The sequence below is a fragment of the Rhodamnia argentea genome, chromosome 5 (genome assembly GCF_020921035.1).
Source record: "Rhodamnia argentea isolate NSW1041297 chromosome 5, ASM2092103v1, whole genome shotgun sequence".
NCBI lineage: Eukaryota > Viridiplantae > Streptophyta > Magnoliopsida > Myrtales > Myrtaceae > Rhodamnia > Rhodamnia argentea.
The window spans coordinates 9,182,360-9,253,288 of NC_063154.1; the positions used below are offsets into that span (position 1 = coordinate 9,182,360).

Here is a 70,929-nt window from a genome sequence, read left to right on the forward strand (position 1 = left end):
TAAACGTGTCCTAATAATTTTATTTTGGTCAGACGTGTCCTAACAATGACTACACACACATGTTTATCTTCCAAGATCCATTGGCTACTACTGTACATGGAATTTAATAACACCGTAGACACCGCTGGTGGGTCGGTATGTCACGAACCATGTGGAAGAAATTAAGAAGGTAGTGGCTCTTCCCTTCCATTACCAATTCTATCAATGTGTTTGGAGGAGCTTCTTCTAAAGTACGTCATATAGTCACCCACTTATTGGCAGATGAAGACGAAAACCTAGCGAAAGGCTTAGGTTTTCTTGTTACGAAGCGAAAACCATACAAGTTTCTAGACATTACTCGATAAGGGGTGGCATCTTCGTCCATCGGGTAAAACTTGTTATATCGAATCGACTCGCATGTGCAGCGCACACATTCTGGAGTTAACTCATCTCCATCACCAAAATCCTTTTCACTTGAACCTGCTTATCTAGTCTCAAATTTTCGTGATATTTAACAATGAGAATTCCGAGCCCTTACAACTTGAATTTCAGAGCCAAAACAGGGGATGTCAAAGACGACGAAGAAGAAGAAAACAGGGGACCCTTACCCATTCGCCTTCATGGCAACAACCGGTGCGACACCAGTGCTCCTTGCTGTTCTGTTTGTTACGTGGTCAATGGACAACCAATTACCCTTATCATCGCAGCATTTTATACTTGAATGGCAAGTACCTGAACCCATCTCTGTTATATGTGGAGCAAATTTACTGGGAGAATTCAATAATACAATTTTGCACAATAATTTCATAAACAACAATACTTGCTGCTATATGTGTTGTAACAAGTAATTTTACATTATCTACAAAACCTTGAATTGAAAATATCAAGGTATTTACGTGCAATCCACATAGACTTCACATCCAAATTTTGAAATTAATTAACATCGTCCGTCGATACTAATTTGAATTTACATGATTGAAGTCTTGTTATTTTTTCACGCATGTGGTGTGCGCTCTTTTGTTGTTAGTATAAAGAAAGACCTCGAGAGCAAATTTTTTAGGTCTCCTGTCTGAAAAAGGTTTTCTTGCACAAGCTCCCATGAATCGTGTGAGAATCAAAGTTATCACCACTCGTTTGAATTTGCCACAGATGGCTTCAGAATCAGCATGTACAAAAACATGATACGCGCAACAGTATAAACAATGTGAAATCGGGTCTCTCCTGTTCAACTAGGACCTTGGTTCTTGCTAGAAAAATACCCTATGATGTTTAGAAGATAACAAAATAATCAAAGGCTCTAATGTGTTTATTGATTGAGTAGAACCAGGTGAAAGATGCACAAGCCGTTATGCAGATATTGTATTAACAGAACTTCTGAAGGTTAATCGTCAATGGTGAACAAAGCATTAGGTGTAGAAGTGTCTACAAGCTGGAGGTACCTAAGTAGAAGGTAAACAAGCATAAAACGTGAATTTCGATAAAACTTGGAAGGATCTTGGATAGGTGAAAAGCGAGGTAGAGCCACGATGGCCAATATGCTTGGAGGGACCAGAGGATGGAAGCTTAAAAAATGTTCTGGTTATTATATCAGAAGTTGATAAGCAAGAAAATTGATAACTTCACAAGGGCTATTGATCAGAAGATGGATCAATGATATACGTGAGGAAAGAAGATTATATTGACCTTAGTTGGATGTTCATACTCAATGCAAGGATATCATGTGTCTTTTTCTGAAGGAGTTGAATTATGTTATCTAGAATAAGTGAAGTGTCACTTATGTAGATTCAATTATATTTGAAAAAGACTTATATGTGAGCATCAACAAGGACTCTATTAACTTCCAATTTAGTCTTATCACTATTCAGATTGTGAAGACTGTTCAGAAACTGCAACATATCTAGAAACCGCAACTAATTAGAAATAATGATCTATTTAGGTTGTGAAGATTGGTTCTATTCCTAAAGACTGATCAGAATTCGTGGGAAATTGAAATTCAAAAACTATTCTTATTTGAAGACCCACGGCTAACATATTTCTGTTAAGGCTAAGGTATTTATGGAAGTTTGTAATCTTTGATTGATAGGATAATTCTACATTAGATTAGTAGAATATCTTTGATTGGATATTACCTTCCAAGATACAAGACAAATTCAATATTTGAACTCCACTTATGGAAGCCAAAGATTGAGTTGTATGGACTAATGAATTTGAAGGGTTTAGATTCAACACCAACAATCATCAAATCTCTTAAGATACAGTCTCATTCAACCAAGATTGATGGCGTCCAATCAGTGATTGAAGAGCAATTATTTGAAGACCTATCCAACGGCTAGTTTAGGGGTAAAGAAGTATAAAAGGAGATCCATAGTGCTGTTGCGGTAAGCGATCAAAATCATCAATTCTAAACTACTAGAGTGCTTCAGATTCTACATACTTGTTCTCATGAGCTTTGTACAACAATCATTGAGAGGTTTTGTAAGAGTGATTGAGAAAGGATAGTATAATCTGCCAAAGAGAGTATCATCACTTGTTGTAAACCTCTATTGATTCATCCAGTAAAATCCAGTCTATCGATTGTTAGCAAGGGAGAGTGGATGTAGGCTTGATCTAAGTCGAACCACTATATCATGTGCAATTTTCTCTATCCCCGCACCCTTCTTATTGTGTTTAATAGACTATTCATACTCATATTCAGAATCATAAACTGCACATATTCAGATAATGATTCTATGCACATTTTGACTTGATTATTTTAATTCCGCATTTTCTTGTCAAAATCGTTTAAAATCACCTATTCACCCCCTCTATGAAATATTGATAGGTACAACAATTTTTTGTTGATATTCACCCCCTCTATGTGATATTGATAGTCAAATTTCATGTGTTGCTCCTAATCCCATTTGTACGTGAGATGAGATGTTGAAATATTATCTCACATCGCTTGACAATAGGTTTTATATGCTCTTTGTTAGGCTTTCCATGACAACTTACAATATGGGTGCAAATAGAAACTTCATACACTGGCAGGCGATCAAATAAGTTGTATTTAGATTTGTTGGAAGGCAAAATAATAAACGACATAAAGACTTTGAAGTCTCATTGTATTTGATGGCTTGACGGGACGGGTCTTGGGGGGGCATTGACTTGGAAATGTTGAGACATGCTTTAGGATATGGAATTAGTGCCTTCTCCTAGTGGATCAAACCATCTAGCGTTTAGAAAAATTATTTAAAACACTTTCAACTTACTTTATAGACATCAACTCAGTCTCAAATTTTTTTATTTAGCTACTTCATTTCTAAATATTTTGATGATTTACCAATATAGTCGTCCAGTCAATTTTTAGCAAAAACTATGACATGGACATTGATCGTCCTTTGAGACACAGTCGGAGCTAACACACATAATTTTTACTACTTTAAAAAAAAAAACTCTACATTTTTTTTATTTTTATTTTTTTCTTATTTGCCTCCATTGATCCGTGGCCTCGGCGGTGGTCAGCCGTTGCCAGATCAAGGCAAGAGCGTTGCGGCCCTCACCCAATCTAGGCGATGGGCCGCAAGCCCTCACCCAGTGGTCAGTGAGAGTCGCCGGCCATCACCCATGGCTGGACTAGGGAGGCCACAGTAAAAAAAAACAAAAAGAAAAATTATGGTTTAAAAAATTCACAAAAATTATTGATGTCGGTGTCAGATGTGCTGCCTGTCATCAGAGCTCATAAACCATTCAGCTTAGAGAGCTGTGGTCATGAGAGCAAAATCCGAAATTGTTGCCTAGGCATCATGACTCGCGCATTTCTGGGTCCCATATTACCCAGGTGGAGTGCCGCCTTTCACACACACACACACAAGAAAACAGCATCTTGTGATGGACAGAACACTCTTTTCATTGGAAATATCGAATCACTCTTTAGGATATGGAAAAGTTCTAGTGCCTTTTCCTTTGATATCTTGACCATTCGACGCGTCTTGCAAGGCAAGACTTGGAACCTTTAAGTCACTTCAGTTGGCTAGCGACCAGAGGAGGACTGTTAAAAAAGAAAAAAGATATTAATTTCCTCCTTACTTTTTTCCACAATTTTTTTTTTGTTAACAAAAAAGATAATATTTCTTGAAGGAAGTGTCGTTTTGCCATTATAAATGGGAACTTCTCAGGTTCCATTTTAAACAACAATGGCGTCCTACTTCTACATTTACTTTGTGCCTGCACTCTTGCATGCACTCTCTCTCGTTCAGGCCTTGGATTTCAATCATTCCAATGCCTTAACAAATGTAAGCTGTGTTGGCGCAGAGAGGGAGGCTCTTCTGAAGTTCAAGCAGGATCTCACCGATCCTTTGAGATGTCTGTTGTCATGGACCGGCGAGCGTTGTTGTGAGTGGGAGGGAGTCGAATGCGACAAGAGAACTGGTCACGTCTGCAAGCTCGATCTACATAACTGCAGTCTTGGAGGTAAGATACATCCCGCTCTATGCGAATTGAAGAATTTGACGGATCTAGACCTCAGCCTCAACAATCTCAGTGGTCATCTACCTGATCAAATTGGAAATTTCAAAGATCTAGAATCTCTTGCTCTTTCATCTAACTCGTTTTCAGGTCCTATTCCTGCCACTGTGGGTCAATTATCATCCTTGGGAGATTTGGATCTCTCTCATAACTATTTGAGTGGGAGCATTCCAGAAAGCATTGGGCGACTGTCCAATCTACAGGTGATGGACTTTGGTTATAATCAATTGGATGGAGTTGTCAGCGAACTTCACTTGGCAAATCTCACTAGCTTGACTTTCCTTAGCTTGTCGTGGAACGAGCTTGTTATAAATGTTAGCGCATCTTGGGTACCTCCTTTCCAAATAGGTTTACTTGACTTGTCAAGTTGCAAAGTGGGACCAGAATTCCCAAAATGGCTACGAACTCAGAGGAACATTTGGTCTTTGGGCATGCCAAATGCTGGCATCTCAGGTGAAGTTCCCCATTGGCTACCTGATGTTTTATCACAAATGAGGACTTTAGATCTCTCAGGCAATATGCTTAAAGGCGACATATCCAAGATTATCGGAGAAAAGACCCCACAATTATCGGCCATGTTACTTTCTGGAAATAATCTCACTGGCGACATTTCAAATTCATTTTGCACATTACATGAATTGAAATTGCTTGATCTCTCTAAGAACCAATTATCTGGGAGACTTCCGCGATGTTGGGGGAAGTCGGTTCCTTTTTTGATATGGATTTCATTGGGAGAAAACAAGTTAAATGGTCCGATTCCAAGCTCTCTATGCAATTTGGAGATATTGGAATCTCTAGGCCTACATAAGAATGGCTTCAACGGAGTGCTTCCAGAATGTTTAGTAAAGCTAGATTTGCATATTCTCGATCTCAGTGACAATCTATTCACTGGAAAAATACCTCCTTTTACCTCTGAAGAATTTGAGGTAATTGATCTCGGGAGAAATTACTTCACCGGGGACATTCCTTTGTCGTTGTGCCGCTTTCCTCATCTCCATTATTTAAGCCTAGCACATAACAACCTCTCCGGAGGCATTCCTCCTTGTTTTACCAACTTCTCTCAGATGCGGGCCAACAGTAATTTTACTCCGTCGACGTGGGCCAAGAGTATTTTTACTCCGTCGACTTCGGGATATGTGTGGAGGCCGTGGTTTCCCATTATGGTTGATATGAAAGGAACAAGCCGAGAATTTACCAGCACACTCTCATATTTGTTTTCCATTGACCTTTCAAGCAACGCTTTAGAAGGACAAATACCGGAAGGGCTAACTAGGCTTGCTCGACTTCAGAATTTCAACCTCTCCCGAAATAGGCTGATTGGAAAAATTCCTTCTGATATTGGCAACTTGACATATTTGGAATCGCTTGATCTATCCAATAATAAGCTATCGGGTGAAGTCCCTCCTAGCATATCCAATTTAGGCTTTCTAAGTAGTCTGGATCTTTCCTTCAACAGTTTATCTGGTCGTGTTCCATCAGGCAATCAGTTAAGCACTCTGGATGCTCAATCTGTTTATCGCGGCAACGATGAGCTTTGCGGAGCTCCTCTTTTGAAAGCTTGCCCTGGGGATGACCATAATGATATGGACAGACGAGGTGGCCACAATATGAACGAAGATGAGTCTAATGAAGGTGACTCCGTTGTTGCTTGGTTTTATTCAGGACTGGGACCGGGTTTCACAGCGGCATTCTTGGGATTCTGTGGCATATTACACTTCAAGCAAACTTGGAGGATCTCCTATTTCCGGGCAGTGGATAGGATTATCGAAAAATTGTTGATTGTGAAGATGGTTATCTTGTTATGGTTCAAGAGGGCTTTTCAATTTTAGCTACGCAAAAAAGGGGTTATTCAGTGAGTAAAATCAATCTCTCTCTCTTTCTCTCATATGATTCATATCTTCTTTTTCTCATACTCATTTAATTTGTTGATAGATTTTGCTAATTGTTTCTAGCATTTCTCCTCACATTTATGATGCAGGTGGCACCAAGCATGAAAGTACAAAATTGATTTTCCAATGACGAACGTGCACCACAACTGTTATGGAGCTGATAGTTCCTTTTTTCATGATGGAAGATTGCTAGACTGCTAGTGAAGTTTCAAGTGAAAATGATGTTGTACTCGTTATTCTGCAACATTTCTTTCTTTCTTATATGCAATTTTAAGTCATTTCCCTTAATGTCAAGTAGCGAGTTTTACACGGTAAACTTATTAAATGTTACTCGCATAACATTAAACACCTTTTAAGGCAAAAATGGGAACTGTCACTCTTCTTCTCGATCATTCAAATTCAGAGACATGCACCACTGCGGTTGCTATGAAATTATGGTGCCTCCTCCTTTCACGACGACCTAAGATTGCTATTGATGCTTCAAGTTGTAAAGTAGTTGTGTTCGCTGTTCCCCCAATTTTTTTTTAATCTTTATTTTTTATTTGGTTATAAAACAAAATCTCTTGCTCTTCTCCCTTTCATAAATACCGACGGGGTCGGCAAGTCACGAGCCATGGTGGAAAGAATTATAAAACTGGTGAATCTCTTCTTCCATCGTTTCGTAAATTCGATGTTATCTTTACCAACTCTATTAATGTAGTTCGAGTAAACTCGTTGCTAGACACTGCTCGATGAGGGCATGATATCCGTTTGTGGGTGGAACCCGTCGTACTAAATCGATTGGAAGATTTGGTCGATCCGGTCAATTTCCGGGAAAGTACAAATTTAACGACAAACGCGACTTGATCCCGACACCGTTCGTTTTCATACCAAGGGAACAACGTGAAACGCACTTGTTAGAAAGAAAGAATATCCTAGGTATCGGCTAAATTTTTTAAATTACTTAAAGTCTAAAAGTACGTCCCCTTAGTCAATTCTTATGATGCCCCTCCTAACCAGTTAAGTAAACAAAAGATTTGCTTTGCTTGATCATCACGTTAATATCCCTGGCTTTTTATTCAAGTCAAGTCTAGGACCCAAACCGCACTTCCATGGTGAAGTTTACGGCTCCCTTTCATTGAAAATACAGTAAAGCATGTACATTGTATAACGAATAATCGTCTTATAAATTAAAAAAATTTCGTGGTGATTATGATTTGGTTCGGGTTCATGACGTATGGCTGATGTTACAAATATGAACATTCTCACTCGAAACCATCGTAGTGTTGGGTAATCCTAGATGTCACTTAAGCTTTTATATCTATGGTTGAAGGTGTGCACTTCTGACTTACGAATCATTAATGATGAGAGAACTGGGGGAGAAGGAAACCCGTACACCAGTAGAGTCGGGCGCCGGGTCATTCTGGCCCGGCCAAGTTCCTTGAAAAAGATTAATCTATAATTTTCTTAACGACAATCTACCAAAATTAATGTAAAACACCCATTCAATATGTGAAAAAAGGAAAAATACATATGAACGTGTCCTAACAAAGATTACAAACAAATTACACCAAAAGCGAATGTCTAACATATTAGATATCTCGGGTGTCATGTCTCTCATTATGATTCGGGTGATACGCCATCCTGTCGTCCTCTTGTTAATGTTTGGCACATTCATCTAGACTCAATTCTTACAGAAATCATTCATGCTCCACAACAGTCTTTTCTAAATTTGTCGAAGAGAAGCTAGACCTATTTATCTTCCAAGATCCGTTGGCTTCTACTGCACATGGACTTTAATGATACCATAGGCACCGCTGGGGTCGGTAGGTCACGAACCATGGTGGAAAAAAAAAATCAAAAAGCTAGCGGCTCTCCTCTTCCAAAACCAACTCTATCAATGTATTTGAAGTAGTTTGTTCTCAAATACGTCACGTCGTCACCCACTTATCGGCAGATGAAGACGAAAACCCAGCGAAAGGCCAAGTTTCTAGACATTGCTCGATGAATCGTGTGATACATGTGAGAATCAATCAGAATGTGACACAGATAGCATCAGCCCTGGCATGACTACGAGATTGCTTTACCAATCAGAATGTACAAAAACATGATATGCACAATAGTCAAAACCATGCGAATTCGGGTCTCTCCGGTTCAACTAATAACTCTAAAAGTATCAGAGTCAGTGTTATTCCCATCACATTTGTGTGTCGACCCTAACCAGTCGAATTCCACACGTATTCTGTGCACTCTTTATTAGACTTTCTATCACAACTTACAATATCGGTGCAAATAGGAACTTTCTACATTGGCAGAAGATAAAATAAGTTGAAGTTAGAGGCATAAAGACTTTGAAGTCTCATTGTACTGGATGGCTTCACCGGACGGGTCTTGGGGGGCACTGACTTTGACATATCGAGTCATGCTTTATAATATGGAAAAGATTTAGTGCCGTCTCCTCGGGGATCAAACCAACTAGCTTTTGCAAAAGTTATCCAAAAAAACTTTAATTTATTATATATATGTCAATTCAATTTTAAATCTTTCTATTTGGTTACTTTAGTCCTAAACTTTTGATGATTTGCCAATATAATTTTTCGGCCAATTTTCATCAAAAATTATGACATGGATGTTGATAATCCTTTGAAGCGCGTCCGACGCTAAATAAACAATTTTTACTATTTGATTAAAAAAGTATTACATTTTTTTTTGTTTTTAATTTTCTTATTTGCTTCCACCAGTTCACAGCCTTCACCAAATCAGGGCAGGAGCATTGTGGCATTGGCCAGATCTAGGCAACGCGCCACAAGCCCACACTCAGCGGCTAGTGACGGTCGTTGTCCTTCGCCTATGGCCAGAGAGACCACATGTTAAAAAAAAATTTTTAGAAAAGTCATAAAAACTATTCACATCAATGTCGGATGTGCTGTCTGGTCACGAGAGTTCATAGACCTTTCGCGGACAAAAACTAAAATTGTTGCCTCAGCATCATGACTCGCGCATTTCAGGGTCTTACCCAGGTGGAGTGATTATTTTCGCACAAAAATAGAAAATAAAATCAAAAGCATCTTATGATGTTGATTTCCTGCTCATTTTTTTCTACATTTCTTTGAATAAAAAATATAATATTTCTTGAAGGAAGTATCATTTTGCCATTAAACAACAATGGCATCCTACTTCTACGCTTACATTGTGCCTCCACTCTTGCATTCACTCTCCCTCGTTCGAGCCCTCGAGTTCAGTCACTCCAATGCCTTAACAAATGTAAGCTGCATTGACGCGGAGAGGGAGGCTCTTCTGAAGTTCAAGCAGGATCTCATCGATCCTTTGAGATGTCTATGATCGTGGACAGGCGAGAATCGCTGCGAGTGGGGAGGAGTCGAATGCAACACCACGACTGGTCACGTCTTGAAGCTCGATCTATGTGATTGCGATTAGGGAGGGAAGATTCATCCTGCTCTTAGCGAATTGAAGCATCTAAAGTTTTTAGACCTCAGCGTCAATGATTTCAGTGGTCATATGCCCGCTCAATTTGGGAATTTCAAAGATCTTGAATCCCTTTATCTTTCAACCAGCTCGATTTCAGGTCCTATTCCTGCCACTTTTGGTCAATTATTGTCTTTGAAATTTATGGGCCTCTCTAATAACAATTTGAGCGGGAACATTCTAGAAACCATGGGGTGACTATCCACTCTAGAGGAGATGGATATTGGTAATAATTGGTTGGATGGAGTTGTCAGCGAACTAAACTTTGTAAATCTCGCTGGCTTGACCTCTTTGATTCTAGAGTCAAGTGATCTTGTTATCAATGTTAGCGTACCTTGGGTTCCTCCTTTCCAAATAAAAACCATTCACTTGTCAGTTGCAAAGTGGGACTGGAATTCCCAAAATGGCTATGAACCCATAGAGACATTTTTGAGTTGCTCATGTCAAATGCTAGTATCTCATGCGAAGTTCCCAATTGGCTACCTAATTTTGTATCTAGCATTGAAGATTTAGATCTCTCGGGCAATATGCTCAAAGGCAACATACATGGAATTATTGAAAAAAAGATACCACGACTATGGCGAGTGTCACTTTATGGAAATAATCTCAGTGGCGACATCTCAAAATCATTATGCACGTTACACGGGAAAAGTGTTAAAAAAGTTCTAAAATTATTGCATTAGTGCCAATTCAATACTAAACCTTTTATTAGTGCCACTTCATCTTTAAACTTTTTGCATTAGTTCCAATTCAGTCATAAACCTTTTATTGGTGCAAATTCACTTCTAAACATTTTGCATTTATGCCAATTCAGTCCTAAACCTTTTGTATTTCTATTAATTGAGTACACCGGATCAATTTTGATTGGAAATTCGCTAACGTGGATGTCGATTGTCAAAATAGCATGGCTGGCTCTCATGTGGGATATTTGTTGATATTTTAAAATATTTTAAATAATTTTTAATAAATATTTTGGTTTTTTTCTTTTTTTCTTTTCTCAATCATTTAAAAATTATTATAATTATTTAAAAATATCCATATCAGCTCTAGCCGTACCACGTAGGACAACCGACGTCCACGTCAACGAATTTCCAGCCAAAATTGTTCGGATTGACTCAATTAATAGAAATGCAAAAAATTTAGGATTGAATTAGCATATATGCAAAATGTTTAGGATTAAATTGACACCAATAAAAGGTTTAGGACTGAATTGACACAAATACAATAGGTTTAAGACTTTTTTTTTTTAATTTTCCCCGCGTTGCACGAATTGAATTTGCTTGATCTCTCTAAGAACCAATCGTCTGGGAGACTTCCGCGATGTTGGGGGAAGTCGCTTCCTTCTTTGGTATGGATTTCAATGGGAGACAAGAAGTTAAACAGCCAGATTCCAAGCTCTTTATGCTATTTGGAGCAACAGAAAGTTCTAGGCCTACATAAGAATGGCTTGAATGGAGTGCTTCCTGAATGTTTACTAAATCTAGATTTGTATATTCTCGATCTCAGTGACAATCTATTCCCTGGTAGAGTACCTTCAACTAGCTCTCAGTTATTTTTTGAGATAACTGATCTTGGGAGAAATTACTTCACTGGGGACATTCCCTTGAGGCTATGTCAACTTCCTAATCTCCAGTATTTAAGCCTAGCTTATAACAACCTCCCTGGAGGCATTCCTCGTTGTTTCAGCAGCTTCACACAGATGTGGGCCGACTCTAATTTTACTCCGCCGTCTTTTGGATTTGAGTGGAGTAGGTGGTTTCCGATTATGGTTAATATGAAAGGAGCAACCCTAGAATTCACCAGCACACTCCAATACTTGTCTTCGATTGACCTTTCAAGCAACGCTTTAGAAGGACGAATACCGGAAGGGCTAACTAGGCTTGCTCTACTTCAGAATTTCAACCTCTCCCGAAATAGGCTCATCGGACAAATCCCTTCAAATATTGGCAACTTGACATATTTGGAATCGCTTGATCTATCCAATAATGAGCTATCGGGTGAAATCCCTTCTAGCATATCCAATTTAGGCTTTCTAAGTCACTTGGATCTTTCCCTCAACAATTTATTCGGTCGTGTTCCATCAGGCGATCGGCTAAGCACTCTAGACGCTCAATCTGTATAACGCGGCAACGATGAACTTTGCGGAGCTCCTCATTTGAAAGCTTGTCCTAGGGATAAGCATAATGATATGGACAGATGAGATGGTCACAATATGACAAAGATGAGTCTGATGAAAACGACTCCATTGTTGTTTGGTTTAGGTTTATGATCTATGGCTGATGTTACCAATATGAACATCCACACTCGAAAGGAATTATCGTAGTGTTGGTCGACCCTAGATTTCGCTTAAGCTTTTATGTCTATGGTGGAAGATATGCACTTCCAACTTGCAAATCATTAATGACAAGCAAGAATTGGGGGAGATAGTAACCCATACACCAGTAGGGTTGGGCGCTGGGTCATTCTGGGCCCGAGCCAAAGTTTCTTGAAAAAGATTAATCTATAATTTTTTTAATGACCATTGAAGAAAATTAATGTAAAACACTCATTCAATTAAAACTAAATTATAACACAAATAAAATTCCACATAATGTGAAAAAGAAAAATACCTATAAACGTGTCCTACTAATTTTATTTTGGTCAGACGTATCCTAATAATGACTACACACACATGTTTATCTTCCAAGTTCCATTGGCTACTACTGTACATGGAATTTAATAACACCGTAGACACCGCTGGTGGGTCGGTATGTCACGAACCATGTGGAAGAAATTAAGAAGGTAGTGGCTCTTCCCTTCCATTACCAATTCTATCAATGTGTTTGGAGGAGCTTCTTCTAAAGTACGTCATATAGTCACCCACTTATTGGTAGATGAAGACGAAAACCTGGCGAAAGGCTTAGGCTTTCTTGTTACGAAGCGAAAACCATACAAGTTTCTAGACATTACTCGATGAGGTTGGCATCTTCGTCCATGGGGTAAAACTCGTTATATCGAATCGAGTGGCATGTGCAGCGCACACGTTCCGGAGTTAACTCATCTCCATCACCAAAATCCTTTTCACTTGAACCTGCTTATCTAGCCTCAAATTCGAGATATTTAACAATGAGAATCCCGAGCCCTTACAACTTGAATTTCAGAGCCAAAACAGTGGACGTCGAAGAAGAAGAAGAAAACAGGGGACCTTACCCATTCGCCTTCATGGCAACAACCGGTGCGACACCAGTGCTCCTTGCTGTTCTGTTTGTTACGTGGTCAATGGACAACCAATTACCCTTATCATCGCAGCATTTTATACTTGAATGGCAAGTACCTGAACACATCTCTGTTATATGTGGAGAAAATTTACTGGGAGAATTCAATAATACAATTTTGCACAATAAGTTCATAAACAACAATGCTTGCTATATGTATTGTAACAAGTAATTTTACATTATCTACAAAACCTTGAATTGAAAATATCAAGGTAATTTACGTGCAATCCACATGGTCTTCACATCCAAATTTTGAAATTAATTAACATTGTCCGTCGATACTAATTTGAATTTACATGATTGAAGTCTTGTTATTTTTTCACGCACATGGTGTGCGCTTTTTTGTTATTAGTATAAAGAGAGACCTCGAGAGCAAATTTTTTAGGTCTCCTGTCTGGAAAAGGTTTTCTTGTACGAGCTCCCATGAATCGTGTGAGAATCAAAGTTATCACCACTCGTTAGAATTTGCCACAGAAGGCTTCAAAATCAGCATGTACGAAAACATGATATGCGCAACCGTATAAACAATGCGAAATCGAGTCTTGCCAGTTCAACTAGGACCCTGGTTCTTGTTAGGGAAAATACCTTATGCTGTTTAGAAGATAACAAAATAATCAAAGGCTACTAATGTATTTATTGATTGAGTAGAACCAGGTGAAAGATGCACAAGTCGTTATGCAGATGTTGTATTAACAGAACTTCTGAAGGTTATCCATCAACGGTGAACAAAGCATTAGGTGTAGAAGTGTCTATAAGCTGGAGGCATCTAAGTAGAAGGTGAACAAGCCTAAAATGTGAAGTTCGATAAAGCTTGGAAGGACCTTGGATAGGTGAAAAGCGAGGTAGTGCCGCGATGGCCAATATGCTTGGAGGAACCAGAGGATGGAAGCTTAAAAAATGTTTTGGTTATTAAGTCAGAAGTTGATAAGCAAGAAAATTGATAACTCCACAAGGGCTATTGATCAGAAGATGGATCAATGATATATGCGAGGAAAGAAGATTATATTGACCTTAGTTGGATGCTCATACTCAATGCAAGGATATCATGTATCTATTTCTAAAAGAGTTGAATTATGTTATTAAGAATAAGTGAAGTGTCACTTATGTAGATTCAATTATATTTGAAGAAGACTTATATGTGAGCATCAACAAGGACTCTATTAACTTCCAATTTAGTGTTATCACTGTTTAGATTCTGAAGACTGTTTTATTTTCTGAAGACTGTTCGAAAACCGCAACATGTCCCGAAACCGCAACTAATTAGAAATAGCAATCTATTTAGGTTGTGAAGATTGGTTATGTTCCTAAAGACTGATTAGAATCCATGTGATATTAAAATTAAAAAACTATTCTTATTTGAAGACCCACGGCTAACATATTTCCGTTAAGGCTAAGGTATTTATGGAAGTTTGTAATCTTTGATTGATAAGAGAATTCTACATCAAATTAGTAGAATATCTTTGATTAGATATTACCTTCCAAGATACAAGACAAATTCAATATTTGAACTCCACTTATGGAAGCCAAAGATTGAGTTGTATGGACGAATGAATTTGAAGGGTTCAGATTCAATACCAACAATCATCAAATCTCTCAAGATACGGTCTCATTCAATCAAGATTGATGGCGTCCAATTAGCGATTGAAGAGCAATTATATGAAGACCTATCCAATGGCTAGTTTAGGGGTAAAGAAGTATAAAAGGAGATCTATGGTGCTGCTGTGGTAAGCAATCAAAATCATCAATTCCAAAGTACTAGAGTGCTTTAGATTCTACATACTTGTTCTCATGAGCTTTATACAACAATCATTGAAAGGTTTTGTAAGAGTGATTGAGAGAGGATAGTGTAATCTGCCAAAGAGAGTATTGTCACTTGTTGTAAACCTCTATTGATTCATCTAGTAAAATCCAATCTATCGGCTATCAGCAAAGGAGAGTGGATGTAGGCTTGATCTAAGTCGAACCACTATATCGTGTGCAATTTTCTCTCCATGCACCCTTCTTATTGTGTTTAATAGACTATTCATACTCATATTCAGAATCATAAACTGCACATATTCAGATAATGATTCTATACACATTTTGACTTGATTATTTTAATTCCGTATTTTCTTGTCAAAATCGTTTAAAATCACATATTCCTCCCCTCTATGTGATATTGATAGATACAACAGTTCTTTGTTGAAATATTGTCCAACATGTCTTGTATGCTCTTTACATTTATGTGATCTATTCAATCTAATAATTATCATAGTATCAGAGCCAGTTTTATCCCCTTCAAGTTTGTGTGTTCACCCTAATTAGTCAAATTTCATGTGTCGCTCCTAATCCCATTTGTACGTGAGATGAAATGTTGAAATATTATCTCACATTGCTTGACAATAAGTTTTATATGCTCTTTGTTAGGCTTTCCATCACAACTTACAACATGGGTGCAAATAGAAACTTCCTACTCCGGCAGGCGATCAAATAAGTTGTATTTAGATTTGTTGGAAGGCAAAATAATAAACGACATAAAGACTTTGAAGTCTCATTGTATTTGATGGCTTGACGGGACGGGTCTTGGGGGGGCATTGACTTGGAAATATTGAGTCATGCTTTAGGATATGGAATTAGTGCCTTCTCCTAGTGGATCAAACCATCTAGCGTTTAGAAAAATTATTTAAAACACTTTCAACTTACTCTATAGACATCAACTCAGTCTCAAATTTTTTTATTTAGCTACTTCATTTCTAAATCTTTTGATGATTTATCAATATAGTTGTCCAGCCAATTTTTATCAAAAACTATGACATGGACATTGATCGTCCTTTGAGACAAGGTCGGAGCTAACGCACATAATTTTTACTACTTAAAAAAAAATCTACATTTTTTTATTTTTATTTTTTTCTTATTTGCCTCCATTGATCCCCGGCCTCGGCGGTGGTCAGCCGTCGCCGGATCAAGGCAAGAGCATTGCGGCCCTCGCCCAATCTAGGCAATGGGCCACAGGCCCTCACCCTATGGCAAGTGAGAGTCGTTAGCCATCGCCCATGGCCAGACCGGGGAGGCTACAGTAAAATGAACAAAAGGAAAAATTATGGTTTAAAAAATTCATAAAAATTATTCATGTCGGTGTCAGATGTGCTGCCTTGTCATCAGAGCTCATAAACCATTCAGCTTAGAGAGCTGTGGTCATGAGAGCAAAATCTGAAATTGTTGCCTTGGCATGATGACTCGCGCATTTCTGGGTCCCATATTACCCAGGTGGAGTGCTCCTTTTCACACACATACACACAAGAAAACAGCATCTTATGATGGACAGAACACTCTTTTCATTGGAAATATTGAATCACTCTTTAGGATATGGAAAAGTTTTAGTGCCTTTTCCTTTGATGTCTTGACCATTCGACGCGTCTTGCAAGGCACGACTTGGAACCTTTAAGTCACTTCAGTTGGCTAATGACCAGAGGAGGACTGTTAAAAAAGAAAAAAGATATTAATTTCCTCCTTACTTTTTTCCACAATTTTTTTTGTGAACAAAAAAGATAATATTTCTTGAAGGAAGTGTCGTTTTGCCATTATAAATGGGAACTTCTCAGGTTCCATTTTAAACAACAACGGCGTCCTACTTCTACACTTACTTTGTGCCTGCACTCTTGCATGCACTCTCTCTCGTTCAAGCCTTGGATTTCAATAGTTCCAATGCCTTAACAAATGTAAGCTGCGTTGACGCGGAGAGGGAGGCTCTTCTGAAGTTCAAGCACGATCTCACCGATCCTTTGAGATGTCTGTTGTCATGGACCGGCGAGCGTTGTTGTGAGTGGGGGGGAGTCGCATGCGACAAGAGAACTGGTCACGTCTGGAAGCTCGATCTACATAACTGCAGTCTTGGAGGTAAGATACATCCCGCTCTATGCAAATTGAAGAATTTGACGGATCTAGACCTTAGCCTCAACAATCTCAGTGGTCATCTACCTGATCAAATTGGAAATTTCAAAGATCTAGAATCTCTTGGTCTTTCATCTAACTCGTTTTCAGGTCCTATTCCTGCCACTGTGGGTCAATTATCATCTTTGGGAGATTTGGATCTCTCTCATAACAATTTGAGTGGGAGCATTCCAGAAAGTATTGGACGACTGTCCAATCTACATGTGATGGACTTCGGTTATAATCGATTGGATGGAGTTGTCAACGAACTTCACTTGACAAATCTCACCAGCTTGACTTGGCTTAGGTTGTCGTCGAACGAGCTTGTTATAAATCTTAGCGCATCTAGGGTTCCCCTTTTCCAAATGAGTATTATTGACTTGTCAAGTTGCAAAGTGGGACCAGAATTCCCAAACTGGCTATGAACTCAGAGGAACATTTGGCTTTGGTCATGTCAAATGCTAGCATCTCAGGTGAAGTTCCCCATAGGCTACCGATGTTTTATCACACGTTAGGGATTTAGATCTCTCGGGCAATATGCTTAAAGGCGACATATCCAAGATTATCGGAGAAAAGACCTCACAATTATCGGCCTTGTCACTTTCTGGAAATAATCTCACTGGCGACATTTCAAATTCATTTTGCACGTTACATGAATTAAAATTGCTTGATCTCTCTAAGAACCAATTATCTGGGAGACTTCCGCGATGTCGGGGGAAGTCGGTTCCTTCTTTCGTATGGATTTCATTGGGAGAAAATAAGTTAAGTGGTCAGATTCCAAGCTCTCTATGCAATTTGGAGATGTTGGAATTTCTAGGCCTACATAAGAATGGCTTCAACGGAGTGCTTCCAGAATGTTTAGTAAAGCTAGATTTGCATATTCTCGATCTCAGTGACAATCTATTCACTGGAAAAATACCTCTTTTTACCTCTGAAGAATTTGAGGTAATTGATCTTGGGAGAAATTACTTCACCGGGGACATTCCTTTGTCGTTGTGCCGTTTTCCTAATCTCCAGTATTTAAGCCTAGCACATAAGAACCTCTCCGGAGGCATTCCTCCTTGTTTTACCAACTTCTCTCGGATGTGGGCCAACTGTAATTTTACTCCGTCGTCTTTGGGATATGGGTGGAGGTGGTGGTTTCCCATATTGAAACTCACAGTCGTGAAGCACGTCTCGATCCTTAAGATGATCGAAGACTATCGAAGGTGAAAGGTTCTCTTCACGAGAGAAGTGTTCAAGAGAGGAGATGGACTCTACAATTTTCTATATTCACCTTACTTACACCTTACAGAAAACGATTACAAGACTCGCCTATATATAGGCTAAAAACCATGACCCCTGACATACCCTATGTACATGAAAAGACATGTCTAGATACATAGCAATAATTATACATCGGAATACTAAAAGACTCTCGAGACACACAACAAATAATGACTTTGAACACGCGTGTCGATAGACGTCCATCGGAAACAGAAAAATCTATCGAAGAGTCACGCTATTGAATTCTAGAGTAGGCGGTGATATCTTCAATACTCCCCCTCACCGACTACTTTATCTTAGGACAGATCTTGCGACCATACCAAGCTGAGTTCTAAACTCATCGAACTTTGCTGCTCCAAGACCTTTGGTGAAGATATTAGCAACTTGATCACCTGTCTTAGTGTATTCCATTTTGATCTCGCCCCGCAAGACCTTCTCTCGCAGAAAATGATAGTGTACTTCCACATGCTTTGTTCTAGCATGAAACACTGGATTTTCTACCAAACTTATAGCTGATAGATTATCACAAAACAATGTTGTCGAATAATCTATCGATTGATGAAGTTCATCCAATAACCGCACTAGCCACGTACTCTGCCGAGCTGCCATTGCTGCTGCTATGTATTCAGCTTCTGTTGTTGACAGAGACACGGTCGGTTGTCTTTTACTACACCAGGATACTACTGCTGATCCTGGGCTGTGTATTGATCTCCAGCAAACTACTGCTGATTAAATGAGTATCCCGTAGTCAAGCGCCTTGTGTATTGATCTCCAGCAAAGTCGGCATCGCAATAACCGACCAACTCACTCGATGAGACCTTTTTATACAGAAGGCCAAAATCAAACGTCTTCTTTACATACCTCGGGATACGCTTGGCTGCATCCAAGTGAGGCTTCCGTGACTTCTCCATAAATCGACTTAATACTCCTACCGCAAAAGCGATATCGGGTCGAGTTATGGTAAGGTAAATTAGACTACCTACCAATTGCCTGTACATTGTCGAATCTTTTAACTCTCGACCTTCATCTGCACACAGCTTTGCATTCCCATCCAACGGAGTAGATATAGGCTTGCAATCGAGCATCCCGAACTTCTCCAAGAGATCTCGTGCATACTTCTGTTGACATAGGAATAATCCTTCCTTTGTCCGATCAATCTCGAGTCCCAGAAAGTGCTTCAGCTCTCCAAGCTCCTTCATCCGAAAACGAACAGAGAGATTGGCTCTTATTCAACATATCTCATCTTCATCATCTCCAGTAATGATGAGATCATCCACATAAACCAGCACAGCTGCTATCTTTCTATCTTACGCCTTCACGAACAAGCTCGAATCTCTTGGGGCTATAGAATAACCGTTTTTCAATAGGAATTTCGCGATCTTCCCATACCATGCTCTTGGGGCTTGCTTCAAGCCATACAATGCTTTCTTTAGCTTGCAGACATATTACGGATGATTTTTACTCTTGAAATCATCTGGCTGCTCCATGTATATTTCTCAATCAAGCTCTCCATGAAAAAATGCATTCTTCACATCCATCTGCCATAGATTCCACGACTTGCTTGCTGCAAGTGCTAATAGAACTCGAACAGTAGTAACTTTGGCCACTGGGCTAAAGGTTTCTTCATAATCGACGCCATATTTTTGCGAGAAACCTCGAGTGACTAGACGTGCTCTATACCTCTCTATTGACTCATCCGGTCAAGTTTTCAATTTATAAACCCATTTGCAAGATATAGGACATACCTCTTCAAGTTTCGGTACCGGGTCCCACGTCTCATTCTTCTTTAGAGCGAGAATCTCTTCCTCCATGGCTTTCCTCCATTCTGCATCCTTCGATGCTTCTTCATATGTCAACGGCTCCACCGCACCAACATCTTTCATCAATGCTGCATTGGCATACTTGGGGTTTAACCTCCTCTGCCTCCGTGATCTCCGAAGTCGAGGCTCCTCTTCTTCAGGTTTATCTACCCGACTTGGTCGAAATTCTTCCGTTACTATTCGATGTTCACTTGTTGAACCTTGTGAATGTGCTTCGACATCTTTTTCGATAGGCTGATCTTCATCGAATTCTTTCGGCCTTTCTTGAAACTCTTCTGCGATATGCTGTGAATCTGGCAATTCAACAGCTTGAGGTGACCACCATGACGACAATACGTCGAACACCACATTTCTCGAAATATAGCACCTCCTCGTTGTAGGATCACAGCACTTCCACCATTTTCGTTGATCATCATAACCCACGAAAATACATCGAACCACCTTCTTGTCGAATTTGCTACGAAGGTGTTCTGGCACAAATGCATAACAATCACATCCAAAGACTCTGAAATGACTCACCACCGGCTTGCAATTCCATAACCTCTCGTATGGTGACATAGAACCAAGCCTTACTTGTGGTAATCTGTTAATCACATGAGCCGTTGTCTTCATACACTCGGCCCAAAATTTGGGTGGAACATTCTTCGCATGTAGCATGCTCCTGCATGTCTCTGCTAGATGCCAATTCTTCCTTTCGGCAACTCCATTTTGCTGTTGCGTATACGGACAAGTAAACCGTTGACGTATCTTGCACTCTCGCAAATACTTCGTGAATTCATTAGAAGTATATTCTCCCCCGTTATTAGTACGAAGGCAAAGAATCTTCTTGCCCACTTCACTTGCTACCTTCTCCTTAAACTCCTTAAATTTGATAAATGCTTCAAATTTATCTTTCATAAAATCAACCCAAACATACCTGGAGAAGTCATCGATAAACATGATCATATACTTTGATCCACCAATAGACGATTGCTTCACTGGACCAAACACATCCGAGTGAATGAGCTCGAGAGGCGTACAAGCTTTGAACGATGATTCCTCGTAAGGAAGCTGATGTGCCTTTCCATACCGGCATCCGGCACACATCACATCTTCTTGAACTTCCAACTGGGGGAGGCCCTTCAGCATATTCTTCTGCATTATCACTTTCAACTTGTGATAACTTACATGCCCAAGCTGCGCATGCCACAAATCGGGTGTATCATTCCTCCGGGTTTTGTTTACATATGCCGTTTGAGTAGACATCACATAAACGGACTCCGGTCGACGTCCCTCCATGATTGGTCGACTAGTGGGATTCACACTTCGGTATACCTTAATATCTCGTGGACCAAATATAACATAATTACCCGAGTCCGTGAGCTAGGACACGGACAATAAATTTTTCTTCATCCCCGGCACGTGATACACATTTTTCAATTCAACCTGCTGTGAATTGAGTCGAGGAGTTATCACCGTCTCACCAATATGGAAAATTGGCAACCTCGAGCCGTTTGCAGTAATGACTACACTTCTACCGGTATAATCAAGTGCATTCAACAGCTTGCTTTGATCTCCGGTCATGTGATTCGAACACCCCGAATCAACAATCCAGTCAACATCATAATTAATCGACTTATCACTTACGGTGATTAAAGCCATCGAACGGTTCAACTCGGCAATGGACAAGGCAGCGAGCTCGTCTTGCTCCTCTATTGCGACAGACGCATGAAAATCCCATTCCACATCGAAATCACTCCTCTTCGATGATGCCGCGACATTTCCTTCAACTCTCTTTGCTTGACAATCTCTGGCGAAATGACCTTCTTTGCCACGGACGTAACATCGTCCACTACGTCTTTTGTCATTCCCATATCGATTCCGCCAAGCTCCCCCTGATTGAAGGCTCGTCTCTCCCGGACGCTTTTTCCATTCTCCATGAGCTGGATGCTTTTGCCTTTCGACATGACTTTTTCCCCGCTTGTCATCTCTATTGTCAGCACCGATTCTCCTCCGGCCCTTGAACCCTCTTTTATCACCGAATAGAGCACTCTCATCTCCCTTCATCGAAACCTTAGACATTTAATTATCTAAAGTTTCTTGGTTGGCCAAAATATTCTCCAGTTCGGTCAATGTTGGTTGAGTTGCCTATCCACAAGTAGCCGTAACAATACCATTATACTCCGGTTTTAACCCGTGAATAATAATCCTTCTCATTCTCGTTTCGTAGATGGCATTATTTGGATCTAACTTCGAAATTTCGTCGCAAATGGACTTAACTTTAGAGAAATACTGACTCACCGTCATATTTTGTTGTGATATTGACAGCAGCTCGTTCTCCAACCTTTGCAACTTGGCATCATTCGACCTTGCGAACAATGCTGCCAAGTTATCCCATGCCTCCTTGGGAGTCTGCGCACTCTTTATATGTTGCAACAAGTCATCTTCAACGATCACGGCAAGAGCGTAAAGAGCCTTACCGACTTTGATGTTCCATCTCTTCGGATCACCATCGTTTGTGAGTGTTGTGGTGTTGCTGCCGCCAACAATATCCTACAAATCTTGACCCCGCAAATAAAACCGCATACGGGTACTCCAATTATTATAATTGGAATTGTTCAGCTTCTCAATACCATTCGTCGAACTTGATAAGTCCGCCATCCGATTGGAGAAAATGCCCGGCTTGGTCCCAATCAATTGATCACGGTCCCCGACTATACTCCGGCAGAACTTCGACGTACTCCGGTCCTCAACCGCTTGCACATGAACAATGGTCGCTAACCACCGTCTTCACGAACCACACTCCGGAAGACTTGATTCACGGTCCCCGGTAACCGCGCTCTGATACCAAATATTGAAACTCACGGTCGTGAAGCACGTCTCGATCCTTAAGATGATCGAAGACTATCGAAGGTGAAAGGTTCTCTTCACGAGAGAAGTGTTCAAGAGAGGAGATGGACTCTACAATTTTCTATATTCACCTTACTTCCACCTTACGTAAAACGATTACAAGACTCGCCTATATATAGGCTAAAAACCATGACCCCCGACATACCCTAGGTACATGAAAAGACATGTCTAGATACATAGCAATAATTATACATCGGAATACTAAAAGACTCTCGAGACACACAACAAATAATGACTCTAAACACGCGCGTCGATAGACGTCCATCGAAAACCGAAAAATCTATCGAAGAGTCACGCTATTGAATTCTAGAGTAGGCGGTGATATCTTCAATATCCCATTATGGTTGATATGAAAGGAACAAGCCGAGAATTTACCAGCACACTCTCATATTTGTTTTCCATTGACCTTTCAAGCAACGCTTTAGAAGGACAAATACCGGAAGGGCTAACTAGGCTTGCTCGACTTCAGAATTTCAACCTCTCCCGAAATAGGTTGATTGGAAAAATCCCTTTTGATATTGGCAACTTGACATATTTGGAATCGCTTGATCTATCCAATAATAAGCTATCGGGTGAAGTCCCTCCTAGCATATCCAATTTACGCTTTCTAAGTAGTTTGGATCTTTCCTTCAACAGTTTATCTAGTTGTGTTCCATCGTGCAATCGGTTAAGCACTCTGGATGCTCAATCTGTTTATCGCGGCAACGATGAGCTTTGCGGAGCTCCTCTTTTGAAAGCTTGTCCTGAGGATGACCATAATGATATGGATAGACAAGGTGGCCACAATATGAACGAAGATGAGTCCGATGAAGGCGACTCCATTGTTGTTTGGTTTTATTCGGGACTGGGACCGAGTTTCATAGCGGCATTCTTGGGATTCTGTGGCATATTACACTTCAAGCAAACTTGGAGGATCTCCTATTTCCGGGCAGTGGATAGGATTATCGAAAAATTGTAGATTGCGACGATGGTTATCTTGTTATGGTTCAAGAGAGCTTTTCAATTTTAGCTACGCAAAAAAGGGGTTATTTAGTGAGTAAAATCAATCTCTCTCTCTTTCTCTCATATGATTCATATCTTCTTTTTCTCATACTCATTTAATTTGTTGATAGATTTTGCTAATTGTTTCTAGCATTTCTCCTCACATTTATGATGCAGGTGGCACCAAGCATGAAAGTACAAAATTGATTTTCCAGTAACGAACGTGCGCCACAACTGTTATGGAGCTGATAGTTCCTTTTTTCATGATGGAAGATTGCTAGACTGCTAGTGAAGTTTCAAGCGAAAATGATGTTGTACTCGTTATTCTCCAACATTTCTTTCTTTCTTATATGCAATTTTAAGTCATTTCCCTTAATGTCAAGTAGCGAGTTTTACACGGTAAACTTATTAAATGTTACTCGCATTAACATTAAACACCTTTTAAGGCAAAAATGGGAACTGTCACTCTTCTTCTCGATCATTCAAATTCAGAGACATGCTCAGTATCGTCCTCAACCCTAATGAAGCTAGAGCTAGCGGCAGTCGCTCCTCTAAACGTAACCCTATTTAGCTGGCGATTCCGACATTATTAGCTGCTTACTAAACGTATCCCTAATAATTTCTACATTATTAGCTGCTTACGCCTCTCATCAAAGCTAATCCCCAAGTGAACTAATCACAACAAACATTTCTGATTTTGTGTTTCACGTGCCAAATTTTGAAGGGATTTTAGAGAGAAGATTCTATGTCATACATATATCAGTGGCTAACTTGAGAATTGTTGGGGTATAGTTCATACTCCCCAGCTTTGGTAGATTCCCCCAACGCAATCCACAGAAATTCCACGAATACCTTGGGGAATAAGTCCGATGGCTCAACAACAGTGTGGAATTGACTTTCTTGACAGAAAAACATGGGATCTCGCTCCCCGAGCAGGTAGAGGTCGAGGGGGCCACTCTAGTGGGGTCGCGGGGGTAGTTCCCCCAAGCTGCTAGAGGGTATTTATAGTTTGAGCCCATATTTTATTAGTAGTTTGATTTTGAGCTCATAAATAGCTACTACTATGAAATATATCTTTATCTTAATTGAGAATGTAACAACAGGCATAAGGTGCTAGTTACAGTAGAATCATCTACTAAACGTAACCCTAGTTTAATAGTGAACTAGGATAAAACCTTGTGTCTCGATTTTTCTTTCTCGCTTTTACGTTTTACTTTGTTGTGATTGTGCGCCAAATCTTAGCAAGAGTAGGAATTTTTACGCATTTGTAATTAGTACTAGCAAGAGAGTACCATGTACTCATATAAGACCAAGCGACAAAAGTTGGTTGACCCTCGCCGGAGCCAATCGACACACCACGTGAAGGCACTATATCGCGGCTTCTTGGTGACCGCTGGCCGGCGGAGCTCGGCCGGCCCCTGCCGCCTTTCTCTGAAAATTGTGCAATACGCATCCTTCATTTTCACGTCCTGTCCCTTTTTTTACCCTGTTTTTGCTTTTATTTCTTTTTTCAAATTTTAATAACGTGGGTAATGGGGTGTCCAGCTGCAGCAGCAAATGCGAGTCACATGCATGGCTGACTTGGGTTATTGTGTCAAATGCCAATCGGACCAACTTGATTTCAAGGATTAAATTGATTTTATTAAAAGAGCACAAGGATCAATTTTGGCCGCAATCAGAATTCAAGAACCAAATTGAACGTTGGATGATAGTATAAGAATAATTTTTGACATTGTCCTCAAATTGCACTGGTGGAATTAATACTCGTAAAAGAGTGAGCGCATGTATGTACTTGTATAGAAGGAGAAAAAAAGAAGAAAAAAGATTGTTTTAAATACGAGGGAGGAAATAAATGCATCTAAGAACCAGTTCAGAAATAAGTTTAATACGTAGCAAGATTAGTCTCAATTAATACGTAGCAATTAATACTCTGTCTATTTATTTGCATCAGTCTCAAAATTTTTTATTTAGCTACTTCATTTCTAAATCTTTTGATGATTCACCAATATAATCTTCCAGCCAATTTTTATCAAAAACTATGACATGGACATCGATCGTCCTTTGAGACATGGCCGGAGCTAACGCACATAATTTTTACTACTTTAAAAAAAAACTCTACATTTTTTTTCATTTTATTTTTTTCTTATTTGCCTCCATTGATCCACGGCCTCGGCGATGGTCAACCTTCGCCAGATCAAGGCAAGAGCATTGCGGCCCTCACCCAATCTAGGCGATGGGCCGCAAGCCCTCACCCAGTGGCTAGTGAGGGTCGCCGGCCATCGCCCATGACTAGACCAGGGAGGCCACAGTAAAAAGAGCAAAAAGAAAAAATTATGATTTGAAAAATTTACAAAAATTATTCATGTCGATGTCAGATGTGCTGCCTCGTCATCAGAGCTCATAAACCCATTCAGCTTAGAGAGCAGTGGTCATGAGAGCAAAATCTGAAATTGCTGACTCGGCATCATGACTCGCGCATTTCTGGGTCCCATATTACCCAGGTGGAGTGCCGCCTTTCACGCACATACACACAAGAAAACAGCATCTTGTGATGGACAGAACACTCTTTTCATTGGAAATATCGAATCACTCTTTAGGCTATGGAAAAGTTCTAGTGCCTTTCCCTTTGATGTCTTGACCATTCGACGCGCCTTGCAAGGCACGACTTGGAATCTTTAAGTCACTTCAGTTGGCTAGCGACCAGAGGAGAAATGTTAAAAATGAAAAAAGATATTAATTTCCTCCTTACTTTTTTCCACAATTTTTTTTTGTGAACAAAAAAGATAATATTTCTTAAAGGAAGTGTCGTTTTGCCATTATAAATGGGAACTTCTCAGGTTCCATTTTAAACAACAATGGCGTCCTACTTCTACACTTACTTTGTGCTTGCACTCTTGCATGCACTCTCTCTCATTCAAGCCTTGGATTTCAATCGTTCCAATGCCTTAACAAATGTAAGCTGCGTTGGCGCGGAGAGGGAGGCTCTTCTGAAGTTCAAGCAGGATCTCGCCGATCCTTTGAGATGTCTGTCGTCATGGACCGGCGAGCGTTGTTGTGAGTGGGGGGGAGTCACATGCGACAAGAGAACTGGTCACGTCTGGAGCCTCGATCTACAAAACTGCAGTCTTGGAGGTAAGATACATCCCACTCTAACATAATTGAAGAATTTGAAGTATCTAACACTCCCTTGCTCTTTCATCTAACTCGTTTTCAGGTCCTATTCCTGCCACTGTGGGTCAATTATCATCTTTGGGACATTTGGATCTCTCTCATAACAATTTGAGTGGGAGCATTCCAGAAAGCATTGGACGACTATCTAATCTAGAGTTGATGGAATTTGGTTATAATCGATTGGATGGAATTTTCAGTGAACTTCACTTGGCAAATCTCACCAACTTGACTTTCCTTAGCTTGTCGTCGAACGAGCTTGTTATAAATGTTAGCGCATCTTGGGTTCCTCCTTTCCAAATAAGTTTTATTGACTTGTCAAGTTGCAAAGTGGGACCAGAATTCCCAAATTGGCTACGAACTCAAAGGTACATTTTTTGGTTGTTCATGTCAAATGCTAGCATCTCAGGTGAAGTTCCCCATTGGCTACCCGATGTTTTATCACACATTTGGACTTTAGATCTCTCGGGCAATATGCTTAAAGGCGACATATCCAAGATTATCGGAGAAAAGACTCCACAATTATCGGTCTTGTTACTTTCAGGAAATAATCTCACTGGCGACATTTCAAATTTATTTTGCACGTTACATGAATTGAATTGGCTTGATCTCTCTAAGAACCAATTATCTGGGAGACTTCCGCGATGTTGGGGGAAGTCGGTTCCTTCTTTGATATGGATTTCATTGGGAGAAAACAAGTTAAATGGTCCGATTCCAAGCTCTCTATGCAATTTGGAGATATTGAAATTTCTAGGCCTACATAAGAATGGCTTCAACGGAGTGCTTCCAGAATGTTTAGTAAAGCTAGATTTGCATATTCTCGATCTCAGTGACAATCTATTCACTGGAAAAATACCTCCTTTTACCTCTGAAGAATTTGAGGTAATTGATCTTGGGAGAAATTACTTCACCGGGGACATTCCTTTGTCGTTGTGCCGTTTTCCTAATCTCCAGTATTTAAGCCTAGCACATAACAACCTCTCCGGAGGCATTCCTCCTTGTTTTAGCAACTTCTCGCTTATGTGGGCCAACAATAATTTTATTCCGCTGACTTCAGCATATGGGGGGAGGTTGTGGTTTCCCATTATGGTTGATATGAAAGGAACAAGCCGAGAATTTACCAGCACACTCTCATATTTGTTTTCCATTGACCTTTCAAGCAACGCTTTAGAAGGACAAATACCGGAAGGGCTAACTAGGCTTGCTCGACTTCAGAATTTCAATCTCTCCCGAAATAGGCTGATTGGAAAAATCCCTTCTGATATTGGCAACTTGACATATTTGGAATCGCTTGATCTATCCAATAATAAGCTATCGGGTGAAGTCCCTCCTAGCATATCCAATTTACGCTTTCTAAGTAGTCTGGATCTTTCCTTCAACAGTTTATCTGGTCGTGTTCCATCAAGCAATCAGCTAAGCACTCTGGATGCTCAATCTATTTATCGAGGCAACGATGAACTTTGCGGAGCTCCTCTTTCGAAAGCTTGTCCCGGGGATGACCATAATGATATGGATAGACGAGGTGGCCACAATATGAACGAAGATGAGTCTGATGAAGGTGACTCCGTTGTTGTTTGGTTTTATTCAGGACTGGGATCGGGTTTCACAGCGGCATTCTTGGGATTATGTGGCATATTACACTTCAAGCAAACTTGGAGGATCTCCTATTTCCGGGCAGTGGATAGGATTATCGAAAAATTGTTGATTGCGAAGATGGTTATCTTGTTATGGCTCAAGAGAGCTTTTCAATTTTAGCTACGCAAAAAAGGGGTTATTTAGTGAGTAAAATCAATCTCTCTTTCTCCCATATGATTCATATCTTCTTTTTCTCATACTCATTTAATTTGTTGACAGATTTTGCTAATTGTTTCTAGCATTTCTCCTCACATTTATGATGCAGGGTGGCACCAAGCATGAAAGTACAAAATTGATTTTCCAATTACGAACGTGCACCACAACTGCTATGGAGCTGATAGTTCCTTTTTTCATGATGGAGGATTGCTAGACTGCTAGTGAAGTTTCAAGTGAAAAGGATGTTGTACTCGTTATTCTCCAACATTTCTTTCTTTCTTATATGCAATTTTAAGTCATTTCCCTTAATGTAAAGTAGCGAGTTTTACATGCTAAACTTATTAAATGTTACTCGCATTAACATTAAACACCTTTTAAGGCAAAAATGGGAACTGACACTCTTATTCTCGATCATTCAAATTCAGAGACATGCACCACTGCAGCTGCTATGAAATTATGGTGCCTCCTCCTTTCATGACGACCTAAGATTGCTATTGATGCTTCAAGTAGTAAAGAAGTTGTGCTCACTATTCCCCCAATTCTTTTAATCTTTATTTTCTATTTGGTTATAAAACAAAATCTCTTGCTCTTCTCCCTTTCATAAATACCGATGGGGTCAGTAAGTCACGAGCCATGGTGGAAAGAATTATAAAATTGGTGGATCACCTCTTTCATCGTTTCGTATATTGGATGTTATCTTTACCAACTCTATTAATGTAGTTCGAGTAAACTCATTGCTAGACACTGCTCTATGAGGGCACGACATCCGTTTGTGGGTGCAGCCCGTCGTACTGAATCGACTGAAGGATTCGGTCGATCCGGTCAATTTTTGGGAAAGTACAAATTTAATGACGAACGCGACTTGATCCCGTCACCGTTCGTTTTCACACCAAGGGAACAACGTGAAACGCACTTGTTAGAAAGAATTAATATCCGAGGTATCGGCTAAATCTTTTAGATTACTTAAAGTCTAAAAGTACGTCCCTTAGTCAATTCTTATGATGCCCCTCCCAACCAGTTAAGAAAACATATGGATTTCTGGCTTTTTATTCAAGTCAAGTCTAGGACACATACGGCACTTCCATGGTGAAGTTCACGGCTCCCTTTCATTGAAAATACAGTAAAGCATGTACATTGTATAACGAACAATCTTCTTATAAATTAAAAAAATTTCGTGGTGATTATGATTTGGTTCGTGTTCATGATGTATGGCTGATGTTACAAATATGAACATGGTCACTCAAAACCATCGTAGTGTTGGGTAATCCCATATTTCACTTAAGCTTTTATATCTATGGTTGAAGGTATGAGCTTCTGACTTACGAATCATTGTTGATGAGAGAACTGGAGGAGATAGAAACCCGTACACCAGTAGGGTTGGGCGCCTGGTCGTTCCGGCCCGGCCAAGTTTCTTGAAAAAGATTAATCTATAATTTTCTTAATGACAATCGACCAAAATTAATGTAAAACACCCATTCAATATGCGAAAAAGGAAAAATACATATGAGCGTGTCCTAACAAAGATTACAAACAAATTACACCAAAAGCGAATGTCTAACATATTAGATATCTCGGGTGTCATGTCTCTCATTATGATTCGGGTGATACGCCATCCTTTCGTCCTCTTGTTAATGTTTGGCACATTCATCTAGACTCAATTCTTACAGAAATCATTCATGCTCCACAAGAGTTTTTTATAAATTTGTCGAAGAGAAGCTAGACCTATTTATCTTCCAAGATCCGTTGGCTTCTACTGCACATGGACTTTAATGATACCATAGGCACCGCTGGGGTCGGTAGGTCACGGACCATGGTGGAAAAAAAAAATCAAAAAGCTAGCGGCTCTCCTCTTCCAAAAACAACTCTATCAATGTATTTGAAGTAGTTTGTTCTCAAATACGTCACGTCGTCAACCCCTTATTGGCAGATGAAGACGAAAACCTAGCGAAAGGCCAAGTTTCTAGACATCGCTCGATGAATAGTGTGATACATGTGAGAATCAATCAGAATGTGACACAGATAGCATCAGTCCTGGCATGACTACGAGATTGCTTTACAAATCAGAATGTACTGATATGCACAACAGTCAAAACGATGCGAATTCGGGTCTCTCCGGTTCAACTAATAACTCTGAGAGTATCAGAGCCAGTGTTATTCCCATTACATTTGTGTGTCGACCCTAACCAGTCGAATTCCACACGTAGTCTATGCACTCTTTATTAGACTTTCTATCACAACTTACAATATGGGTGCAAATGGGAACTTTCTACATTGGCAGAAGATAAAATAAGTTGAAGTTAAAGGCATAAAGACTTTGAAGTCTCATTGTACCGGATGGCTTAACCGGACGGGTCTTGGGGGGCATTGACTTTGACATATTGAGTCATGCTTTATAACATGCAAAAGATTTAGTGCCGTCTCCTCGGGGATCATACCTGTTACGCGGAACAAGCGATCGAACGATAAAATAGACAGAACAAGAAAATAAATCGGACACCGGATGTACGTGGTTCGGTCGTAGAGACCTACGTCCACGGGGAGAGCAGCAACGAATTTCACTATAGAATGAGCGATACACGGAGATTACAGAACCACACTCGAGTCACTCAAACACTCACGGTGTTTCTCAGCCCCAATTACATTCAAGAACGCACACAGTGTTTAGCCCACAATTCCTAGCGAAACAATCTCTCAATCTCGCAAAGGAATTACACAAATCTAACCTCAAGATTTAATCGGCTTCGACACTTGAATTCTTGATGCAATTCTACGAACAAAACCTCACGAGCAAGCACTCGTCAAACGGTGCTTCAAGAAGTCTTTTCGTTAACAACAGCGCCTCAACTTTTGAGCACTCTCGGCAGACTTCTTCGTCACGTCGTTAGTTGCATATATATGCAAAATTAGGCACAAAAGACAAACCCATCGTTATCTTTAAGTAGCCACCGCCCAGAGAAATACAAAAGTTGATCCTTAAAGATTGCCTTGCATATTAGCCACGGAAATAGAATCCAAATAGAATTCGGTCAACAAAGTTCAAAATATTGACTTTCCCTATTCTGTCTTTTTCCTCACCGAGTACAACTCCAAGTCAGAATAGGAATGCAAGTCCAAAATGATCTTACTTTTATTTTTTCCTTCTCATACTCCAATATCACAAAAGATATTGCACGGCCTTTTTTATTATTTGATATCACGATCATCTCTTCACTTTATTTCGATCAGATTTTATTCGATGGGCTTAAACTCGAGACATATTATAACAATACCAACTAGCTTTTGGAAAAGTTATCCAAAAAACTTTAAATTTATTACACATATGTCAATTCAGTTTTAAATCTTTTTATTTGACTACTTTAGTTCTAAACCTTTTGATGATTTGCCAATATAATTTTTTGGCCAATTTTCATCAGAAATTATGACGTGGATGTTGATAATCCTTTGAAGCGCGTCCGACGCTAAATAAACAATTTTTACTATTTGATTAAAAAAGTATTACATTTTTTTTTTAATTTTCTTATTTGCTTCCTCCAGTTCACAGCCTTCACCAAATCAGGGCAGGGGCATTGTGGCGTTGGCCAGATCTAGGCAACAGGCCACAAGCCCACACTCAGTGGCTAGTGACGGTCGTTATCCTTCTCCTATGGCCAGAGAGACCATATGTTAAAAAAAAAAGAAATTTAGAAAAGTCATAAAAACTATTCACATCAGTGTCGGATGTGCTGTCTGGTCACGAGAGCTCATAGACCTTTCCCGGACAAAAACTGAAATTGTTGCCTCAGCATCATGACTCACGCATTTCAGGGTCTTACCCAGGTGGAGTGATTATTTTCGCACAAAAATAGAAAATAAAATCAAAAGCATCTTATGATGTTGATTTCCTGCTCATTTTTTTCTACATTTCTTTGAATAAAAAAGATAATATTTCTCGAAGGAAGTATCATTTTGCCATTATATATGAAACTTCTCAGGCTTCATTTTAAACAACAATGGCATCCTACTTCTACGCTTACATCGTGCCTCCACTCTTGCATTCACTCTCCCTCGTTCGAGCCCTCGAGTTCAGTCACTCCAATGCCTTAACAAATGTAAGCTGCATTGGCGTGGAGAGGGAGGCTCTTCTGAAGTTCAAGCAGGATCTCACCGATCCTTTGAGATGTCTATGATCGTGGACAGGCGAGAATCGCTGCAAGTGGGGAGGAGTCGAATGCAACACCAAGACTGGTCACGTCTCGAAGCTCGATCTATATGATTGCGATCGGGGAGGTAAGATTCATCCTGTCCTCGGTGAATTGAAGCATCTAAAGTTTTTAGACCTCAGCGTCAATGATTTCAATGGTCATATACCCGCTCAATTTGGGAATTTCAAAGATCTTGAATCCCTTTATCTTTCAACCAGCTCGATTTTCAGGTCCTATTCCTGCCACTTTTGGTCAATTATTGTCTTTGAGATTTTTGGGCCTCTCTAATAACAATTTGAGCGGGACCATTCTAGAAACCATGGGGTGACTATCCACTCTAGAGGAGATGGATATTGGTAATAATCGGTTGGATGGAGTTATCAGTGAACTAAACTTTGTAAATCTCGTTGGCTTGACCTCTTTGATTCTAGGGTCAAATGATCTTGTTATCAATGTTAGCATACCATGGGTTCCTCCTTTCCAAATAAAAACCATTCACTTGTCAGTTGCAAAGTGGGACCGGAATTCCCAAAATGGCTATGAACTCATAGAGACATTTTTTAGTTGCTCATGTCAAATGCTAGCATCTCATGTGAAGTTCCCCATTGGCTACCTAATTTTGTTTCGAACATTGAAGATTTAGATATCTCGGGCAATATGCTCAAAGGCAACATACCTGGAATTATTGAAAAAAAGATACCACGACTATGGTGAATGTCACTTTATGGAAATAATCTCAGTGGTGACATCTCAAATTCATTATGCACGTTGCACGGAAAAAGTGTTAAAAAAGTTTTAAACATATTGCATTAGTGCCAATTTAATCATAAACCTTTTATTGGTGCCAATTCATCTTTAAACCTTTTGCATTGGTTCCAATTCAGTCATAAACCTTTTATTGGTGTCAATTCACTTATAAACCTTTTGCATTTGTGCCAATTTAGTCCTAAACCTTTTGTATTTCAGTTAATTGAGTACATCATATCAATTTTGATTGGAAATTTGCTAATGTGGATATCGATTATCATAATAGCATGGCTGGCTCTCACATGGATATTTGATTTTTTTAAATATTTAAAATAATTTTTAATAAATATTATGGTTTTTTCCTTTTTTCTTTTCTCAATCATTTAAAAATTTCCATATCACCTCTAGCCGTACCACGTAGGACAACCGACGTCCACGTCAGCGAATTTTCAGCCAAAATTGTCCGAATTGACTCAATTAATTAAAATGCAAAAGATTTAGGATTGAATTAGCATAAATACAAAATGTTTAGGATTAAATTGACACCAATAAAAAGTTTGGGACTGAATTGACACAAATATAACAGGTTTAGGACTTTTTTGACAATTTTCCCCACGTTGCACGAATTGAATTTGCTTGATCTCTCTAAGAACCAATCATCTGGGAGACTTCCGCGATGTTGGGGGAAGTCGCTTCCTTCTTTGGTATGGATTTCAATGGGAGACAACAAGTTAAACAGCCAGATTCCAAGCTCTTCATGCTATTTGGAGCAACTGGAAGTTCTAGGCCTACATAAGAATGGCTTGAATGGAGTGCTTCCTGAATGTTTACTAAATCTAGATTTGTATATTCTCGATCTCAGTGACAATCTATTCCCCGGTAGAATACCTTCAACTAGCTCTCCGTTACTTTTTGAGATAACTGATGTTGAGAGAAATTACTTCACTGGCGACATTCCCTTGTGGCTATGTCAACTTCCTAATCTCCAGTATTTAAGCCTAGCGCATAACAACCTCCCTGGAGGCATTCCTCGTTGTTTCAGCGGCTTCACGCAGATGTGGGCCAACTCTAATTTTACCCCGCCGTCTTTTGGATTTGGGTGGAGTAGGTGGTTTCCGATTATGGTTAATATGAAAGGAGCAAGCCTAGAATTCACCAGCACACTCCAATATTTGTTTTCCATTGACCTTGCAAGCAACGCTTTAGAAGGACGAATACCAGAAGGGCTAACTAGGCTTGCTCGACTTCAGAATTTCAACCTCTCCCGAAATAGGCTCATCGGACAAATCCCTTCAGATATTGGCCACTTGGCATATTTGGAATCGCTCGATCTATCCAATAACGAGCTATCGGGGTGAAATCCCTCCTAGCATATCGAATTTAGGCTTTCTAAGTCGTTTGGATCTTTCCTTCAACAATTTATCCGGTCGTGTTCTATCAAGCGATCAGCTAAGCACTCTGGACGCTCAATCTGTATATCACGGCAACGATGAACTTTGCGGAACTCCTCATTTGAAAGCTTGTCCTAGGGATGAGTATAATGATATGGACAGATGAGATGGTCACAATATGACGAAGATGAGTCTGATGAAAACGACTCCATTGTTGTTTGGTCTTATTCGGGACTGGGACGGGTTTCACAGCGGCATTCTTGGGATTCTGTGGCATATTACATTTCAAGAAAACCTAGAGGATATCCTGTTTCCGGGTGGTGGATAGGATTATTGAGAAATTGTCGATCGTTGGGATTATTACCATGCTTTGGCTCAAGAGAGCTTCTCAATTCCAATTATGCAAATAAGAGGTTCTTCATGATCCATGTTTTTTGTAGTCTTCGTGCCCGTTTAATTTGTTGATAGATGTCACTAAAATTTTTTAGCATTTGTTCTCGCTTTCGTGAGTTGCAGGCGACACCCTTCATGAGAGTGCAGACCGACTTATCCAGTCCCGGAGACATGCGCCCCCGCAACTGCTATGAAGCTGATAGTTCCTTTCTTCAAGATGGAAGGTTGCTATTGAAGCTTCAAGTAATAAAGACGTTGTGCTCATTATTCTCCAACATTTCTCTCTTTCTTTCCAGATGGTTATAAAAGCAAAAACAAAAAGACATCTCTTGCTTTTGTATAAGGAAATCCATATGTTATATGTAAAATCAGCCTGACTATGTAAGCCAAAATCGAACGAGTCTACCGTTCTGGTAGGGTAAAAATTGGAACAACATTTCATGCCGGTAACATGTGAAAAGCATGGTAGCAACCCAAACACTCTAGCAACAAAATTTCATTGACAAGTTGTTCGGTTGATAACTCGTCAGTAAGTTACCAATATTTTTGTGAAACTACCAATAGTTACTGGATTGTCTTAGATTACTTATTTCGATAATTTACTAACATTATTTACATAATTTACCGATGAGGGAAAATTACCGACTCTTATATTAGTCCACTTATCAACATTTATCAGTGTTTCGAAGTTGCTGATTGCTCTGGTATTTTACTAAGATTTTTTGTAAAAGTGATGGATCCTTCAAAATTACACTCTCATCCAAAACTACAGGTCTTGATTTGGGCGATATATCGAATTTTGCGGGTTAAGTTACCGACTAATTTTAACTTTACTAACTCTTATTTGAGTAAATTACCAATATTTGTTTGATTGTTTTGAAACTAACAACGGTATTCGTAATTTACAAATACTTAGTTTTGGAGCATACGTACTATTAAATTTATTAGCTCTTCTAGGAAAGTACCAACCCCTGTTTAAGTCATTTTACAAATGTTATCTGATTGTTTGCAACTACCACAAAGTTAAGTTAAAGATAGCAAGATATTACATTTACTAGTTCTTATAGGAAATTACCAACTTTTGTTTGAGTCATAATTAACCATCGTTCAATTAATTTTCCATTCCAATTGATCAAATAACTTACCAGTATTTATTTGCACAGCTTACCAACCAGTGCAATTTAATGGCTATTCTAGGGAAGTACCAACTGTTAATTGAGTCCATTATCCACGTCTATTAAATTATTTAGTAGTTACAACAGCAGACATTTTTTAAGCCTTATGCTGAGACAAATACTGATATGTGGCAACAGAATGGACAAGTTCTCTTAGCTTACATTGGCCGTATATAGTAGTCAATGTCATTAATCTAGAAGATCTCTAATCTTACTATGCATTAAACTTATTTCCGAACTGATTCTTAGATGCATTTATTTCCTCCCACGTATTTAAAACAATCTTTTTTTTTTCTTATATACAAGTACATACATGCGCTCGCTCTTTTACGAGTACTAATTCCATCAGTGTAATTTGGTGACAATGTCAAAAATTATTCTTACACTATCATCCAATGTTCAATTTGGTTCTTGAATTCTGATTGCGGTCAAAAATGGTTCTTGTGCTCTTTAATAAAAGAATCAATTTAATCATTGAAATCAAGTTGGTCCGATTGGCATTTGACACAACAGCCCAAGTCAGCCATGCATGTGACTCGCATTTGCTGCTGCTGCCGTACGCCCCATTACCCACATCATTAAAATTTGGAAAAAAAAAAGGAAAAAAAAGGAAAAACAGGGTAAAAAAAAGGGACAGGACGTGAAAATGAGGGATGCGTATTGCACAATTTTCAGAGATAGGCGGCAGGGGCCGCCCCAGCTCCGCCGACCAGCGTTCGCCAAAAGGCGGCGATGGAGGGCCTTCGCGTGATGTGTCGATCGGCTCTAGCAAGGGTCAACCAGCTTTTGTCGCTTGGTCTTATACGGGTACACGGTACTCTCTTGCTAGTACTAGTTCCACATGCGAAAAAATTCTTGCTCTTGCTAAGATTCAGCAAACAATCACAATAAAGTAAAAAGTAAAAGCGAAAAAGAGAAATTGAGATACAAAAGTTTATCCCGATTCACCTGTAAAATACGGTTTTGTCTAGTATAGAATTTCACTATAATTAGCACATTACACTTCTCGTTACATTCTCAATTAAGAGAAAGATATATTTTATTGTAACACCTATTCATATGCCCAAAACCAAATTACCAATAAAATATAGGCTCAAATTATAAATGTCCTCTAGCGGCTTGGGGAGAGTTTCCCCCGCGACCCCACTAGAGCGGCCTCTTGAACCCACGCCTATAGGGAGCGATACCCCGTGCTTTTCTATTGAGAAAGTCAATTCCGCATTGCTGCCGAGTTGTCGGACTTATCCACCAGGGATCCATGGAAATTCTATGGATTATGTTGAGGAAATCTACCAAAGCTAGGGAGTATAAACCATATCTCAACAGTTCCCAAATTAGCCACCGATATATGTATGACATAGAATCTTCTCTCTAAAGTCCCTTCAAAATTTGGCACGTGAGATGCAATTTCAGAAATGTTTGTTGTGAGTTGGATAATCTCATGGTTAGGTAGCTATCTAAGGCTCTATTTATTTCACAAAAAATGCATGATTTCAAAAATATTTTCCTAGACATAATCGCTTGTATGGATTGAAATAACTAAACAATGCAAAATATTTCATAACAGGCAACAATGTATGTCTAAATACTTTCGTGGACAAATGAAATTTTTTTTTGTCGATGGTTCACTTTTTTAAGAGATAAGATCGATTATTTTTAGATAAATATTTCTCAAGTCATTCTTTTTTCGCGAGATAAATGCACCCTAAGTGAGTAGGTAGGGAGTTAGATACATGTTGATTTTTCAACGAAGGGACTAGCTAAAATGAGGCAATTCTTGGCCCAAAAAGGAGAGAACGCATTTGCTATAGAAGGAGAACCAAGCAACGAAATATCATGGGAAACTATTTTTATTAATGGGTGATAAAATAAGCAAATGCCTTATTAATTAATGGGCCTGGGCCAATTAAACAGAGAATTACCCTTTTACATTAGCAAAGTCTTATTTAGCAAATCCCTAGCTTTCTTAACGCATTACTTCGATCAAGCACCTCGTCCTAATCTTAAGCCGGCCTCAGCATTTGTTGCTCAGGGGGACACTATATCCTCCGGTTATTAAATGAAGGCAAATAAGAAAGACAGGCATTATTAGTTTTGGATGATATTTAATTGTTGTGAGAAGCTACTTCGTGGTTTGCTTGGTAGAGGATAATTATGCTCACTCCCGCATTTCTTTCCCGCGGGCCTGTTCCCAATGTCGCACCTCTTCGGGTTTTAGATAGCTGTGGCCGGCATGATCCAGGCCTGCTCCGCCAGAGGAGAGAGCAGGACGGAGTGGAGGCAGCGGAGAGCAGTGCCGATGAGCACGTTAACTCAAAAGAGACCTTCCTGCATGTATGTTAATCTCATGGAGATTTTAGCCGTATCTTCTAAGAAATCTTATCTTTCCGATTTTGTTTTACAAATAAAGTGCGGGATTATTGAAGTTTGTCTGCAAAACAAATAAAGTGTGCCCTTTTTTTTTTTTAATCCCACATAGGATGGAAGTAAGAATGCAGGTTTTCTTATTAGTTAGAAGGCTATTATGAAATTTCAAGATAAAGAAATCAGCAAGCGGGCTGGACCCCTCTAAATAATTAATCAATGATTTGCGCGGTCATCACGTTGATATCTCCGGTCATCAAAAAGTCGCTCTCTATTTTCTCTTTCCCTCACCGCATGAAGAAAAGCCCAAACAATCATTTCTTCTCAAAGGGCTTCCACTGTCCGCTCCAGTCAACACGCGTCTTGCAAAGGCGCGACTTGGAATATTGGCCCGCGATCAGAGGATAGACTTAGAAAAGACGTTAATTTCCTCCTCTCTGTGTTTTTTCAACATTTCTGTGAATAAATAAAAAAAATTCAAGGAAGCATCGTTTTGCCATTACAAATACAAATACGACTTCTCTGGTTCATTTTAACCAACAATGGCGTCCTCCTTCTATGCTAACTTCGTGCCTACACTTTTGCATGCACTCCTTGTCATCCAAGCCTTGGAATTCACTCATTCCAAAGCATTAACAAATGTAAGCTGCATTGGCGTCGAGAGGGAAGCTCTTCTGACGTTCAAGCAGGATCTCACCGATCCTTCAGGACGTCTGTCGTCTTGGACCGGCGAGCGTTGCTGCGAATGGGAAGGAGTCGAATGCAACAACAAGACCGGTCACGTCTCAAAGCTCGATCTTTATGGCCGCGGTCTGGGAGGTAAGATACATCCTACTATAACCAAATTGAGGCATTTGAAGTATCTAGACCTCAGCTTCAACAATGTCAGTGGTTACCTACCCAATCAATTTGGAAATTTCAAAGATCTCGAATTCCTTTATCTTTCAAAAAGCTCGATTTCAGGTCCTATTCCTGCCACTGTGGGTCAATTATCATCTTTGAGATATTTGGACCTCTCTTCTAATAGTTTGAGTGGGAACATTCCAGAAAGTATTGGGCAACTATCCAATCTAGAGGAGATGGACTTTGGTTATAATCGATTGGATGGAGTTGTTAGTGAACTTCACTTTGTAAATCTCACCAGCTTGACCTCATTGATTTTAGGGCCAAATGAGCTTGTTATCAATGTTAGCGCATCTTGGGTTCCTCCTTTCCAAATAAAGTCCATTTTCTTGTCAAGTAGCAAAGTGGGACCAGAATTCCCAAACTGGCTACGAACCCAGAGGAACATTTCGCAATTGGTCATGTCAAATGCTAGCATCTCAGGTGAAGTTCCCCATTGGCTACCTGATGTTTTATCTAACAGTAGAGACATTGATCTCTCGGGCAATATGCTTAGAGGCAACCTATCCGGAATTATTGGAAACACGACACCACAATTATGGCGGGTGTCACTTTCTGGAAATAACCTTAGTGGCGACATCTCAAATTCATTATGCATGTCACATGAATTACTCTTTCTTGATCTCTCTAAGAACCAACTGTCTGGAAGATTTCCCCAATGTTGGGGGAAGTCGCTACCCTTTTTGGCATGGATTTCATTAGGAGACAACAAGTTGAATGGTCAGATTCCAAGCTCTCTATGCAATTTGGAGCAACTAAGAATTCTAGGCCTACGTAAGAATGGCTTGAATGGAGTGCTTCCAGAATGTTTACTAAAGCTAGAATTGTCAATCCTCGATCTCAGTGACAACCTATTATCTGGTAGAATACCTCCCTTTAGCTCTTATATTGGGGTAATCGATCTTGGGAGAAATTACTTCACCGGGGACATTCCTTCGCAGTAATGTCATCTTCCTCAGCTCCAGTATTTAAGCCTAGCGCATAACAACCTCTCCGGAGGCATTCCTCCTTGTTTTAGCAACTTCACGCAGATGTGGCCCGACTTTAATGTGGCCACTGTGGTTTATAGTTGGTTTCCTGTTAAGGTTACTATAAAAGGAGAAACCCGAGAATTCACCGGCACACTCCCATATTTGTTTTCCATTGACCTTTCAAGCAACGCTTTAGAAGGACAAATACCGGAAGGGCTAACTAGGCTTGCTCGACTTCAGAATTTCAACCTCTCCCGAAATAAGCTGATCGGAAAAATCCCTTCGCACGTCGGCGACTTGAGAGATTTAGAGTCGCTGGATCTGTCCAACAACAAGCTATCGGGTGGAATCCCTCCTGGCATATCCAATTTAGGCTTTCTAAGTTGTCTGGATCTTTCCTTCAACAATTTATCCGGCCGTGTTCCATCAGGCAATCAGCTAAGAACTCTGGACACTCAATCTGCTTATCGCGGCAACGATGGACTTTGTGGAGCTCCTCTTTTAAAAGTTTGTCCCGGGGATGAGCATAACAACACAGATGGACGAGGTGGTCACAATATGAGCAGAGATGAGTCTGATGAAAGCGACTCCATTATGGTTTGGTTTTATTCAGGATTGGGACCGGGTTTCACAGCAGCATTCTTGGGATTCTGCGGCATATTACATTTCAAGCAAACTTGGAGGATGTCCTATTTTCGGGCGGTGGATAGGATTATTGAGAAATTGTCAATCGGGGGGATGATTACCATGCTTTGGTTCAAGAGAGCTTTTCAGTTCCAATTATGCAATTAAGAGGTTGTTCATGATCCGTGTTTTTTGGAATCCTCGTGCCCATTTAATTTGTTGATAGGTGTCACTAACAGTTTTTAGCATTTGTTGTCACTTTTGTGAGTTGCAGGCGATACCCTTCACAAGAGTGCAGACCGACTTTTCCAGTTCCGGCGACATGCTGCTATGGAGCTGATAGTTCCTTTCTTCATGATGGAAGATTGCCATTGAAGCTTCAAGTAATAAAGATGTTGTACTCATTATTCTCAGGCATTTCCCTCTTTCTTTCCATTTTGTTATACAAACAAAGACGAAACAAAATCTCTTGGTTTTGTCCAAGAAGATGCGTATGTTATATGTAAAATGGGCCTCACTATGCGAGCCGAAGTTAAACAAATGTGCCGTTCTGCTAGGGTAAAAATTGGGGACAACGTTTCGTGCCATTAGCAATGACATTTTGATCGGCAACTTGTTTAGTGGATAACGAGTTAGTGAGTTACCAATATTTATACGAAAGTACCAACGATTCTTGGATTGTCCACGTAGTCGAAACAATTTCAAATGAGCAATTAGTACGCGAAGGGAAGAGCAAATTCTTGGCCAAAAAAGGAAATTACAGATTTTCTATTGATTGGGAACCAAGAAAGGAAATATCATGGGAAAAGGATTATTATTTAGGGTTAATGAAATGAGCTGAAAGCTCCACCAAAATACATAGTTATTAGTTACCATAGATAATGCCATAAATGGGCCTGGGCCCATTAAACAGAGAGTGGCCCTATTACATTGGCAAATTTTATTTAGCAAATCCCCAGCTTTCTCAGGCCATTACTTTGATTATCATCCTCCTCCTAGATTGGGCCGGGCTCAGCATTTGTCGCTCACGGGACAGTATATCCTGCAGTTAATAAATGAAGGAAAAAAAAGAAGAAGAAGATAGAAACATTATTAATCCTGGATGATATATGCTTATTATAAGCAGCTACTTAGTGGATTGTTAGGTATGGGATAGTTATACTCACTCCCGCATTTCTTTCCAGCGGGCCTGTTCCTAATGTTGCACCTCTTCGGAATCGAGATGGCCGTGCCCGGCATGATCCCGGCCTGCTTCGCCATAGGAGAGAGCAGGACCGCGCAGAGGCAGCGAGGAGCGGTGCGGATGAGCGCATTGACTTTGGCGCAACAGGCAGGCGGGACCTTAGCCCGAGCGTCTCTAGCGGCCCCCAAGCAAGGGCTTAGGCTGGCGGCAGCCGATCGGACGGGGGTCCTCCCGCACTCTCCGGCCGCACTTACTTCCCAAAACAAGCCGTTCGATATCGCCAGTGCCATCAAGATGGACAAGGGCACAAACATGGCAACACGAGAGGTGCGAGCCATTCTTGTATTTGGGGGATCACAGGTGGCGACTTTCTCTATTCTAGGACTGTGCTCTTTGTAAGTTGGTGTTGTGGAGAGAATGTTAGGACAATGACTCGTTATATACACACAACGCAAAGCCATGGAGAAGGAAGGGAAGTGAAGAAAGGTGATGGGTTTCGGAATAGTGGGGTGGTTGGGTAAACCCTACGTGGAAGAAAATTGGAGGGTTCGGGAGCTTGGCTTTGTGCCTTCAAGAGGGTAATTATAACTGTCCAATGTGTCCCGCTCATGCTTGTTGAAAGAACCCAGCGAGCCTCCCTCTCATCGGACGACACATCGGTTCCTCCTTTTGTTTCAGTCGGAAGAGATTGAGATCGCGGGGTTGGTGAGATTGGGAAGGATCAAGGTGTGAAAATGCAGGGCTTTGGTCTCGTGAAGTTTCTATTAGGTCTACTGTAGCTCAGCATGCGAACGTAAAGTCCCAGGATTGGGTCCTCCCACTGAGGGTTTCGTTAGATCACAAGTGCGCATGCCCTATGCAATAGATAACAAAACTCTATAGAAAATTAGGTGAAGGCTTCAATTCCATGAATAGAAGGTATAACCTAGGCTCCATGCGAAAAGCAACTTTTTAGAAAAACGTTTTTCGGATTTTTCATTGTTTGGTTCATGAAAAATAAGTTAATCTAGGAAAATATTTTCCATTCATGGAAAAAACTCTTTCAAAAGTGAGGAAAATGTTCTCTGTTTTTTTTAGAAGAGGAAGACATTTTCCCTACTTGCTCTCTCAATTCCTTTAACATTCATTTTCTTTTATATTATTTTTTATTATTTATTATTTATTATTTATTATTTATTATTTTTATTTTTATTTTTATTTTTTCTTTAACTTTTGATTTCGGCCGGCCGGTCGCCAATCGCAGGTGAGCTCGAGGCTCGGCTGATCCCGACAATCTCGAGCTCGCTTGAGGCCGGCGAGCCCCGAGCTTGTCCAATGCCAGCAAGAAACCTCGAGCAGCCTCATAAAAAATTTAGAATTAGAAACTTAGGAAACATGATGAGATGAATGCCCATACCTAAGTCCCACGAGCCATTTCACACCTCCACTGTTGGTTCTCTGCTTTGCAGAAACAGATGTGCATGGGGGTGATTTCTCCTGCTTTGTCAAGATTTTCTTGCGCGAGGACGAAAGAGACCTTCTGAGATGTCATGGTCAGAAATAACTTATGAGATGGGGTCAAGATTTTTCATGTGGTCAGATCAAGATGCGGATCCTTCGATGGCGTCCTGAAAATGCAAAAAGTGGACTCTTCCGCAACGACCGACGAGGTCCTGATCTGGCGAGCTTGGGGCTCGCCGGCCTCTGTCAAACCTAAGATCGCCGGGATTTGACAGTTGCCGTGTCCGACGACCGGCCGAAACCAAAAGTCAAAGAGGAAAAAAGAAAAAAAGAAAAGAGAAATAATTAAATTTTTTAATTCTAAAAAAAAGGAAAAGTTGAAAAATTATTGAAAGGAGTACATGGAGCAAAATCAAATCCGAATTTCCATACAAAACGATGAAAAATATTTTATGAGTCTTTTTCATATTTAAGCAAAATACCAAAAAATATTGTCATTTTCCTGGAAAATAACTTTCCGGAAAATATTTTTAAAAAACGTTACATTTTTTGTGAAACAAATGACGACTTAGGGTGTGTATGTTTCACTAAAAACGTTTTTCGAAAATTTGTTTTTCTTGTTTGGTGATATGAGATTGAAACCGTTTTATGGTGTTTGCTTTTCATTTGAAAAATAATTTCACTTTCATGACTTTAACGTAGTAAAAACAAAATTGAATTTTTAAGTAATCTCCTATATTCTATATTTTATATTATATAGTTTTTCATTTTTCTTTATTTTCTTCTTCTTCCTTCTTCTTTTTCCTCTTCCTTCTTCCTTCTACGTCGCCGGCGAGCCTCGAGCTCACCGGTGGCGGCCGTCGTCCGTGGGGTGGTGGAGGGAGGAGGAAGGAAAAAAAAATAAACATAATGAATAGGAAATAAAAAGGAAAAGAATGAAAAACGAAAATGATAATGAAAACAAAATTATATTGAAATATTAAAATATTAAAAAAATCAAGAGGACCAATTGCGAAAAATGTTTTCACCTCTTCAAATTGGAAAATTCATTTTTCTGATTTTATATGAATTTTTCGTTGATCGAAAAAAAAAATTTGTTGAATAAGTCATTTTTTAACAAATCAAATGAATGAAAGTCCGGAAAACCAATTTCAGAAAAACACTTTCCTTGAAACAAACGCACTCTTATTATTGAGTGGAAAGCTAAGAGAATGAAAAAGTGACCCGGAGAAAAGAGTCGCAGGCAAGAAAAACAATTGATAGAGTATTAAGCTTCATTTGTTTTCTAGAAAATGAATAATGGTAAATATTTTTCAAAAATGATTGTCTGTATTGCTTAAAATAATTAGCCAATGAAAAATATTTTCATCATTGATAATAATTTATCTTTAAATATTTTCGAGGACGATGAAGATATTTTTTTCATTTATTTTTATAAGTGATACTATCAATTATTTTTTTTTAAATATTTTCCACATCATTCGATTTACATGAAACAAACGCAATATTAGTAGATAATTTGGTGAAGCAGCTTTGGGCAAGCATGATATGGGCAAGGGTTTTTCCTTTCTGTTTCTCAAAGACGAAGCTTGGGTAAGCCCATATGACGAAGTGTCCTCTAACCTCACAGGCAAGGTAAAAGAGAAGTCAAATTTCGAGTAACGGGTGGCTTCGATGTAGGTTTTATGCACTTGGCGATGTGAGAAATCCTCCTGTATCGTTTAAGCACATCTGGCCAATATTTTGCCAATCTGATAGGGTTTTCTTTTATCGGATAATGACACGAGTCTTCAATGGTTGAGCATATTTAATACGACAAGTGTTTGAACTCACTTTTTGTACAATTAGGTACTTGGAATTTTATCTATTCACTTTAGTACTAAATTTTTTAAATGTGACTCAACATGAAATCTTCGTCATATACAAAAACAGAAGATGTTGATGTGAATTTTAATCGCTCTTAAATAATCTTTGAATGTGCACATGGCTAAGTGAGGCTCAACCTCGACAGCTAGAAGAAGAAGAGGGAAGGAAAAAAAAATTTAAAAGAAAAGTATTAATATATTATGTTGCCGGAAAGTAGAAAGAACTGAATTGACATAATTGCAAAAATTTTAAGATTGAATTGGCAAAAAAAAAATTGTGACTAAATTAATACAGTTGCAATAGGTTTATGTCTTTTCTAATAATTTTCCACCCATCCAGTCGTCATTACCACTACCCAACCTGGCATCACCACCGTCAATGTGAACAAGTCCAGCTTTACCACTGTCATTGGCTCGACCTAATTAGTTAGTCCATCTCAGCGAAAATCAAGTAACGTGCACTCAGTTCACCGGAAGTGCAATATTGAGCCTAATATTGAAAGTTGAGGTACTTATTCGAATAAAATTAAAACTTAAGTTCTTCACTGTGCAAAGACGAAAAGTTTAGCCATTCACTACCCCTACTAAATAAAAACATTTGCGACTTTCCAAAGATTGATCACATTTCGTAAAAAATTTAAGTCATGTAATTCATTCGTTAGACAAGTACCCTAATAGCACTTTTGTATGTTGACAGGTTTAGCTTCCAATGTCATTTTGAAGAAAGACGCTATAATTTGAATGTAAGATGGATCACGTCCAAATCAAGAACTTAAGACTTAACCACATAACTTAACAGAATCCATGATCATAAGAAAAACCGAACATTAATATAATCAAGAAAATTAGGTGGTCACTCTTATTCGGTGGAACGTGAAGATATTTTCGATTTCTATATGTCTAGGGATTTGTATGGAATCAACATGTAGGCATGGGCCAAATTTTTTTTTTTTTTCCAATTGAACTAAATGTATCTCTAAAGAATTTTCTAATTGCATTCTATTAGACAGTACCAATCATGAATGAATATAAGGAAAGTTGCACTAAAGTTCGATGGACTCAAGCCCGTTTGTGTTTCTTTAAGGACACTACTTTCTCCACTGTAGACTAATATAAAACTTGGGATAAGCAGACACATATGTGGCCTCTGATATCGGAATCCAATTAATGAACGACAGTACTTGTCGTTTTGGCGGTATTGGCCGCAATCTGCGACCTTGATTTCCTTGAATTTTAAGATTGTTAAGATCGGTTTCATGGAGATCAAAAATTGGACACTTCTATTCAAGTTTTTCCACTCAAAACTCATTTCCGAATTCCTTCTTGACTTGTAGGACCGTAGGCTGGCTTCACGAGTCCTTGTGTGGTTTTTCCAACAAAATGACAATCTAGTTTGGAAAAATGACACAAATAGTTTCTGAACTTTGGTCCAATGTATAATGTGATCCCTGAACTTTTAATTTGACCAATATGATTCATGAACTTTAGCTCAATATGCAATGTGGTCCCTGGACTTTTAATTTATTTGAGGTAATTCCGGAACTTTTGGAAAATGTTCAACTTACTCCTTGAACTACAAGAAAATATTCAAAGTCATCCTTGAACTTGAATTAATGGAAGAACTAAGTTGAACATGTTTCAAAGTTCAAGGACCATACTTGGTCAAAATAAAAATTTAGGAACTATATTACACATTGGGCTAAAGTTCAGGCGTCATAGTGGTCAAATTAAAAGTGCATGGACTACGTTGCATATTGGATCAAATTCATAGACCTTTTGTATTAGTATACCATTTAGTTCTATGCGTTGTAAAACTGCCCAATTTATCACGAAATATTTTTGTAGCGGTTGAAGTTGTAATCCCCCAATTCCTTTACTAATAAATTAGCCACTGGTGATTGTTTCTCACTTCTTCACGGGTAAAATTACTATAAAAAAAAAAGGTCATTAATCTATTGTAATTATGTCAATTCAGCCTTAAATATTTTTTTTTTTTTTGCTAATTCAGTCCTAAACCTTTTGCAATTATGCTAATTTAGTCCATTTGACCGGTTGGAGTTGACTTGAATTTCTTAATAATATCTTAATATTTTTTTTGAAAATTTTTTATTTTCTTTTTCTTTATTTTTCCTTTTCTTTTATTAGTTTTTTTTCCCAACCCTTTAGGCCGACGAGGGTTAGCCGGAGACCCTCATCGGCCCGGAGTAGACATGGCCAAAATGAACCGGGGCCCGGAACCGGCCTGTTGACCGGCCCATGATTTTGACCCGATTTTTTTTTTTTAAAAAAAGGAGGAGGCCTAAGGAAAAAAAGCCGTTGGGCCTAGAAACCGGCGGTTCCGAACGGGAACCGGAATCGGAACCGGAGGTTCCGAACCCGAAATCAGAACCGGCGGTTCCACGAAATCGATCACGTCTAGCCCCGAGTGTTGGGTGGAAAAAAAACTAAAAAATATAAAAAATATATATAAAAAAATTCAAAAAATTATTACTACAATATTATTAGAAAATCCACGTTAGCAAATGCCGGTGAAATAGACTGTCTTGACATAATTGCAAAAGGTTTACGATCGAATTGGCAAAAAAAATATTTATGGTTGAATTGATATAATTGTAATAAGTTTAGGACTTTTTTGGTAATTCTCCTACCTTTTGCATTTATGTCAATTCGATCCATCCGGCTAGAGGGGGCCGGTTCAACGGAACCGCTGGTTCCGGTTCAAGAACCGGCGGTTCCGGTTCCCAAAAAAGGTGGAACCAGAACCGGCCCTTGAAGAGCCGGTTCCGGTTCCGGTTCCAAAGCCCAATTACTCTTTTTATCAAACCTACTCCTCTTTTTTTTTTAAAAAAAAAAACCGGGTTGGAACCGTGGGCCCGGTCAACGGGCAGGTTCGGGGCCGGTCAACGGGCCGGTTCCGGGCCCACGGGTCCATTTGGCACCCCCTACATCCGGCCAACTTTTGCCAGCTAGTGATGACTTGACACGACCGGCGTTGATGTGGACAGATTTTAGTAATATTTTGATGATATTTTGAATTTTTTAATAATTTTTTTTTTTTTTTTCTTTTTTCTTTTCTTTTATTTTCAATAAACTTAGCCGGCTCGCCTAGCTAGATTTGGTGAGGGCATCGCAACCCTAGCTAGATCCGAGCAAGGGGCTGAATGCCCTCGCCCTGCCCAATGAGGATGTCCCGCCCCTAAGTCTAGAAAAAAAATTAGGTAACGAAAAAGATTGAATAGATCAATCTTCGTGATACAAAGTGAACGTCAATTTTGCTTCTCTGTCCAAGATATTCTACTAATCTTATCGCTGCTTGTTATTCAACTTAACAAGTTCAATTCAAACTCGTAACAAAATGGGAAGCTAACTTTGATTATTCCCATTTCTAAGGGGAAATTGGGCAATCCGTCAGTTCAGGGACCACAAGAAGATTGAACATAGTAATAGACGCGTGCTCATGGAATTTCATGAAGGAAACATGTTTACGGAAATTTGTAAATTTTTCAAAGATACGTCAAATGAAATCCGTCATTGATTGCGTCAAAAAGAGAAAAAAAATGATATAATTGACCAAAGAAAACTGAAGTGAAGTATTTTAATCGTTTCGTAACTCTTGTGGAAGCGCAACTTGGTGTTTGAACTTTCCTGTACAATCAAGTTTATAACTATATTGATTTCTATCCTTACCAAAAAAAACTATATTGATTTCTATAATTAAGTATTCCAAGTCTTTTAGTCCGTGCAATCGAGTCATTGTCTCACCCACTATTACTATCATCATAAAATGTTATTATGATGTTGATTACATGACAAAACTTTTGTGCGTGACATTGATGTGGTCCTTTGTGCTGTATCGGTAGAATAAAAGAAAACAAGTGCATTTGTAATGAATAAAATCAATCACTTGGAGAAATTTCTCTAAAATAATTGCTTGTATCATTTAAGAAAATTAGTTAATAAAAAAATTATTATTTATAAAAATTATGCCCCTAAGTATATTCATAATCGATGAAAAATATTTTCTTTACTTTATTTTGTAAGCAATATCAACGATCATTTTAAAAATATATATATTATGTTTCGAATCATTGATTTTCTCCAAAAATAAACATGCTTCTAGGCCATAGTAAAATTGAAAGAGAGAGAGAGATATTTAGGCTGCTGCGTGATTATTTTCTTAAATGTGATGGCATCTCGATTTAAGAGTAAAAGGCTAATACGACTTAACCTTGTTCCTCTATTATTATTTTTTTAGCCTAATAACTAAAAAAACTGCAACTTTAGCATTAGTCATAATTATATCCAAAACTTTTTTTGTATAAAAAAAATCCTCAACTTTTACTTTTATCTTAATTTTACCCGCCTAATATCCAAAAAAAATCTCAAACTTTAGCATCTATTCCAATTATATCCACAAAAAAAAAAATTGTCGCAAAGAAAAAAATTATCAACGTTTACTATTGTCCCAATTCTACTACCGTTAGTCTTCCATCCATAATCACTATTAGTTAATTCTACGTGGCTCAAATTTTCTCACCAAACTTACCAATGAATCTTCAAAATTTGGAAAAAGTAGGTCAAGGACGATGAGATTTGAGATCGTTCGTCTAAATAATCATATCTCCATGTTTAACCGTTCTTTGGGTTGTTGAGTGTCGGTGAGAATTCGAAATGCGACGTCTTGAGTAGCTTTGTATCTCTCAGCTATGTGTAGGGGAACCAAACAACAAAATAGAAGTTGATGGGTCTTTTCATGTCGCTCTTTATGAAGTATAATTCATTAACGATGTGAAAATGCCACATATGATTAACTAAACAGTGATAGAATTAGGACAAAATTAAAAGTCGAGGGTATTTTGTGAGACAAACAAAAGTATTGGTTATAATTAGGACAAATGCTAAAGTTGAGGGTTTTTTTTTTTTTTTGTATTAGGCCTATATAATTGGGACAAAAGTAAAAGTTGAGAGTTTTTTATGAGACAAAAAAAGTTTTGGATATAATTGGGACATATGCTAAAGTTGGGATTTTTTTTTTTGTATTGGGCCTATTTTTTTTTATTGATATGTAAAATTGCTTAATTAAAATGAGTTTGCACCGTATATAAACTCCTTAACACTAATTTTTGTCGGTCCAAAATGTAAAAATATAATTTACAAGAGAAAAAAAAATGAAATGAAATGATGGAATAAGTTATAAAGGTTGGATGCTGTTAAGGGAAAGGAATGGAAAGTAATACATCATGAAATCAAGGTCCTTTGATGTATCTATAATTTAAATTGGGTTAATACCAAAAAGCTTCAAACAAGTATTTCTGTGATAAATTTAATCCAAATTAATTTTGAATCACCAAAAGCCCCAAACTATTGCTCATGTAACAAGTTTACCAAAAACTAATTTTTTTATCACAAAAAACCCAAAAGCGATACATATGTGATCCATTTACTCTCGGTTAGCTTCCGTTAAATATTATTGTTAAATTGCTGAGATGAATGACATATGATAATAACTCTGTTGACGTGAAAAGTTCACATGAAATTCACAACTCTCTCTTCTTGTTTTTTCAATTAGCCCCGATTTGAAAACAAATAGGGCTTATTCAATGTCTCGCTTAGCTCACGAAAATCCCTAGATCGTCTTCCAACGAACTTCGTTGATAAAGCTAGAAAATGATATGCTTCCCTTCGAACCACTTTCAATCGATGCCACTGAACATCCCAATTTGGTAATTTGGATGAGTTATCCAAAAAATCTGGGAAAACAAGTCGAATGTGAGAATATTATTAGAGATAAAAGTGTGCTCAAACGAATTTGGATGCATAATTGTGAAGACAAAGATGACAATGAAGGAGTGCGAGAAGATTATCAAAGATAAAAGTGTGCTTCACTGACTTCCGATGTATAATTATCAAGATGAAGACGACAATGAAGGAGTGTGCTCGATGAAGAGGAGGATGAATAAGGATTAGAGTGCTATGAGAGAGAGAGAGAGAGAGAGAGAGAGAGAGAGAGAGAGAGAGAGAGAGAGAGAGAGTTATTTGTTTTAAAATAGGGCTAATTGAAGACAGGAAGATATTAATTTCCGCATAAACTTGCCATGTCATCAGAATTATTGTCATATGTTATTCAATTCAGCAATTTCACGATAAAATTTGACGAAAGTTAAGAAGAGGTGAATATCTCGAATATACTAATTTAGGATTTTGGTTATCAGTTTGGGAATATTAACCCAATTAAATAAAATAAGGGATTGATGGGATAGAACAATAGATTATTTGATAAAAAGCCGAGCCCTCCAAAATCGCTCCTCTGATCCGAATAATTTTGGAAGGGATCGTAAAAGCCACGTAACATTAGCTCGAAATTCAAAAGTGTTCTCACAATAATTTTTGAAGATTTAATTATTTCAAATTAAATATATTTAATAAGTGTCCCATGACAATAAATTGAACAATAGAAGAAACAGAATTTCGGAGCGTCAAAGAAATCCGCAATAAATTCTCTCTCGGAATTGCTTCGGACCGCGGAGTTGCCAGCCTCGGAAATACAGAAGTTATCTTCGACCTCGGAAACCGCGATGCGACCACCTCCTCCTCCTCCTTCGCCTCGACACAGACACAGACCTAACTGATCCGCCAACTACCATTCTTCTCCTTCCCGATTTCCCTCTTTGCTGTTCGCACGCCAAAAATTTTTTACGGGTCAAGTTTTTTCATCGCAATTCGCTAATAATTCGGTCGCTGACGTCGGGCTGCGTCAGGGAAATGTGAATCCTTTCCTTTGCCCACACTTCTTCCGTCCGTTTATATCTTCCTGTCAAAGCGTCTATCTGTCTATCCATCTCCTCGTCGATCGCTTCGGTGCCCGTTGTTCCTCAATTCGTCATCTTGACTGTGTTGGGATTAGGAATCTCGTCTGGTGAGGAAGAAAGGAGAGATGGGTTCTCAGGAAGAAGAGAGATTGCTCTTAGAAGACGGACTTCCGGAGGTATCTCGATTTCTTTTTTTGCCCTTTTTCCTTTTTCTTGCTTTAACTTTTGATCACCCATCTGCTTGTGCTCTCTGTTTCCTTGCTTCTTTTTTTCTTGGGTTAGATTTCGTTAGTTTGTGGTGGGTGTGTTTACAATTTGCTTATTCTGATGCTGAAAATTCTCTCAATTTGTTAGTTTATGAGCCTCAAGAGCTTAACTCGATAATGAAAATTCAGCTGGCAGGTGTAAATGACGGCTGAAATTGGTCATACGTGTATCCTCAAAGTTATCGATTTTGTTGATCGGCGATGAGCGTCTTGGTTTCCTCTGTGTTCTGGGACTTTTGGATAGATGTCCATAGATATTGCCAAGTGTGCATTTTCTTTTCATTTAGAGGATCGTGCTTTGCTAGTAGCTGTCATGATGAGTTTTGAACTTGTTTCAGCAGTGTAATTGCCAAATGGTTTGGAAATTAAGTTAATGGTTGGTCTAATTTTTTCTCAAATGCCGTCTGATGTGATTGCTGTGATTGCGGATTGAGCTTTGAAGCCGAAAGCAATAGAGGTCCTAAATGGCACTTGGATTGCCGCTAACCACCATTTTGTGGACAACACTAGGAGGTTTTGGTTTGGATAATTTCCTACAGTGAGGACCTGGTGACAAGTAGAAGACATCAGTTGTATTAGTTTGGTGTCTAGGAAAATACTATCTTACTGTGAAGGAGTATGCTCGTTGCAAAATGGTTGCAGTTCAGTTTAAATGGGATGAATTGCAGAATTTTTCTCTTCTTGCTCACTATTACTTACATTCTTGATTCTGTACCGTGAAAAGAACTTTTATCCTTACTGATTCTGGTACATCTTAGCATCTTCTGAGGTGGATCTAGTGGCGGATTTTTCTCTTTTAAGTTGCTGATGTAATCATTGCAATGTACTTGTTACCATGATTCACATGTCTTTCTATTTAGGGGCACCTTGAATTGGGGCTTGTGCAAGTCAGAGAGAGGAGATGAGATTGTTGTTTGCTTTGTAGTATTGGTTGTTCGATGATGATGAGTTATTTTACTCAGAGCTTGTAAAATGAAAGGAGCAGTCTCCCTAGAGTGTAAAGTTAAAAAAAAAAAAAAAAAGAGGCTTTAATAGTGCTAGCTGATGACACCAAGCTTTCTGCATCTCATTTTTTTTTGTTTTGGACATATTACCTCCTTCTCCATTAAGATATCAAAAATATAAAAACTCTTTGAAATTTTGTTCATGCGAATATCAGAACTGCTGATGCTATTTTATTCATCACATTTGAATTTTGTCACAGAAAAAGCAGAATGGACTGTACACTGGAGATGGCTCTGTTGACATCAATGGAAATCCGGTTTTGAAGAGAAATACTGGGAATTGGAGAGCTTGTCCTTTCATCCTAGGTAATCAAAAGATGATATTTGTTAATCTTGCATGAACTTTATTTTAGCGAATTCATTATGTATTAATATCTGGAACGGCGAAACACAGGCACTGAATGTTGTGAACGTTTGGCCTTCTATGGGATTGCTACAAATCTTGTTAGTTATCTGACCAACAAAATGCACGAGGGAAATGTCTCTGCTGCAAGAAGCGTTACCACTTGGTCAGGCACTTGCTATCTTGCGCCTCTTATTGGAGCGGTGGTAGCAGATGCTTATTGGGGAAGATATTGGACGATTGCTGCCTTCTCCACAATTTACTTCTTTGTAAGTAGTCCAACTAATTTGTCACCTGGAAGCAGATACATGAGGAAATGAATAGGGTTGATTCACCATAAGAGATTCTATCCTCTTCAATATAATGTCAGATAAATAGATATCCTCAATACTTTCGTATTCTTATTGTCATCAACTTGTGGAGAAGTGGTATACCTTTGTTTGGATGATATCTTCTAAAGGTAGAGGGTAACTCCAAAACCTAAATTTAGCCACTGGTGCATCATATTGCTTCTAACTTCTGCTAGATTAGAATTATCAAAAAGTGTAGCTTTGTTGCTAATAACAATTAGAACGAATTGCAGAATGTTGCATGCGCCGATTAAAACTGTGATACTCATACATCACACCTGGATTACAAAACAGTAACTTTGCATTTCTGTACTAAAGTTTGCTTTCTGTAGCATAACTATAGCTTTTGGTGAAAGTGTGTTCTTTCGGCATCACATCAGTGTGGATATATGGTGTAAAAGTTATAGGAATACAATATTATTGGGGATTCAAGCTCTATGTTAGTTAGTCAGCGCTCCAGTTGTCAAGTAATGACCACATATTTAAAATGGGTGTTCAAAGTGCACTTCAATAGTTCAGTATTGTTTGCTAGAGCTATCATCATTTCCTAAAAAAGTAACCTTTCTCAATATCAACACTAATTGAGGCACTATTCTTCTTCTTGGTGCTTAATGGGAAGGCATTAAAAATCATGTCATGATTATTCATAGGACCTGTCTTCTTTTAACAGTGGCTTTAGTCTTTAACTTATAGAATTGCAATACTTCTAGTTAAAGGAAACAGAGTCATAAGTATTCCTTTGGACAGAAGCAAACACGTTGTCAAAAGGCACAACTGAAGTCATAAGTATTTTCTGGCCAAAAAAAGAAGTGATAAGTGTTTTGAAGAGGGGCCAAACTATAGCTTATTTGTCTGACATGCTGTGTGTTTATGTAAATTGGCTATACTGCGTAGGATAGCATTTTTGCTCAACAAGAGTAAGAAACAATAGTGTGGCAAGACTTACCAAAAAAAAAAGAGTGTGGCAAGACATGAGTAAATGATCAATTGATGGAGTGATCTTCTCGTATCTTGCACTTGTACTTGTTTTCTCTTACAATGACTCACTCTTCATGTGCATGTGCATGGCCTATGGGCTTGCATGAGGAGGAGCAAGAATCTTGTTCTTACAAAAACTGCCCGCTTGAAATTTATCTGTATTCTTGTACAGGGAATGTGTACCTTGACTCTTTCTGCAACCGTTCCAGCATTGAAGCCTGTAGAATGTGTTGGTTCTTTATGCCCGACAGCTACCCCAGCACAGTATGCAGTGTTTTTCTTCGGACTCTATCTGATTGCCCTGGGAACTGGTGGGATCAAGCCATGCGTGTCGTCTTTTGGAGCAGACCAGTTTGATGACACTGATCCTAGAGAGAGGATGAAGAAAGGATCCTTTTTTAACTGGTTTTACTTTTCCATTAACATCGGTGCTCTTATTTCCAGTAGCTTGTTGGTTTGGACTCAAGAAAATGCTGGCTGGGGCTGGGGATTTGGTATTCCTGCATTATTCATGGGGATTGCTATCGCCAGTTTCTTCTCAGGCACGCCTCTTTATCGTTTCCAGAGACCGGGGGGCAGTCCCATCACACGGATGTGCCAGGTTTTAGTTGCCTCGTTTCATAAGTGGAACATCAAGGTACCTGAAGATGGTAGTCTCCTTTACGAAACGCAAACCTCGGCGATTGAAGGAAGTCGTAAACTGGGGCACACCGATGAACTGAAGTATGTTTTACTCCTCCAAACCTCATCTTGGAACCTCTATATTAGTCTATGGATGATTGGGTCTGCATTTTAAAGTAAAAGAGAATGGCATCAAGTTTGGCTCTTTTTTATTATTAGCCATTTCTTAAAGCTAAAGAGTGCATATATATTTCTTTTGAACTTTGCGTAGGTTTGTCTTTTAGAGTTTTATGATTTCATAAATATATGAAAAAACATCTTGATCATTTGTAGCTTGGGTTATTATGGTCTTCCTGTGTTGTCCAAGAAGCTAATTGAAGTTTGTTCTACCAAACATGTACTACTAATAGACCTCGGGATGACTCTTGAAGAGATCTTGATTATATGGATCGGGCAAAGGACATATCTCTAGACGAGTTCCAATAGTATAACAAAACCCATGTAAGCAATGCTGTTGTCTTCCTGTTGCCATTGGTGCAAATGTGTGCTACGAATGATTCCACTGCTGATTTGTGCGTTGTATATACATTATCTCATAGAGACATATTTAAGATTGTTAGGATAGGATAAGTCTCCTTGTCTGTCAACTCTGTTGGTGCTGCCTGAGTAGATGATGAAGGCACTTGAGCGTTTACCCTTGGTGGCTGCCGCTAGTATTATGAGATGCATGATTTGTCCCTGGTAAAGTTTTGCATGCTTCTGTTGATTTCTGACCACTATGCTCGCTATTTGACTGTGGTCAACTTGAATACAAGAATGGGGATGATTCTCAAACTTGATGTCGCTTGCAGATGTCTCGACAAAGCTGCTGTACTCTCAGATGCAGAGGCAAAAAGTGGGGACTACAACTCGTGGAGGCTGTGTACGGTGACACAAGTGGAGGAGCTCAAGATTCTAATCCGCATGTTCCCCATCTGGGCCACTGGAATCGTGTTCTCCGCTGTTTACGCACAGATGTCCACAATGTTCGTGGAGCAAGGCATGATGATGGATACCACTGTCGGTTCCTTCACCATCCCGCCGGCATCCCTCTCCACATTCGATGTCATCAGCGTGATCTTCTGGGTCCCGGTATATGACAGCGTCGTCGTTCCCATTGCCCGAAAATTCACTGGAAAGGAACGTGGATTTTCGGAATTGCAGCGGATGGGGATTGGCCTCTTTATCTCTATGCTCGCAATGTTAGCGGCTGCTGTGGTGGAGATAAAGAGGCTGCAATTGGCTCGGGAGCTTGGTTTGGCCCACCAGGATGTGGCGGTCCCACTCAGCATCTTGTGGCAGATACCCCAATACTTTCTTATTGGTGCAGCTGAGGTTTGTACCTTCATTGGACAGCTCGAGTTTTTCTACGATCAGTCTCCTGATGCCATGCGGAGCCTGTGCAGCGCACTCGCGCTCTTGACAACTGCGCTAGGTAATTACTTGAGCTCTTTGATTTTGACACTTGTGACGTACTTCACGACTTCTGGTGGCAAGGCCGGGTGGATTCCAGATAACTTGAACGAGGGGCATCTTGATTATTATTTCTGGCTGCTGGCTGGACTCAGCTTCTCGAACTTGCTGGTCTACTTCGTTTGTGCCAAAAAGTACAAGCACAAAAGGGCCACTTGAGGCTTGCTCCAAGTCTTTTACATGATGAATCCGTCAAGATGATTCGGCCCTTACTGTATATAGGAATTAAGCAGGTCATTTGCTTATGTACTCGTCCGACAAACAATAATCGCTGCAGTTTCATCTGATTTATTCCTCTTTCTCTCGGCGTGCTATGTTTTCTTGTGTGCCGAATGTGCTTAAAGATTTGTGTGTGGCGGATCTAAGATGCTGTAATCAATTTCGCTGCTGTTTTTACCGTCCATTTGTCCTAAATCTCAAACATTTCCCATGTTTGCCATTGGTGATCTAGTCTAAAAACCTGCTCAAGCGAAAATCTTTTGCCTGTAAAAGTTAGGAGCAGTCACTGGTTTTTGGGAACATTACAGCTGAATGGAGAAGGGTAATGATACTCGGATTGAACATTGATATGAACTTCTGCTGCTCTGTCCGATTGCATCGATTCGGGTTCACCCACATTTTACTTTGGTACCTAAGGTTGGCTTCATTGTTGCCAATGCTTGTCTAGAATTGGCCAGGTTTCGACACTCAGAATCGATATCTCTAGTGCATACAAAAACGGTGTCTGAACAAGAATGAAACCGGAAAATTCTGTTATCGATAGGATTTGTTTGTCCGACAAATTCGCATGGTCATGTCAAGGTTGAAATGTGGAATTGAGAAATGGGTCCAATTGACTGGAAGACCTGAACTAAACTTCGACAACTTCAGATGATGACCAATTAGCTTAAGAAAAATACCCAACTTTTAGGCATTGTCGCGAAATTAACACCCAACTTTCAAACATCTCAGAAAAACTCGCAAGCCTTGTTCCATTGCTGTAAATCGAACACGGACTTTAAATCGTCTCGAAAGAATTACATAAGTCTTCCCTCACGTAATAAACCCCAAAAAAAGACATCCTTTATTGGTCGTTTATCCTGTCACAACGGACCGTCCATCTTTTCTTTATTGATAGATTACTGAAAAAATTATCCAAAAAGTCCTAAATCTAGTGCACTTTTGTCAATTCAATCCCAAATCTTTTCATTTTGCCGATTGAGTCTTAAACCTCTACATTTTTGCCAATTGAGTTCATTAGACTAATTTTGGCTAAAAATCACCGGCGTGAGAACTAGTTGCCCATGCCCGCTCAGGCAAACGTCGCCCACACCTGGCGAGCCTCACCGAGGGCCGGTGACCTCCACTAGCCATCAACAAGGCTCGACAGAGGGGAAACAAAAAAATAAAAAATAAAAAATGAATTTTTTTTTAAAAATATTAAAATATTATTAAAAATTATCTACGTCGGTGCCGGCCGTGCCGTGTGGGATTTTCGAGGTCCACGTCAATAATTTCCGGCCAAAATTGATAAGATGGACTCAATTGCAAAATTCGAAAAGGTTGAAAATTTCAATAGGCAAAATTAAAAAAATTAGAATTGAATTGACAAAAGTACAACAAATTTAGGACTTTTTGGACAATCTTCTCCATCACTGCTAGCTACTTTCAAACTGTGAGCCAACCAATGTCTTGCATTATGTGCATACCACTGTTTGTTTGCCATCGTATAAATGTTGTTTAATGTGGCTGTTCTTCTATGCAACTATCAATTTTCATCATGACATAATCATAGACTTGTAATTTATGAAAAAGAGTTATCCAATTAGTCCTAAACCTATTGTAAAGATGTCAATTCGTTCCTAAACTTTTCAATTTTGCCAATTTAGTTTGAAACCTTTGTGCGAAACTCCAATATAGTCATTCTGGTCAATTTGAAAATCGCCAATGTGGCAATCCGGTCATTGTCGAATGTCTTATGTGGTACGCCGTCACTCCAGCGATTTCTAGTAAAAATTAGCCGAAAGAACTGCATTTGAATGACACGCGAAGGGTCGGGACTCAATTGCAAAATTAGAATGTTTAGGATTGAATCAACATCAGTATAATATGTTTATCACCGATCGGGCAATTCTCTAATAAATGAAGCAAAATTGTTGAGGATTTATCACCTCACATGATCCGCTTTTGGCATCCCCACAGCAAACCTCGTTTTGGTTCCACAGCAAGAGTCAAGACCTTGGAATTATAAATCACCTAACACATAATTTGTCTTTAATTCATCTGTCATCATCATCATATAATGCCTCGATTTAGTCAAACGTGGGCATGCCCTAGTACATCCAAAAAGAGAAAAGATCTTGGGCCTTTGACAATTTTGGTCCTCATTCCCAATTCTCATTCCATGGAATTCTCTCCGTTTGTCTTTCGTCAAATTTTCCACAAGAGCCGTCACATTCATGCAAAGAAAATGAAAGTTAAAGAGGAGTGCGGAAAACAGCTAAGACCAACTCAATTAGCCAGATGATGACACAATTAGTTCATTTAGTGTTCTTTTAGTGTTCCGGACCTATAATTTAGCGCACTAAGCTAATTTCGCCTTCTGGGTCTATTCAAAAGAAGGTATCTACATCAGAAATAATAGGGATATTTGTGGAAATTATAACTTATTTTGGACTTAATTCAAGAGGCCATTCAGAATAAAATAATAAAAACCACGAGATTGTTTCTTTATTGATGTACGGAACCTTCGTAACGAGAAGATCCGAGAAGGAGCTACTTCAAAACTCGACTTCATCGACATATTTATTTAGACTCATCTTCACTCAAAAGTTTAAGATGATTAATTATATATGAGCCAATTCGGGTATATTCATTTCGACCAAAGAAAAAACTCTGGTATATCTGTAATTTATTTTATTAGCTTAAGCCATCAACTACATGAGATTCCTCGTTGGTGCGGATCAAGTCCATCGTTGTTCTCTCTTGTTGAACCTGTGAAGCAGATAGTGGCGATTCAAATGTAGAGAACCCTATCTAATTCCTCGCCTTTGATTATCGAGCACGAAAAGTCAAAGGTTGCTGCAGGGACCCACTTCATGCATCAACTTTCTCACGTGTCGCCTGGATCAACAGGTGGCCACGGCCACATTGGTCAAATTGTTAAAAAAAGTTCGACAGGAAACCGTGGGACTGCCCCCGAAATGAACAAGGTCAATGCGTGCATGTATGTCCCCTGCCTTGATTTACGGTCTCTTTCGAGAGAGAAATTATTCGAAGTTGGTCCACAAGAGCTGTAACTCCGGAACAACCAAAGAAAAAAGAACAAATAATAATAAAGGGCATGGCATCTTGAAGAGGAACATATGTCTGGGATTACAGGCAAATTGGAATGAAATGTCAAACCTCCAATATTTTTTCTTGTAATGGAATTAAATACGGCATTGAAAAAGCTCATGTGGATGGATGTTTTTCCTCGATATAGATTGCTAGGAACTGAACCAGTTGTATCATATGGCATGTAGGTATCTAAACACAGTACCAATATGACTTACTAATTATGCCGGTGCCTCCGTATAGTTAAATTTCTCATTCCGGAATAGTTGTATAATATGCTTTCGAAAATTTCAATCAATGCACGGGGTCACAAGAGATAGAAGATCAACTGGTGCAAGGTTCGGTAATGATTCCCGGAAGAAGAGCGAGCTCGGTTCTCCTACACCAGTGTGGCACCACCTGACTTCATGTGTCCCTTTCCCTAACTTCCCCGGATAGGATCTATTTGTTTGGCGCTTTGATCGTAATCGTCCCTAGCAGAGGTTGATTTGCGTTAATTGGACGTCTTATAATCTTATAATGATTTTGATTCCCGGGCGTGACACTAGTAAACAATTCTCTTTAGGTTAACCTAGAAAGTTAGAATGAAATGGGCCACTCCCAACGTCTTTCTTTGAACGGACCTCTCAGCACTACATTCTGTGGAGCAGGTTGAGAGCTGTGAATTCACTTTTGTTTGTTGAAAAGTAATAGAACAACTCCCTCTTCATGGACTTCATTGCATCACGAGATTTCAACAGCACATGATAGGGAGAATAATCTTTTATTATGTCATTTGAGAGTATCACGTGACGGTACTCGTGTATTCATAAGAATTGTCATTCTTAGGAATAATCCATCACCCAGTTCCTTCCTCTTTCCATTTAATTTCCGCTTGTTGAGATTGGACGCATGTCTACTTCTCCTTGTGGAATTGGTGAGATGTTGAAAACCCTAGCTCTTCAATGGATCACATCCCTTCTTGTCGAAGAGCAACCGTGTAAAGGTCAACTGCGGATGCAAAAGGGTCTATGGATCTTTAGCGTCATCTCTGAGGCATCGAAATTATGTGCACGTCTGTTGCGATAAACACCAAAAAGGTTGCCTTTGGAATGACGTTGGACACATCTTAACTCGGTCAAACCAATGTGTAATGTTTGAGGTTCTTTTGCTGGGGGTTGCGTCTTCTACGTGGAGACGGTGCCTACTCTTGAAAAGCGTTGTACTGATACAAAGCTAGTTTGTGTGGGATTCCACTCTCTTGACATAATTAGATGTGTTGAATTTGTTCGCTGAAGCCACCATAATTGATTCAATAACTTTTGCATGTTGTTATGTCAACCCCTTTGAATTTCAAGTCAGTTTCAGCTCATGCAAAACATGCAAGATTAGTCATTCGGCGAGACTAATCTAGTCTCGTTTTACTACATTATACTACCATTCATACTTCAAGAAACAAGAACCTACATTGAGCCCGAAAAAAATTGCACGTCCTAAATAATCTTGGCCTACCAAATATTGCGAATGAGAGACTTTATGAATTTAGAGAGAAAAAATGAGAACATTTTCAAATAAAACTGATGAACCTTTCTGACAGCAAATGAGGCAAGTAGGCTTTGGTAAACGCAAAAGATGAAGAAAAAAAGGAAGAAACATACCAACCTAATAAATAGGAGATGGGCTTTTGGTATGTTGACGACTTTGGCACCCACAGAGAGAGAGAGAGAGAGAGAGAGAGAGAGAGAGAGAGAGAGTAAAGGTCACAGCGGAGCAGGTGGAGTTATATGTGTGTGTTTACAGATTGGGCAATGATGGCAATTCTCTCTGTCTTACCTCCTTTTACAGTAGTCTTTTCTCATGGATGCAATAACTTTTGACCTTTGATGCAAGAGCAGATCAGGATCAGAGATTTCATGAGTATATCTTCCATTATAAGGAGTCTCTCTCTCACATAGACACTAAAGTTCAGACATGACCTTTTCCTTTAAAAACACAGCAAACGACAGAGCTTCAAAAGAAGTAACCCACATCCTAAGTCCAACCCTCTGTCTGCATCTCTTGTGGATCAATCAGTAGAAGCAAAGGCAAAGCAAGCTAAAGTGGGATGGCTGCATGTGATAACTCCACATTCATGTAAGGCAGCGAGTGTGTCGAGTTCGAGGGCGTTTGTAAGAGAGGTACCTCCTTTTCGGAGATGATGACACTGATATAAGCACGGTATATCTCAGCAAAGAGACAATTTGCTCATAGCCATAAATTTATCAGTGAAACTTTCACTTTGAGAGGGAGAGAAAGGGAGGGAGATTGATGGGGGGAGTGAGGCAGTACATAAGATCGAAGGTGCCACGGCTGAGATGGAGTCCGGAGCTTCACCGCTGCTTTGTGCACGCTGTCCACCTTCTCGGCGGTCATCGCAGTTGCGTACTGCATACACATTCTCTCTTCTTTGCGATATGATTGATTTGTTTTTACTTTTAATGCTTGTATGTTTTGTGTGATCTGCTTCACAATGATCTTACTCCAATCTTTATATGTGTCTCAGAGGCCACTCCCAAGATGGTTCTTCAGCTCATGGACGTGAGGGGACTGACCATTTCCCATGTCAAGAGCCATCTCCAGGTCAATAGGTTTTGTTGGCCTTTTCCAGAAGTTCTTAGTGATGTTTTTGGACAAAATTTTTGCTGAGTGTTTGAATAAAGTCGACGACTTTTGATGCTACTTGATCTTCTCACTAGTTCAGAGTCATGTACTCAGAATTCGTCCCGACTCTTTGAAAGACTCATCCTTAGTAAACTTTCTTAGTAACTGTCTGTATTTCTGTGATCTCCGTCTCCCGCAGATGTACAGGAGCATGAGAAACGACTCGAGCAGACAACAAGGTAACTTAGCCACAACAACAAGCCCTAGGGCATGTCTTGGTGTTGATTTCACAGTTTCAAATGTAGTACAGTGCATGCCCTAATTGATGGCAGATTTTCTACTTCAGTGAGGATGTTACCTTTCGACATCTCTTAGTGACCTTCCATCATCACTTCATTTATTGAGCTCTGCCACAAAAAAAAAAGCGCATACAACATTTTACAAACTACAGCTAATCACCAAGCAGCCGGCAAGGGCGACGGCCCCGTCGGTCCTCCTCTCGGTTGTAGGTCACATAGAATTTTGGATACGGATTCTCAGAAATACCTTTGTATATATGCCTAGAATCAAAAACTTCTCTTTTTCAATCTTCTTTTTTATGTATTGACCTGTGTAAACACCATTTGTTTGTGGATGCAGATAGAAGTCACACCAGTGCCAGACAAGAAAGACCATCTTTTGAAGATGATGAACCTGATGGGTGCGTAATAGTAAAAAAATCTGAACCTGGCGATGGAAACATTCTTCGCGCATCCTCGAAACCCAGCAAAGGAGACTCGTCGGAATCAGATTCTCGGTCTTTCATGCACTGTGCCTGTGATTCGGTCGGGTGTATAGTGGAGACGGCGGCGGCGGTGGCAACCACAAGTTTGGTGGCAACTTCATGCACTGATCTGCAGATGATGATCCAGCCCGAGTACTATGCAGTGGCAGAATCTGATTTTCTCCAGGTACGCACACAAAGAAATCTCTCGATCTTGAGAAATCATTCTGGAAAAAAGAGCGCACGTATTACGCATGAAGAGAAACAGTGAAAAAAAATCAAATTAATGAAAAAAATTATATGTAAACATTTTGATCCAGTTTTATGAAATTCACCTAATCAAATTTTGGTAATGCTTGACAATCAGTAAATAAACTTCAATGACTTCAAAATCGGTATCGTTAAAAAATATCAAAGACCGAAATTGGTTTGGTCTCATTGAAAATCTTAATAGGGTTAACTTTAACGACTTACAAATGTATGTGTAAGTCCATGGAAAAACATTAAATGAACTCGTCTTAATGCAATTTTGGGAAGTGTTAATGCTGATCTTAATTTGAGTGAGGTCGAATGCGCACTCTGACTGCCGCTCAAATTGCAGTGGATTGATATGTCAGAAGAAGTTTAGTCGCGTTATATCTTTCCTAGCTACTAATGTTGTGGGATTTCTTCCATAATTGCAGTTAATTTCCATGATTAGCTTAATTACAGGCCAATTCATAATTCCTACTCAACACTCTCTGATTTCAAATTCAGTGTTCTACTAATAGCTGCTGAGATTGTTCGCACCTGTGCATTGGCATGTATACGAGGGTGCATCACAGTGTTCGTCCCATCAAGCAAACTCAAAATCGTTCCGTTCCATATTTTTTTGTAGTCCGTATCGATTCTTTCGACATTTTATCTTATCCAAACAGATAGTGAAACCAGAAGAATTTCAAGATCACGTGTCGCGAAAGAAGATGGCACGAACGGGCACAAGGAGAAGTGATGCCGGACAACTCAAATACGTCGACGGCTGTGGCTGCGAGCTGTCGCTGTCGCTTCCGATGAGTACCCAACCTTCTTCGCGGAGAGGTAACGCGTCCTCAGAGAGCGGGATCAGCGAAGCGATATCGTCAACCTCGTCCCTGAAACTCTCCTCGTACTCATCCTTTGAAGAGCCCTGTGTCAACTTGGACCTATCCATTGCTCTTGGAAGCGCATAACTCATCTGATCAAGTTTTCTTCCCTCAATTCTTGCTGTCTTTAGTTCCTTCCCTGAAGCATTTGTTCTGTAGGTACTAACTTGTTGGCTTAAAAAGACTCTTAGATTTTTTAATAGATTTTCTTGGCGTCGGAAGAGCAGCATCATCACCGTTAATGGTCTCTTCATTGTCGTGCTAGCTAGTTTATGTTTCCGCGCTAAGAGAAGTGAGCACAGTTTGTCAATACACTTGAGTTCCAAATCCTGTGTGCTCCTCTGGTGACCTGTTATCCATGACGGCTTGGCAATTCATGTTGCATGGACTTGGTGATCGATGTTGCAGAATAATAAGCGACTCGTTATGAATGATTTTGATCTAGTTCATGGCCTATTAGAAGCAGAAGGCGCTCACGTGGAATCTTTGCGGACAGAAAAAAGATTACAGTCACTTTAATAATGATCGAATGACATTGTTTCTTCAACCCAAACTAAGGAATCCTTAGAAATGATGCAAAACGGGTCTTGCTCTATCGTTGAAGAAGATTTCTATATGAAGAATATGTATCAGAACAAGGGCAAGAGCGAGTTATACACGAATGAGCAAGAGCAAGTTATAATCAGCCTTAAGGTAGCAATCCTTCATTAAGTCTTACTGAACACATACTATAAATGTGAGAACTATTGTCTAATCAGGGACTTTTTAAAATAAGGATATCAGATGATCTTTCAAAGTAATTTTGAAGATTGCTACCATCAATGATTGAACAGGAAAATACACTCTTGTTCAGGGAAAATTTTGAGTGAACAATTACAAAACCATAGTTGACTTGCATATCTGACACCAACACTGCATTTTGCAAGTTTTTCATGGAGACATATATTTCGACTCTAAAGGAGAAAGGAAAATAAAATGTAGTGTAGTCTAGGTCAAATATGAGAGCACCAAGACACTGGGATATAAAACAGAAAGATCAATATTACTTCCCAAATCCCAGTATGTTCTGAAGGATCAAGAAATTATTAGTGTATTCCTACTCCTCACGGAGGCCGACCTTTAGTCCAAAACAAGTTAAGATGTCAACTTGCATGGACTGGAACTTTTCGTTGACGTGACTATATCAACCTGTTGCATCTACAGAAAACCGACTAGCATGAATGGATTGCAGTTGGATCCTGTTGTTTCATCTCTTCATGGTTCTTTGGAATCCAAGGCCAGAATCTCAAGCAACCTCCATTAGAAGATTGCACAGCTATGAGTTGCTGCTATAGTCCACCAACTCACTTATTCTTTGACTTGGCCTGAGGAACCAACGCCTTCACACACAGCCGTGGCTTTGTAGTGACCAGTTTTTGTGGAAGAACTGATACTGCGGCCACCAATGACCTGCTAGGAACAGCCGAAAGGGGTAGCAGCTCAACCAGAACAGAAATCTGCAATAAAAGATGTCAGAGAAACATGAGAGAGAGAGAGAGAGAGAGGAGGAGGAGGAGGAGGAAGGAGGGGGTGTTGCTCTACCTCGGGGTTTTTAAGATCTACAACTGAATCTGATATAGCATCCTTAACAGCCGCAGCTACGACTTCAAAGCATTTGTGGCGGTCCAACAAAGGTAGTAGATCAGAACCATCAGATTTATCTTTTGAATTTTTCCGCTCTGTCTCTTCAAGTCCTCTTCTATTATATCCAACTGCAAACTAGAGGCCAATGGAAGAGTCATTCAATTCGTGAGCAGACAGATTCACAAGATGGACCAATTTATGAGGATGCATAACGAGATCGTAACAGCTCTGAGTCGATTGAAGGGTAGGAAGCAACAGTTAAAACAGATTAGGAAATGAAATCCCCAAGTGTCCCACTTAAAAAGAACACAGAAAGGGGGAAGGGACTAAAGCGATAAATAGATAATTAGACCTTCTTATGATACAGATAGAACATGTACCTTGATTGGTAATGCAAGTCTGCTTGGCCTATCCTTTAAAAACTTGAGAACAAGCTTTTGAACAACAGTCCTTAGGTCAGGCTCATTCAAACTGCATGTAGCTTGGATAGGGAAAATTCGATGACACCAACTGCACCGGAAAAACCGACATGTTTAATTGGCATGTGAACAAATCCTAAAATGCAGTTTGAACCAAAAGTTAATAAAATAAAGTCAGAGTTCAGTGAGAAACATTCATCAAAATTCAAAGTAATACATTTTTAGAAGGATCGCTTCAAGCTAAAATTCTCACAATTTGCAAAACAGCGGTCAGTTTAATCAATGCTAGCAACAAATACATAAGAAGTTATGTCCAGAAGCTACAAGTTTCGGGGAATGAGGAAAATACTTGGTGCATTTTCCACAGCCAAAGATCCACGAAAAACCTTCCTTGTTTTTCCATTTTTTTGGACAACAATATCAGCAAAGATGTCTTCTTCAAATAGAAAGGCTTTCATTATTGTCCTTCCCGCCAGCCAAAAAGCACATTTGCAATATGTCAAGTTCTTTGCAATGCATGCTAAACTGCAATTGTAGGGTGCACTAATGGGCGATAAGATGGCCTTTATTATATCAAAATAATATTTCAATTGATAAAAACTACAATGAACTTTGGGGCAGATTTAAATGTTACATGTATGTTATTCAAGAGAATATGGGCGTTTATCACTAAAAAAAGCCACCAAAATATCTAAAGTAAAAGTCAAAAGCATATTAGTCAAACCAAACACTCCCTTAACTTACCCAGTCATAAGTAGCATAAATATGCAGCAATCCTATTATACTATAGCGGGTAGAGTTTAACTGATCAAGTAAAATTTATATGCCTCATTGAGGGTTATTTGCACTCGGTTTTTTCTTTTCTTTAACTTTCAAATTAGAGGACTCATCCACCAATGCCAAGTTTCGCTGTCATATGTGGTGCAAGAAGGTCTATGCAACAGCAATTACTCCTAGCACATTGCCCAATCCTAAAGTACCAAGCCAGGTAGGAAATGCATGATATCAACTAGGGATCCAATTCAGTGTCTAATGGCAAGGAAGGAAACGAAAAACTCACTGTGGGGAACTTGAATCTGTAGATCCCAGGGAATCAATAATATCAGACACAATTTGAACGGTGTCGGCTGAATCCTCATGGGGGAATGTAAAGAGAAGCAAACCACTCCCTGTCAACTTGACTAATGAAAGTGCTTGAGATTCATTCGCACTGCTGTCTTCCTCCGTTTGAGAAGATACATCTTCTGAAAGCTTACCTGCCAGTTAAATAGCAAAGTTGGAGGCAGTTAGACAACTTTTTGCAGATATCTAAGTATGTAGAGATTGGGTTTTGACCAGAAGAGTACCATCCTCGTTGCCATTCTGATCTGTTGAATGCCCACACTCGGCACCATTGGCACCTTCCTTATCCAATTCCTCAGGACATACTTTCCTTCTCTTAGGAGTTAACTTTGCATCAGCCACTTCCAAGTTATTACTCTCCCTAGCAGCAAATGTCCCATAACACTGCAAATTCATTCATTACAATGCTAAGGATGATGAAATTTCACAATCCTAAACAGTAAAAGGTAGACCCATTTCATTGAGCTATTTCAAATTAGTTCCACATGAACCAGTCTAAGATCAGGATATCACCAATCAATGCAAATTACACTTACTCAAAGGAGACCCAATTCTTCACCCCAAGCTTCAAGCATAAATCAACCAAACACTACTCAAACACATTATGTAATTAATCGGTAGCATCCCATTCAGTCACGCTTAAAAGGTTCAACTTTCACAAGGCAACGAAACCTTTTCAAGGAGGGACATGGCTTCTTTGGTTGCGCTCTTCTCCCTCTCTGAAGAAAGGAAAAGGAACAAAAAAGAAGGCGTTAACCTAAGTTTCAATCATCGAATTGGCAACTAAAACGCGACGGAGAGATAAGACACTGATGGTGCAGGTGATGAGGAAGCCGGAGTGCGAGCGTCGGAGGAGGGAAGAGGGGGCGTTGTAGTCGAAGCGAGGGATGCTGATGACAGCTGAGTGCTGCTCCCATGGCGTCATCGTCGTCGTCTTCTTCGCCTTCGCTTCTTCATCGTTGTCTTCTTCTTCTTCTTCTTCTTCCTCCATTTCTCTTTTCTCTCTGCTCTGAGTCGGTTCCATAGTCCAGTTCAAACTCTTGTCTCTGCAGTCTGCCCTACCGATAGGTGAAACTCCGGCGGTTTTCATTTACGAAGAAAGTTCGACCCGGCCACCCGGTTTGTTTTCCCAAAACGACTCGACCGGTATATATCCAAATATTTTCAAAACTTCTTTTTAATAAAGGATGAGATTATACTTAATTACAAAATCACAAGATTTCCAATTCGATTGTTTATTTAATCTTTAGTTAACTCTATTTCAGAAGATACCAGGAAAGATCTCAAAGCTGACTAGAAATTGACGTCTACTGTGTCCAATGGGCCAAAGATTATGTCGTAAGCCGTCAAATCGGGACATAAAAAGCCACGTCGAGGCTTTTTTGGGGCAAAAGTTGAGAGCTACTGCAACAGAGAGCAAGACAATAGTTCCTTTGGGATCGATTTCATTGCTCGCGGGGACCACAAAGAGAGACGAGATTTTGAAGCACGTTCTATCATGAAGGGTCACCTCATCGTCTGCGCTGGGAATTTTTTCTTTTAAACGTAGAAGTTAACATTTTTTATCGTAAAAATAACGTATGACAGAATTTATCGCCGAAAGCATTGAGTGATTATTTTTTCCATCAATATGGCATTGAAGTAATCATGAGTGGATTTGTCGTCCTCCTTGTTATAGTCCTCCTAAAATTGATAACATTCACAGAATACATCATGTCTTTTCACTTTCAGTCTCTCTAAGATTTCATGAAATAGCATAAACTAGAACCTTAATTCTAATAGTGCTACTATGCTCTTTTGTAAGAATTGCAGTGCTATTCAAATAGCCCACTATTCTGTGTTTCATGACGGATTGTCTGGAAGAATTTTCGACGCGAGAGTCGAATCAGCGTCCTAGAATCTTGCATGGAAAG

General features: G+C 39.4%; 6 protein-coding genes across 11 annotated transcripts; 4 read left to right on the top strand and 2 right to left on the bottom strand.

Annotated features, from left to right (window-relative positions):
• Positions 1 to 12,941: 12,941 nt before the first annotated feature.
• On the top strand, positions 12,942 to 28,878 carry LOC125315083 (receptor-like protein EIX2). The gene is made up of 3 exons (XM_048279064.1): positions 12,942 to 13,050; positions 16,754 to 17,110; positions 27,170 to 28,878. Exons 1-3 carry the CDS (start codon positions 12,942 to 12,944, stop codon positions 28,876 to 28,878), a joined length of 2,175 nt encoding a protein of 724 aa, XP_048135021.1.
• A 9,810-nt stretch (positions 28,879 to 38,688) lies between these two features.
• On the bottom strand, positions 38,689 to 43,217 carry LOC115740075 (non-specific lipid-transfer protein-like). 2 transcript variants are annotated; one of them, XM_030673450.2, is made up of 3 exons: positions 42,830 to 43,217; positions 42,649 to 42,705; positions 38,689 to 38,761 (listed from the first exon to the last, which is right to left on the bottom strand). In XM_030673450.2, the coding sequence occupies exons 1-2, from the start codon at positions 43,182 to 43,184 to the stop codon at positions 42,689 to 42,691; spliced, it is 372 nt and encodes a 123-aa protein (XP_030529310.1). In that variant the 5' UTR covers positions 43,185 to 43,217; the 3' UTR covers positions 38,689 to 38,761; positions 42,649 to 42,688. The 2 variants fall into 2 exon arrangements, with proteins under 2 accessions (XP_030529310.1, XP_030529309.1); XM_030673449.2 differs by lacking the exon at positions 38,689 to 38,761 and having other exon boundaries at positions 42,519 to 42,705; positions 42,830 to 43,216.
• On the top strand, positions 39,696 to 42,291 carry LOC115739945 (receptor-like protein 43). The gene is made up of 2 exons (XM_030673266.2): positions 39,696 to 41,834; positions 41,938 to 42,291. The coding sequence occupies exon 1, from the start codon at positions 39,708 to 39,710 to the stop codon at positions 41,010 to 41,012; it is 1,305 nt and encodes a 434-aa protein (XP_030529126.1). The 5' UTR covers positions 39,696 to 39,707; the 3' UTR covers positions 41,013 to 41,834; positions 41,938 to 42,291.
• Positions 43,218 to 52,791: 9,574 nt separating the features above from the next.
• On the top strand, positions 52,792 to 58,333 carry LOC115739911 (protein NRT1/ PTR FAMILY 8.3-like). The gene is made up of 5 exons (XM_030673220.2): positions 52,792 to 53,136; positions 54,431 to 54,536; positions 54,625 to 54,842; positions 56,074 to 56,624; positions 57,374 to 58,333. The coding sequence occupies exons 1-5, from the start codon at positions 53,086 to 53,088 to the stop codon at positions 58,191 to 58,193; spliced, it is 1,746 nt and encodes a 581-aa protein (XP_030529080.1). The 5' UTR covers positions 52,792 to 53,085; the 3' UTR covers positions 58,194 to 58,333.
• Positions 58,334 to 63,139: 4,806 nt separating this feature from the next.
• Positions 63,140 to 65,939, top strand: LOC115739944 (myb family transcription factor MOF1-like). The gene is made up of 5 exons (XM_030673265.1): positions 63,140 to 63,744; positions 63,871 to 63,947; positions 64,168 to 64,207; positions 64,608 to 64,918; positions 65,649 to 65,939. Exons 1-5 carry the CDS (start codon positions 63,636 to 63,638, stop codon positions 65,937 to 65,939), a joined length of 828 nt encoding a protein of 275 aa, XP_030529125.1. The 5' UTR covers positions 63,140 to 63,635.
• A 741-nt stretch (positions 65,940 to 66,680) lies between these two features.
• LOC115739912 lies at positions 66,681 to 70,079 on the bottom strand. Of its 5 annotated transcripts, none has more exons than XM_048279489.1 (7): positions 69,827 to 70,079; positions 69,689 to 69,735; positions 69,244 to 69,400; positions 68,955 to 69,150; positions 67,856 to 67,985; positions 67,434 to 67,610; positions 66,681 to 67,348 (listed from the first exon to the last, which is right to left on the bottom strand). In XM_048279489.1, the coding sequence occupies exons 1-7, from the start codon at positions 70,038 to 70,040 to the stop codon at positions 67,196 to 67,198; spliced, it is 1,074 nt and encodes a 357-aa protein (XP_048135446.1). In that variant the 5' UTR covers positions 70,041 to 70,079; the 3' UTR covers positions 66,681 to 67,195. The 5 variants fall into 5 exon arrangements, with proteins under 5 accessions (XP_048135446.1, XP_030529081.1, XP_030529085.1 ...); XM_030673221.2 differs by having other exon boundaries at positions 69,241 to 69,400; XM_030673223.2 differs by having other exon boundaries at positions 67,271 to 67,380; positions 67,418 to 67,610; positions 69,241 to 69,400.
• Positions 70,080 to 70,929: the final 850 nt, after the last annotated feature.

Coding starts and splice junctions, on each gene's coding strand:
- LOC125315083 (XM_048279064.1), top strand. CDS start 12,942: ATGAGAATCCCGAGCCCTTACAACTTGAATTTCAGAGCCAAAACAGTG. Junction 13,051..16,753: donor CGCCTTCATGGCAACAACCG/GTGCGACACCAG, acceptor CTCTCGTTCAAG/CCTTGGATTTCAATAGTTCC. Junction 17,111..27,169: donor TTCATCTAACTCGTTTTCAG/GTCCTATTCCTG, acceptor ACTCGTTTTCAG/GTCCTATTCCTGCCACTGTG.
- LOC115739945 (XM_030673266.2), top strand. CDS start 39,708: ATGGCGTCCTCCTTCTATGCTAACTTCGTGCCTACACTTTTGCATGCA.
- LOC115740075 (XM_030673450.2), bottom strand. CDS start 43,184: ATGGCTCGCACCTCTCGTGTTGCCATGTTTGTGCCCTTGTCCATCTTG.
- LOC115739911 (XM_030673220.2), top strand. CDS start 53,086: ATGGGTTCTCAGGAAGAAGAGAGATTGCTCTTAGAAGACGGACTTCCG. Junction 54,537..54,624: donor AGCTTGTCCTTTCATCCTAG/GTAATCAAAAGA, acceptor GGCGAAACACAG/GCACTGAATGTTGTGAACGT. Junction 56,625..57,373: donor GGGCACACCGATGAACTGAA/GTATGTTTTACT, acceptor TGTCGCTTGCAG/ATGTCTCGACAAAGCTGCTG.
- LOC115739944 (XM_030673265.1), top strand. CDS start 63,636: ATGGGGGGAGTGAGGCAGTACATAAGATCGAAGGTGCCACGGCTGAGA. Junction 63,948..64,167: donor ATGTCAAGAGCCATCTCCAG/GTCAATAGGTTT, acceptor CGTCTCCCGCAG/ATGTACAGGAGCATGAGAAA. Junction 64,919..65,648: donor CAGAATCTGATTTTCTCCAG/GTACGCACACAA, acceptor TTATCCAAACAG/ATAGTGAAACCAGAAGAATT.
- LOC115739912 (XM_030673221.2), bottom strand. CDS start 70,040: ATGGAACCGACTCAGAGCAGAGAGAAAAGAGAAATGGAGGAAGAAGAA. Junction 69,736..69,826: donor CCTCATCACCTGCACCATCA/GTGTCTTATCTC, acceptor TCCTTTCTTCAG/AGAGGGAGAAGAGCGCAACC. Junction 67,986..68,954: donor ACAGATTCAAGTTCCCCACA/GTGAGTTTTTCG, acceptor TTTCCGGTGCAG/TTGGTGTCATCGAATTTTCC.